General features: G+C 34.9%; 6 protein-coding genes, 4 long non-coding RNA genes and 1 pseudogene across 10 annotated transcripts; 6 read left to right on the forward strand and 5 right to left on the reverse strand.

Moving 5' to 3' along the window:
* Nucleotides 1-571: 571 nt before the first annotated feature.
* LOC146949154 (uncharacterized) lies at nucleotides 572-2,626 on the forward strand. Its single transcript, XR_015027157.1, has 2 exons — nucleotides 572-653; nucleotides 2,400-2,626. It is a non-coding gene; the product is annotated as an uncharacterized LOC146949154 (long non-coding RNA).
* Nucleotides 2,627-6,646: 4,020 nt separating this feature from the next.
* LOC146949155 (uncharacterized) lies at nucleotides 6,647-8,683 on the forward strand. Its single transcript, XR_015027158.1, has 2 exons — nucleotides 6,647-6,763; nucleotides 8,510-8,683. It is a non-coding gene; the product is annotated as an uncharacterized LOC146949155 (long non-coding RNA).
* Nucleotides 8,684-9,840: 1,157 nt separating this feature from the next.
* On the forward strand, nucleotides 9,841-19,655 carry LOC146949156 (DExH-box ATP-dependent RNA helicase DExH12-like). The gene is made up of 6 exons (XM_085745227.1): nucleotides 9,841-9,963; nucleotides 10,064-13,065; nucleotides 15,172-15,561; nucleotides 15,816-18,996; nucleotides 19,183-19,245; nucleotides 19,344-19,655. The coding sequence occupies exons 2-4, from the start codon at nucleotides 10,075-10,077 to the stop codon at nucleotides 18,990-18,992; spliced, it is 6,558 nt and encodes a 2,185-aa protein (XP_085601353.1). The 5' UTR covers nucleotides 9,841-9,963; nucleotides 10,064-10,074; the 3' UTR covers nucleotides 18,993-18,996; nucleotides 19,183-19,245; nucleotides 19,344-19,655.
* A 4,792-nt stretch (nucleotides 19,656-24,447) lies between these two features.
* LOC146949157 (uncharacterized) lies at nucleotides 24,448-26,708 on the forward strand. The gene is made up of 5 exons (XM_085748491.1): nucleotides 24,448-24,978; nucleotides 25,079-25,252; nucleotides 25,362-25,467; nucleotides 25,902-26,311; nucleotides 26,412-26,708. The coding sequence occupies exons 1-5, from the start codon at nucleotides 24,637-24,639 to the stop codon at nucleotides 26,706-26,708; spliced, it is 1,329 nt and encodes a 442-aa protein (XP_085604617.1). The 5' UTR covers nucleotides 24,448-24,636.
* Nucleotides 26,709-29,917: 3,209 nt separating this feature from the next.
* LOC146949158 (uncharacterized) lies at nucleotides 29,918-34,599 on the forward strand. Its single transcript, XM_085748492.1, has 12 exons — nucleotides 29,918-30,177; nucleotides 30,311-30,584; nucleotides 30,694-30,799; nucleotides 31,234-31,643; nucleotides 31,836-31,991; nucleotides 32,104-32,204; nucleotides 32,379-32,515; nucleotides 33,270-33,385; nucleotides 33,504-33,665; nucleotides 33,786-33,905; nucleotides 34,126-34,227; nucleotides 34,318-34,599. The coding sequence occupies exons 1-12, from the start codon at nucleotides 29,918-29,920 to the stop codon at nucleotides 34,366-34,368; spliced, it is 1,995 nt and encodes a 664-aa protein (XP_085604618.1). The 3' UTR covers nucleotides 34,369-34,599.
* Nucleotides 34,600-36,909: 2,310 nt separating this feature from the next.
* On the reverse strand, nucleotides 36,910-39,380 carry PSBR (photosystem II subunit R). The gene is made up of 5 exons (XM_085745230.1): nucleotides 39,198-39,380; nucleotides 38,992-39,050; nucleotides 38,087-38,142; nucleotides 37,639-37,691; nucleotides 36,910-37,126 (listed from the first exon to the last, which is right to left on the reverse strand). The coding sequence occupies exons 1-5, from the start codon at nucleotides 39,349-39,351 to the stop codon at nucleotides 37,032-37,034; spliced, it is 417 nt and encodes a 138-aa protein (XP_085601356.1). The 5' UTR covers nucleotides 39,352-39,380; the 3' UTR covers nucleotides 36,910-37,031.
* A 656-nt stretch (nucleotides 39,381-40,036) lies between these two features.
* LOC146949160 (FAD/NAD(P)-binding oxidoreductase family protein) lies at nucleotides 40,037-47,363 on the reverse strand. Its single transcript, XM_085745229.1, has 9 exons — nucleotides 47,217-47,363; nucleotides 46,998-47,097; nucleotides 46,092-46,272; nucleotides 45,441-45,513; nucleotides 45,172-45,351; nucleotides 44,177-44,274; nucleotides 42,724-42,812; nucleotides 42,319-42,492; nucleotides 40,037-40,628 (listed from the first exon to the last, which is right to left on the reverse strand). The coding sequence occupies exons 1-9, from the start codon at nucleotides 47,290-47,292 to the stop codon at nucleotides 40,454-40,456; spliced, it is 1,146 nt and encodes a 381-aa protein (XP_085601355.1). The 5' UTR covers nucleotides 47,293-47,363; the 3' UTR covers nucleotides 40,037-40,453.
* Nucleotides 47,364-52,981: 5,618 nt separating this feature from the next.
* Nucleotides 52,982-54,003, reverse strand: LOC146949161 (uncharacterized). The gene is made up of 2 exons (XR_015027159.1): nucleotides 53,538-54,003; nucleotides 52,982-53,442 (listed from the first exon to the last, which is right to left on the reverse strand). It is a non-coding gene; the product is annotated as an uncharacterized LOC146949161 (long non-coding RNA).
* Nucleotides 54,004-54,912: 909 nt separating this feature from the next.
* On the reverse strand, nucleotides 54,913-56,214 carry LOC146949162 (uncharacterized). Its single transcript, XR_015025384.1, has 2 exons — nucleotides 55,651-56,214; nucleotides 54,913-55,456 (listed from the first exon to the last, which is right to left on the reverse strand). It is a non-coding gene; the product is annotated as an uncharacterized LOC146949162 (long non-coding RNA).
* Nucleotides 56,215-56,802: 588 nt separating this feature from the next.
* Nucleotides 56,803-58,379, forward strand: LOC146949163 (F-box/kelch-repeat protein At3g06240-like). Its single transcript, XM_085745231.1, has one exon. It carries the CDS (start codon nucleotides 56,900-56,902, stop codon nucleotides 57,998-58,000), a length of 1,101 nt encoding a protein of 366 aa, XP_085601357.1. The 5' UTR covers nucleotides 56,803-56,899; the 3' UTR covers nucleotides 58,001-58,379.
* A 969-nt stretch (nucleotides 58,380-59,348) lies between these two features.
* LOC146949164 (F-box/kelch-repeat protein At3g06240-like) lies at nucleotides 59,349-60,644 on the reverse strand (annotated as a pseudogene).
* Nucleotides 60,645-67,009: the final 6,365 nt, after the last annotated feature.

The following is a 67,009-nucleotide window of genomic DNA, read 5'->3' on the forward strand; positions in this document are numbered from 1 at the left end:
TCTTCCTATCATGTGCACCAAACGGACCGTAAAACATAAAAGCATTTACAAAGTCTTTTGTCTTTTCTATCAAATTCTTTTTTCTTTTTTTAAATGATATTAATGAGGTCGTTGTGAGATTAACTGTAATATCCCGCTTAACAGTAACGGAATATTACCCATTAGACGCGTCAGAGGACAAATGATCATGGAAATGTCTATTAATGGCATAAGTCAGGTATGAGCTATATATCAGAGATTAAGTGTTATAGAACGTCAAGTACGACAGAAGATGTTTTTATGAAATATCAGTCAAGCATGGGCTTATGTGTCAGTGTCAGGTAAACACGACTAAGGCGAAGGGCAAAGTGGTAAAATGTCGCAAGTGACTATATAAGGCCACAAGGGCCATTTTTCTTCATTTCCCACTTCACTTTCTCTCTCTAGGTTTTTGGGAAAATATTTCTCTCCTCCTTCTCTCTAGAATTTCGCCTCCCTCTCCTCTCCAAGACATCCAATCTTCCTTCAATTCATGATCAAGTATGGTTTGGATAGCTTAGCAACCAAGAAACAAGTGAAGGAAGAGATTGAAGCAAGGTTTGGAGGAAAGGGCTATAGATCAAGCATGAAGCAAAGCTAGGGTTGATGCTTGGAAATTGCAAGGATCATGTTAGGTGAGTTCCATAGATAGATTACCACCCTTTGGGTTGTGCAATTCCATGTTTAAAGGATTGATTCATGTTTATGAGGGGATTAAAACCCTAATACTCTTTTGATAAATTCTTGTTGATTAGATGTTAAATTGCCATGAAATATGTTTATAAATGTATATATATGTTGCTGGATGATTATGGTGCATTGCAGGATCAATCTGAACAAGTTTTGGGTCAAAACTGGAAATTTGGTACCACAGACCCGAAAAACTACGCTATTAGCGAAATCTACGCTAATAGCGAAATTCTCCAGGCAGGCCACGCCCCAGGTGCGCTAATAGCGCAGGCCTCTGACCTTGCCAATATGATTTTGGCCTGTTGGCCCATTTTAGGGTCGGTGGTGCATTCCGAAGCCTTTCCTTCGATGTTTTACAACTTTATAACCCCAAAACAACATCTAGGCAATGCACATAACATCAAACGATTCTAGAAATGAAAATCATGGCAATCTTAACATGAATGGCAAGAGTGATTCAAGAGAGTTTAGCCGAGTTACTCGGGTAGCAAAGAACTAGGCATGGGATGAAAATAGAGCCTTGACATAGCTTGTCAAGAACTAGAATAGTTAGTAAAGAATAGAATGCTAGGCATGAGTGGTATGCTTGACTAGAGGCGAAGAGATATAGAGTATTCTCTTCGTATAGAAACTAGAGAGCCATACGAGTATGGCAAGACGTGAATTGATTAGACATCTCTTCACATAGTAAGTTAAACAAGCATATAGTTTACCTCTAGTTGGATCGTATAGGCATCCGAGGTAAAAGAGATAGCTAGCATAGATTTAATACTCATGCATATATAGACCAAGACTTTAAAGTTAAGGTGCCATTGTCTCTCGTGTCCACACTAGGTTGGCTCAAGAGGTTTCCATTAGGTGAAACGGGGTTAGCCGTAAGGAACCCGCATGTCACTTAGTAAGTAAGATGTAGTGGTCGTGTCTCTTGTGTCCACACTAGGTTGGTTCAAGAGGTTTCCATTAGGTGAAATGGGGTTAGCCGTAAGGATCCCGCACGTCACTGCAGGAGTGCCGTTGGTTATACCTTAGATAGGTTTCCATCGGATAGATATGGATTGCGCTCGGGGTTACTCCACTCGGGGCTTTCCGTAAAATGGACTCAGATAATAATTGTTTGTTAAACGCTAACTTTATGAATGAACTTGACTATGCATATTTATTAGATATATTATGTTATGTCATAGAGCCTTGACGTAGATCGTCAAGAAATAGTAGAGCCTTGACGTAGATCGTCAAGAATAGTAGAACATAGACGTAGATCGTCAAAACTAGTATGATAGCAAGATAAGATACGTTGTTAGAAACATCGTATTTTGCATTAGAGCAAATAGAGAAAGATATGACGATGACGATCTTAGGTTTCCCCTAATGGTCCGGTTTAGAACCGTGTCATGATTATGTTAGAATTAGGCCTCGATACGTTGAGCGTATTCTTGGCATTGCGGTTTTAGATTCCCCTTGACCGCCATGACACGTATAGGAAGTGAAGCCTATAACAGTGAGATAAGACTATGACGGCCCTTGTATGCACGACCGTCTAAGTATGCAAGTCCCCACACACGTATAATCAACCGGAAGGTTGTATTTTAGACACGTGGTGACCGTAGGTTTCCCCTGAGGTTGCCTATAGCCTAGGATTTAGGGGAACTCACTGAGACATTATGTCTCATCCCAATCCTTATTTGTTTCAGATAAACAGGTTGGATTAGCAAGCTAGTAGCCGAATGGATGATGCGACAAGTGTTCGTTCGTACCGCTGCAGGATGAGATGGATATGCAAGGACGCATTCTTTATACTTTAGAAAAGTTGAGTTGTATTATTATGTACGAACGCATTTGGTTGTATACATATATATTCATTCGTAGTTGGTTTGTTGTAAATTTTAATGTATCCAGTACTAATCTAACGCACATGCTAGACTTTCTATATACGTCTAGTATGGGTGTTACATTTGGTATCAGAGCAGGTCGATTCAGATCGTGCCTTGGGTCATTAAGTTACAACAAAGGTAGTGGGACCATTGGGTTCTGGGTAGATGTTCTAGTTGTTGTTGTTAGTTGAGCCTGATCAACTCAATTTAGCATTCAACGATTAGAATGGATGCCTGAGAGCTGAATAGGACCCTGGAGGAACGAAGTATGTGATGAAGATTCACCAGAAGTGTGAACTCAGAAGTAAGAACTCAGAATGAGTATTAGTAAGAAGTTGATCATGCCAGTAGGTGGCCGGTAAACTAAGCAAGTAGAAGTATGAATCCTCCGGGAATGTAAGGCAATGTTGAGAAGGGACGTTTAGACAGTGTTGAGTAAGTTGTTGATGATACTTCGTATACCCATAAGAGAAGGATATGAAAATATCTTAGCAGAACCTGAAGCTTCAGTAAGGGTCGTAGTTAGAACGGAAATTGTATTCCAGAAGGTAAGCGCAAGGCTACAAGATAGAGAGCAGTCGACGTAGGTTGACGGGATTAGTAGACTCTCAGGAATAGCGTTATGTTATTGAGATTATGGACTTGAATGTTCAAAGTGAACAAGGTTCTAATGTTCGGGAAGCTACGTTAATTGGTAACGCAGAGAAGTAAGCTACTCGTAGTAGAAAAAGATTCAGTGAAAATTTTACGTTATCAGGAATGAAGCATTAGTTTATAAAGTGCCAAAAATTGTATCGAATTAGGTTGATGCTTGCCATGCATATATAGTAGGATATTTTAGATATTGGGAATGATCGATGTGCATTGATTTACTTGAGAAATAAAAAAAAAATATGCAAAGTATGTTTTGAAAAAAAAATGAGCTGAAGAAACTCATCAATAGCGAACCCGGAGCGAAATTTTTCAGTTCGTCTCTAGGAAATGCAGTGACTATTGGAGAGTTGTCTTCACCATCTTTATGCAATGAGAAATTGTTTTTTTATATCGAGTGACGAATGCATATCACCCCCTAAAGTTTTCAAAAGGGAAAAAGGCATGGGCAACCATCAACGAAAATCGATTCGGTTTAACGCGACTTTGGAAGTTAATGTGACAAGAGTTAAGAATGAGTTTAGACCAAAAGTTTAGAGGCACCAGTATCTAGAATGGAAGTCACAGATGTGAAGGCATGAAGAAAGAGTTAAAGTGGTGAGGAGTTTTATGAAATCGCAAGGTTCTTGAATTTTGCGGAGTTATGAGTATCCCTCAAATCTATGTTTTGCTTGATGAACTTGCGAAGGCTCGTTAGGATGCTAAATCGTAAAGTTACATGATTTTAGAAAGATATACACATAAGGGTGATTGAAGTTGACATTTTTTGAAATACAAATGAATTTTTGTAGGTACCGGTTTGTTACGACTCGTGTAGTATGGGCTACCCCCACTAGGACTAAGATTTGATGACACATACGTGTTATCAACTCGTCCTGAGATTTTAGAGTAACGACTGGGACCTAGATTCAGTATATGTTTTATATAGTTGAAAATCATCAACGTCAATGACCCGTGTGCTAATTTACAAAATTTTCTTAGAAAGAAAAATTAACGAGCAAGCACAGGAAGGATTAAGCAAAACATAATATGCGAGATACGAAGCTACAATGTTAGATGCATAAGAAAGTATGTCCGAGTGCAAGATGAGTCTACCATGGGAGGTTGTAAGAGCGTTTCATAGAACAGTAGTTATGTAATTGCAAAGATGTGCTCCTTGAGTTAAGTTGCTCAGGAATAAGAATAAGTATGACATTGATATGTCCAGAGGTAAGTTTCCTTGAGATTCAATCTTACCAGCAAAGAGTAGAACGAGGTTGCAGAGTAGCATGCAACATAGAAGTATCGAGCAGAGTTCAAGCAGATATTGAGGTGATAATAGAAAAAGAATAAAATTTCCCTCGTCTCAACGGATCAGAGTATTGGTTGAGGCCAACCGGTGGAAATCAGAGTAGCGCAACGGAAGTTAATTACTTAAGTTGCGAACAGTAGCCATGGAACATGGAAAATTGGTAGTATGAAACTTCGTGAAGAAGTTCAGGATAGCAATGCAGCTTTAGTGAGAAGTATTATGTGGAAAGCGAGGAGTTCTCGTTATGTAAGTAAGTATAGATGCTTACGCAGCCAGTATTGATTAAAGTGAAAGTTTAAAGAAAGCATCTTCACTCAAGTAAGATGAGAAAGACTAGAGTTACACAGACGAATTAATCGGGTTGCCAATTTGGTGATGCCGAATGCGTAGAAGAGCTGTTGGCTAGTCAGAAAGAGTATGTGCTATGTTAATGGAGTACGATTTATGGGTTATGCCTGACGAAGTACATACCCTCTTACACCATATTTGTTAAATGATAACGATACTTTCTAGAATGGTGTCAAGCCGCGATTTTATAACTTTTAAAGATAAGATTTGGTATTGAGGAACTTGGGAACGATGTTTATTTTAAAAACATGAAATTTCACATTGTTAAAACTGATGAGATACGTCGTAAGCGAGTAAGCTCACTTAAGACGTACAGACTTCAGGACCAGCTTGTTAGAGACAAGTGTGAAGGAGAGTCGTAAAACCTTTTTCAGATATAGAGACTCGTCCTGTGGTTCTACAGTACTAGTATAGACTCAGTTTTAAAAATGATATTTTTCTAGTCATGTATTTATTCGTTCCAAGAACCTATGTACCAAAGTTTAGAAACTCTTAGAAACAAAAGCTAGAATGAGTATCGTTATTAACTAACAAGCAATGGCGCCAGAAAGTATGCCAATACTAGAAGATAAAGTTTTTATGAATGAATGACAAGGCCCATGTGATACTAATGCCATAAGGGATGCACGGATTTATGCTATGAGCGTTCAATGCAAGTGCAAATGGACTTAGTAGAAAGTTTCAAGAGCTTGTGAATCGTCAGACAGGTTAATCGATTGTCAGATGAATAAGTGTAGTTGATTTTACTTCTTCATGCTAAGCTAGAACAAGTCACCCATGAATTGCAGTACAGGGATATTATGAAAGGATAGACAGGTTTCATAAGATTATGATTAGAGATGAGTAGAATCATCAAGATAAGTAGCATCAGTAAGAAGCATAAATCGCAATGTGCGGTAAAACAGATTATGTATGCATGAAAAGATGTATACATGGAAGATGTGTTAGATACACGTAAGCACTGCAGGGCAAACCTGGATATCAGTAGAACTCCAGTTTAAAGGCAAATCCTGAGAAATTCAGATAGAGAAAAGTTACGTAGATGCAGAGTTCATGCTAAGCAGAGAAGGAATAGATCCGAGACAAGCAATCCTCTTATAACAAAAGTTAGTTTTAATCACTATGTTCTCAGACAGTTCTGTGATTTTGATAAAGATAGTAAGATTGAAGAGACCATATTCAATCATATGCAGAATAAGAAAGAGGATAAATTGCATGCTTTATTAAGAAAAGTATTCTTCAACCTTCCTAGAGTGGTTTTGATCAGATATTGTACAGCAGAAACCAAAGGAGACAGATTTTAGTTGCGATGATTGTAGATGATTTCTAAATTTCGAGGACGAAATTTTTTTAAGGGGGGTAGAGTGTAATATCCCGCTTAACAGTAACAGAATATTACCCATTAGACGCGTCAGAGGACAAATGATCATGGAAATGTCTATTAATGGCATAAGTCAGGTATGAGCTATATATCAGAGATTAAGTGTTATAGAACGTCAAGTACGACAGAAGATGTTTTTATGAAATATCAGTCAAGCATGGGCTTATGTGTCAGTGTCAGGTAAACACGACTAAGGCGAAGGGCAAAGTGGTAAAATGTCGCAAGTGACTATATAAGGCCACAAGGGCCATTTTTCTTCATTTCCCACTTCACTTTCTCTCTCTAGGTTTTTGGGAAAATATTTCTCTCCTCCTTCTCTCTAGAATTTCGCCTCCCTCTCCTCTCCAAGACATCCAATCTTCCTTCAATTCATGATCAAGTATGGTTTGGATAGCTTAGCAACCAAGAAACAAGTGGAGGAAGAGATTGAAGCAAGGTTTGGAGGAAAGGGCTATAGATCAAGCATGAAGCAAAGCTAGGGTTGATGCTTGGAAATTGCAAGGATCATGTTAGGTGAGTTCCATAGATAGATTACCACCCTTTGGGTTGTGCAATTCCATGTTTAAAGGATTGATTCATGTTTATGAGGGGATTAGAACCCTAATACTCTTTTGATAAATTCTTGTTGATTAGATGTTAAATTGCCATGAAATATGTTTATAAATGTATATATATGTTGCTGGATGATTATGGTGCATTGCAGGATCAATCTGAACAAGTTTTGGGTCAAAACTGGAAATTTGGTACCACAGACCCGAAGAACTACGCTATTAGCGAAATCTACGCTAATAGCGAAATTCTCCAGGCAGGCCACGCCCCAGGTGCGCTAATAGCGCAGGCCTCTGACCTTGCCAATATGATTTTGGCCTGTTGGCCCATTTTAGGGTCGGTGGTGCATTCCGAAGCCTTTCCTTCGATGTTTTACAACTTTATAACCCCAAAACAACATCTAGGCAATGCACATAACATCAAACGATTCTAGAAATGAAAATCATGGCAATCTTAACATGAATGGCAAGAGTGATTCAAGAGAGTTTAGCCGAGTTACTCGGGTAGCAAAGAACTAGGCATGGGATGAAAATAGAGCCTTGACATAGCTTGTCAAGAACTAGAATAGTTAGTAAAGAATAGAATGCTAGGCATGAGTGGTATGCTTGACTAGAGGCGAAGAGATATAGAGTATTCTCTTCGTATAGAAACTAGAGAGCCATACGAGTATGGCAAGACGTGAATTGATTAGACATCTCTTCACATAGTAAGTTAAACAAGCATATAGTTTACCTCTAGTTGGATCGTATAGGCATCCGAGGTAAAAGAGATAGCTAGCATAGATTTAATACTCATGCATATATAGACCAAGACTTTAAAGTTAAGGTGCCATTGTCTCTCGTGTCCACACTAGGTTGGCTCAAGAGGTTTCCATTAGGTGAAACGGGGTTAGCCGTAAGGAACCCGCATGTCACTTAGTAAGTAAGATGTAGTGGTCGTGTCTCTTGTGTCCACACTAGGTTGGTTCAAGAGGTTTCCATTAGGTGAAATGGGGTTAGCCGTAAGGATCCCGCACGTCACTGCAGGAGTGCCGTTGGTTATACCTTAGATAGGTTTCCATCGGATAGATATGGATTGCGCTCGGGGTTACTCCACTCGGGGCTTTCCGTAAAATGAACTCAGATAATAATTGTTTGTTAAACGCTAACTTTATGAATGAACTTGACTATGCATATTTATTAGATATATTATGTTATGTCATAGAGCCTTGACGTAGATCGTCAAGAAATAGTAGAGCCTTGACGTAGATCGTCAAGAATAGTAGAACATAGACGTAGATCGTCAAAACTAGTATGATAGCAAGATAAGATACGTTGTTAGAAACATCGTATTTTGCATTAGAGCAAATAGAGAAAGATATGACGATGACGATCTTAGGTTTCCCCTAATGGTCCGGTTTAGAACCGTGTCATGATTATGTTAGAATTAGGCCTCGATACGTTGAGCGTATTCTTGGCATTGCGGTTTTAGATTCCCCTTGACCGCCATGACACGTATAGGAAGTGAAGCCTATAACAGTGAGATAAGACTATGACGGCCCTTGTATGCACGACCGTCTAAGTATGCAAGTCCCCACACACGTATAATCAACCGGAAGGTTGTATTTTAGACACGTGGTGACCGTAGGTTTCCCCTGAGGTTGCTTATAGCCTAGGATTTAGGGGAACTCACTGAGACATTATGTCTCATCCCAATCCTTATTTGTTTCAGATAAACAGGTTGGATTAGCAAGCTAGTAGCCGAATGGATGATGCGACAAGTGTTCGTTCGTACCGCTGCAGGATGAGATGGATATGCAAGGACGCATTCTTTATACTTTAGAAAAGTTGAGTTGTATTATTATGTACGAACGCATTTGGTTGTATACATATATATTCATTCGTAGTTGGTTTGTTGTAAATTTTAATGTATCCAGTACTAATCTAACGCACATGCTAGACTTTCTAGATACGTCTAGTATGGGTGTTACATTAACTCTGTTGGTAGAGGTATTGCATAATATATGCAATGTTTGGGGTTTAAATCCCGACCATCACAAAAAAATTAGGGAGTTAAGAACGATATAAATAGTTTATGTGATTTTAATTCAACTAACTGATAAAGATATTGACATTGTATAATATATGTATGAGTCTTAGTTCGAATTTAGAGAGTTCGTACATCTCATTTATCCACCTTAAAAGGTAAATTTTTGTAACCAAACTATTTAAAAAAAAGATACAAATAAAATATCATTAATTTTTTTTATTTACTTTTGACAAAAGTCGTTAAATTTTAAATTGGTGTTACTTTTTGAATTGGGGATAAATGTTGTGTGTTGTGTGATTTGTAAGAACAAATACTACAACATTGCGTATAAAAATAAAGGAAATGCTAACGAGTGCCCTACTAACATTACATAATAAGTTTTTATGAAAAGTTTTACATTTAATGTATCCAAAATTGAAGTATTAGAATTTTTAAATGACTAGTTTATTAATTCAAAATTCTTTTCTTCAAAAAAAAAATTAATTCAGAATTCTTAAAGAATGTCTTTAGGACATTCGTTAACAAAACTAAAAAATAAATAGTCGTAAGTCTTCCATTAATTAAGTTTATGTCCTCCTATTTCTTTTCCCTTTTTCAATAAATTTCCTTTTTTTTTTTTTTTTACAAATTTCCTAAATTTATATTTTTAAAATGATTATAATTAACTTTTATTAAAAAATAATATTTATTTGAATTTGTTTGTTATAAAAGTTTTAGAGGAGTGATATTTGTACAACCCAAATTAGACAACTTTGATGACAACCAATTTTCTCCTCTTGTGATTGGACAAAAACAATGGAGAGAGAAAGAAGAAGAGAGAGAATAAAAAACACATGTGAGTATGAGAGAGAGGGTTGTTTAAAGAGTTGTCAAAAAGTAGTTGTACAAATATCATTTCTCAAGTTTTAAGCATTGTTGAGTCGGTTTAGACTTTAGTTAGACCTAGTGTAACACACTCCACACACCGCCTTACTAGTCTTTCATATTATCTATCGCTCACTTCATTCATCTTCACACTCCGAAAAACCCAAAACCCTCGACAAATTTATTTCTCTTTTTCTTTTCCTTCCCTCTCGAGTCGAGATATCAAACAAACCACTTTAATTTCATCGTCATACACTCAAATCTAATCTAAGGTATTAATTCTATTCTATTCTATTATTTCATTCCTCATTATAAGATTCATATTTGGGTTTCGTTTCTTAACCTAATTCTCTCTCTCTCTCTGCAAATTAGGGTTTCCATCAATGGCGCATCTCGGTGGTGGCGCTGAAGCTCACGCACGTTTCAAGCAATACGAATACCGTGCAAATTCCAGTCTAGTTCTCACTACCGATTCACGTCCCCGCGACACTCACGAACCCACCGGCGAACCCGAATCTCTCTGGGGAAGAATCGATCCTAAAAACTTCGGTGACCGTGTTTCACATGACCGGCCTCCGGAGTTAACCGAAAAACTCAACGCCTCAAAGAAAAAGAAAAAAGACCGAGAAAAGGATCGGGATCCGTTGGATTCTGGTTCCGGTCAGAGGCGGAGTAAGAGAAGGAGGATGATGGAGGAGAGTGTGCTTACTGCTACTGATGACGGTGTTTATCAGCCTAAGACGAAGGAGACACGGGCGGCTTATGAAGCGATGTTGAGTGTGATTCAACAGCAGCTTGGTGGTCAGCCGTTGAGTATAGTGAGTGGTGCAGCGGATGAGATTTTGGCTGTTTTGAAGAATGATACATTGAAGAATGTTGATAAGAAGAAGGATATTGAGAAGTTGTTGAACACGATACCGAATCAGGTTTTTGATCAGCTTGTGAGTATTGGGAAGTTGATAACTGATTTTCAGGAGGTTGGGGAAGTTGGTGGTGGTGGTGGTGAGGTGGATGGTGGGTTGGATGATGATGTTGGTGTGGCGGTTGAGTTTGAGGAGAATGAAGATGATGAGGATGAGGAGAGTGATCTTGATGTGGTGCAGGAGGATGAAGAGGATGAGGATGATGTTGTTGAAGGGAATGGGTCTGGTGGAATGCAGATGGGTGGGATTGATGATGAGGATATGGAGGATGCGAATGAAGGTATGAATTTGAATGTGCAGGATATTGATGCTTATTGGTTGCAGAGGAAGATTTCACATGCTTATGAACAGCAGATTGATCCGGATCAATGTCAGAAGCTTGCCGGGGAAGTGTTGAAGATTTTGGCGGATCCGGATGATAGGGAGGTGGAGAATAAGTTGCTGTTTCATCTGGAGTATGATAAGTTTAGTCTTATTAAGTTTTTGTTGCGAAATAGGCTGAAAATTTTGTGGTGTACTCGTTTGGCGAGGGCGCAAGATCAGGAAGAGAGGGAGACGATTGAGGAAGAGATGAAGGAGTCTGATTTGTTGCAGCCGATTTTGGAGCAGTTGCATGCTACTAGGGCGTCTGCTAAGGAGAGACAGAAGAACTTGGAGAAGAGTATAAGAGAAGAGGCTAGAAGGTTGAAAGATGATACTGTTGGAGATGGGGATAAGGAGAGAGATAGGGATAGAGATAGGATCAGGAGGGGTGCTGGTGATAGAGATGGGGAGAGTGGCTGGTTGAAGGGTCAGCGTCAGATGCTTGATTTAGATAACCTCGCTTTTGAACAAGGTGGGTTATTTATGGCAAAGAAAAAATGTGACCTTCCTGATGGGTCTTATAGGCATCTCGAAAAAGGTTATGAAGAGATTCATGTTCCAGCATTGAAGGCTAAACCCCTTGATCCTAATGAGAAGCTTTTGAAGATTTCTGCCATGCCTGATTGGGCACAACCGGCTTTCAAAGGAATGACACAGTTGAATAGAGTTCAGAGCAAAGTATATGAAACTGCTCTCTTTAAACCTGATAATTTGTTGCTTTGTGCCCCTACCGGTGCTGGAAAAACCAATGTTGCTGTTCTTACTATCCTTCAACAGATTGCGCGGCATAGGAATCCCGATGATGGTTCTATTGACCACAGTGCATATAAAATTGTATATGTTGCACCAATGAAAGCTCTTGTGGCGGAGGTTGTTGGGAATTTGTCTAATCGGTTGCAGGACTATAATGTTACGGTTAGGGAGCTTAGTGGAGACCAGTCACTAACCAGGCAGCAGATCGAAGAGACTCAAATTATTGTGACAACTCCTGAGAAGTGGGATATTATCACCCGAAAGTCGGGAGATCGAACTTATACACAGCTTGTGAAGCTTGTCATCATTGATGAAATTCATCTCCTTCATGATAACCGAGGGCCTGTTCTTGAAAGTATTGTTGCTAGAACAGTTAGGCAGATTGAAACATCTAAGGATTATATTCGTTTGGTGGGATTGTCGGCTACTCTCCCTAATTATGAAGATGTGGCACTGTTCTTGCGTGTTGATCTGAACAAGGGTTTATTTTATTTTGATAACAGTTATAGACCTGTGCCTCTTTCTCAGCAGTATATTGGAATCACAGTGAAGAAGCCGCTTCAGAGGTTCCAGTTGATGAACGATATCTGTTACAAAAAGGTTCGGGATGTAGCTGGTAAGCATCAGGTTCTTATCTTTGTACATTCAAGGAAAGAGACTGCTAAAACTGCTAGAGCCATCAGAGATGCTGCACTCGCAAATGATACTCTTGGTAGGTTCCTTAAAGAAGATAGTGCAAGCCGTGAGATTCTTCATACTCATACTGATCTTGTGAAGAGTAGTGACCTTAAAGATCTTCTGCCGTACGGTTTTGCTATTCATCATGCTGGTATGACGAGGACAGATCGCCAACTTGTTGAGGATCTGTTTGCTGATGGACATGCCCAAGTTTTGGTATCCACTGCCACCCTTGCATGGGGTGTGAATCTTCCAGCTCACACTGTTATAATTAAAGGGACACAGATTTATAATCCTGAAAAGGGGGCCTGGACTGAACTGAGTCCACTCGACGTTATGCAGATGTTGGGTCGTGCCGGAAGGCCTCAATATGACTCTTATGGTGAGGGAATTATTCTTACTGGCCACAGTGAGTTGCAATATTACCTCTCTCTAATGAACCAACAACTTCCTATTGAGAGCCAGTTTATTTCCAAGCTGGCTGATCAGCTGAATGCAGAGATTGTTCTCGGTACAGTTCAGAATGCAAAGGAAGCCTGTCATTGGATTGGATACACGTACCTGTATGTTCGCATGTTGAGGAATCCGTCTCTTTATGGGTTAGCACCAGATGTCCTATCCAGAGATATAACATTGGAGGAAAGGCGGGCTGATTTGGTAAGCATCTCAGTGCTTTAATTTATCATTCAGTTTTTATTATCTGATTCCTGTGTCATTATTTGGTTTTTTTTTACGAGTTTCCTTTACGTCAGTGATTGTTGTTGTCCTTACTTTGGTTTATGTAGAGTTGCATGTGAAGGGAACCAATTCTTCATTGCTTTGAGAATTACCTGCTTTAGTTTTGGTTTATTTACTAGGGGTTCCTGTTTGGTATCATATGATTTACGTAGAATTGCATGACAACGGAATCAAATCTTCTTGGACTTTGGTAAGGCATAGGCCCTTTAACTTTTTTTGAAGTTTGCTTTTTCTCCTTTAAATATTTAAGACAGGCTTTTTAACTTTTTTTGATCTTCTCCTCTGAAGTCTGAACTAAACCAATTCCCGTGTCTTTTTTTGGTGTTTTGATTTATGAATGTCTCGTGAGATTTGAGTGTTATATATTTAATTAAGTTTTTTTTGTTGAGAAATTTATAAATTTGTTTATACTTTATAGTATTATTCATGTAATTTGTCCAAAAAATAATCAAATATCGGTGACCACTTTTTGTCATACCGCTATACGCTATCCCGCCGCTACACACTATCCGAGATTGACTACCATGGTATTAACTTCTATTGAAGTTTGATTTTTGTCCTCTGAACTTTTATTTTTGCACAAGCAACATTTCTCTGAACTAAACCAATTCCTGTATCATTGTTTTTTTTTTTTCCCTTGATTGCCATTCCTTTCTGTTGGTGATTGTTGTTACCATTGGTTTGATTTGTGTATAGTGCATGAGAAGGGAACCAGATCTTTATGTCTTTGAGAATTACCCACTTTTTTTGGTTTATTTACTAGGTTCCTTTTTTGTAGTGTCTGTTCTTGTCATTGGTATAATTACTTACTGGACACAATAACCTCTGAGATAGGACCTCCTTGACCTCCAATTACGTGGAGCTCGCCAATGATGAAAAGACTATGTTCCTTTTCTTTAGTCTGTTCTTGTCATCATTAGTAGTATAATTACTAGGTTCCGTTTTGGTAGTGTCTGTTCTTGTATTGGTATAGTTTATAGAATTGCTTGAAAAGGGAACCAAATCTTTGTGGACTCTAGTAAGACACAGGCACTTTATCTTTTTTTGATGTTTGATTTTTCTCCTTTGAATATCTTTTAGATGAATGTCATATGATATTCGATGCACATCTTTATTCTTTGCATTCAACTGTTTGGCTGAAGGTCTAAAGAAAGGGGCAATGATTACAATGAGAGAGGCCTTTAGTGGGAAATACCCTTTTCACCGGAAAAATCACAACCCTAATTTCAATATTCTCAAAAAAAAAAAAAAATACTAAGGTCAGAAGTTGAAGGTGCCGCCTCTGTACCCTTTTCAACAAAAGGGTTTTGGTTTGGTATCTCAGTTTCTGTCTTCTTCTTTTCCTCTTTCTCTTTCTCTTACAGTCCCTTCAAATTGGATTGGGGTTTTTTCCCACTGTGATAGATCTATCAAAATTTACACTTGATATGAGCCCCTCAACCTTCTCATTTTCCATTCATGATTATTTTAACTTACTTGTTTTAAAAATTAGTTTTTGTTCAGAGTTGTAGTTTTTGTTTTTTGCACTGATCTTGTTTGGATGGGAAACATTTTTGTTGTCTTTGAGAATTTTCCACTTTTTTTGGTTTATTTACTAGGTTTGCTTTTTGTAGTCTGTTCTTGCATTGGTATAATTACTGGACACACTAACCTCTAAAATAGGACCTCCTTGATCTCCAATTATGTGGAGCTCATCAATGATGAAAATACTAGGTTCCTTTTCTGTAGTGTCTGTTCTTTCATCATTAGTAGTATAATTACTAGGTTCTGTTTTGGTAGTATCTTTTCTTGTATTGGTATAGTTTACGTAGAATTGCATGAAACGGGAACCAAATCTTTGTGGATTCTAGTAAGACACAGGCTCTTTAGCTTTTTTTGTTGTTTGATTTTTCTCCTTTGAATATTTCATTAGATGAATGTCAAATGATATTCGATGCATATCTTTTTTGGATATCTATTGGTTATTCACATTGTCTTGTGTACTATCAATTTATTGTCTAACATTGATCTATTTTAATTTTGCAGATTCATACGGCTGCAACCATCTTAGATAGAAATAATTTGGTGAAGTATGATAGGAAGAGTGGATATTTTCAGGTTACCGACTTGGGTCGTATTGCAAGTTACTATTATATAACCCATGGAACCATATCCACATATAATGAACATTTGAAGCCTACAATGGGAGACATAGAACTTTGTCGATTGTTCTCATTGAGCGAAGAATTCAAGTATGTAACAGTAAGGCAGGATGAGAAGATGGAGCTAGCAAAGCTCTTGGATCGTGTTCCCATCCCCATCAAGGAAAGTTTGGAAGAGCCAAGTGCCAAAATAAATGTTTTACTGCAAGCATACATTTCACAATTAAAGCTTGAAGGGCTCTCAATGACATCTGATATGGTTTTTATAACCCAGGTTTGTTTCTTACCTTTGAGAAGTTATTTGAAGTGGCATTATATTTCTTTTATGTCTCTGTTTCTTTCCTCTGAGAAGTTATTGGAAGTAGTATTATATTTTTTTTTATGACTCTGTTTCTTACCTTTGAGAAGTTATTGGAAATGATATTATATTTTTTTATGACTCTGTTTCTTACCTTTGAGAGTTCATTGAAGTGGTGTTCCTCTTATATTTCTTTTCGCTGATTCATGTATTTTGTTTCTCTCTTTCAGAGTGCTGGACGCCTTCTGCGGGCTCTTTTTGAGATTGTCCTAAAACGTGGCTGGGCACAATTGGCTGAGAAGGCTCTGAACTTATGCAAGATGGTGACCAAGAGGATGTGGAGTGTCCAAACTCCTCTTCGTCAGTTCAATGGAATTCCAAGCGATGTATTAACAAAATTGGAGAAGAAGGATTTGGCTTGGGAAAGGTATTACGACCTATCATCACAAGAGATAGGTGAACTTATCCGTGCTCCGAAGATGGGGAGGACCCTTCATAGATTTATCCATCAATTTCCAAAACTGAACCTTGCAGCACATGTGCAGCCAATTACTCGCACAGTTTTGGGGGTTGAGCTCACAATAACTCCAGATTTTGCATGGGATGACAAAATGCATGGATATGTTGAGCCGTTCTGGGTGATTGTGGAGGATAATGATGGTGAATATATCCTTCATCATGAGTATTTTTTGCTGAAAAAACAGTACATTGAGGAGGACCACACTTTGAATTTCACAGTGCCGATATACGAGCCTCTTCCTCCTCAATACTTCATCCGTGTTGTTTCTGATAAATGGCTTGGATCCCAAACTGTTCTGCCTGTTTCTTTCAGGCATCTAATTTTACCTGAAAAGTATCCTCCGCCTACTGAACTATTGGATCTGCAACCACTTCCAGTTACTGCCTTAAGAAATCCATCATATGAAGCTCTTTATCAGGATTTTAAGCATTTCAACCCAGTACAGACACAAGTCTTCACAGTGCTGTATAATTCTGATGACAATGTCCTAGTTGCCGCTCCAACTGGGAGTGGCAAGACTATATGTGCAGAATTTGCAATTTTGAGGAATCATCAAAAATTGCCGGATAGTGTCATGCGCGTTGTTTATATTGCACCCGTTGAAGCTCTTGCCAAGGAAAGGTATCGTGATTGGGAGAAAAAATTCGGGGGTGGTCTTAAGTTGAAGGTAGTGGAGTTAACTGGAGAAACCGCTACTGATCTGAAACTGCTCGAGAAAGGTCAGGTTATTATTAGTACTCCAGAGAAGTGGGATGCTTTATCCCGCCGCTGGAAACAGAGGAAACATGTTCAACAAGTTAGTCTTTTCATCATTGATGAACTTCACTTAATTGGAGGCCAGGGAGGCCCTGTTTTGGAGGTTATTGTTTCCAGGATGAGGTATATTTCTAGTCAGCTTGAAAATAAGATTCGCATTGTGGCTTTGTCAACTTCACTCGCAAATGCAAAGGATCTTGGAGAATGGATTGGAGCTACCTCTCATGGGCTTTTCAATTTCCCCCCTGGTGTTCGTCCAGTGCCATTGGAAATACATATTCAGGGTGTAGATATTGCCAACTTTGAGGCTAGGATGCAGGCAATGACCAAACCAACTTACACTTCTATTGCTCAACATGCCAAGAACAAGAAACCTGCTATTGTTTTTGTACCTACTAGAAAGCATGTTCGACTGACAGCTGTGGATTTGATTACATACTCAGGTGCAGACAGCGGCGAGAAACCTTTTTTGCTGCGGTCCTTAGAAGAGCTTGAACCTTTTATTAACAAGATTAGTGATGAAATGTTAAAGGTCACTTTACGTGAAGGTGTTGGCTACTTGCACGAGGGCTTGAACAGTCTCGATCATGACATTGTTGCACAATTATTTGAGGCTGGATGGATTCAGGTCTGCGTTTTAAGCAGTTCCATGTGCTGGGGAGTGACATTGTCGGCTCATTTGGTAGTTGTGATGGGCACACAATATTATGATGGGAGAGAGAATGCCCAGACAGATTACCCTGTTACTGATTTGCTGCAAATGATGGGTCATGCCAGCCGTCCTTTAGTAGACAATTCTGGAAAATGTGTCATCTTATGCCATGCACCTCGCAAAGAGTACTACAAGAAGTTTCTGTATGAAGCATTCCCTGTTGAAAGCCATCTCCATCACTTCTTGCATGACAACTTAAATGCTGAAATTGTTGCTGGGATTATTGAAAACAAGCAAGATGCTGTTGATTATCTTACATGGACATTCATGTACAGGAGGCTCACACAGAATCCCAACTATTACAATTTACAAGGAGTTAGTCACAGACATCTTTCTGACCACCTCTCAGAGATGGTGGAAAATACATTGAGCGACTTAGAAGCAAGCAAGTGTGTTTCTATTGAGGATGATATGGACCTTTCTCCTCTTAACCTTGGAATGATAGCTTCATATTATTACATCAGTTACACAACAATCGAAAGGTTTTCATCATCATTGACTTCAAAAACAAAAATGAAGGGTTTGTTGGAGGTTCTGTCATCTGCATCAGAGTATGCTCACCTTCCAATACGACCTGGGGAAGAAGAGGTGGTTCGTAGGTTAATCAACCACCAAAGGTTTTCCTTTGAAAACCCAAAAGTCACGGATCCTCATGTGAAGGCTAATGCCTTGCTGCAGGCCCATTTCTCTAGGCAATCTGTTGGTGGGAATCTATCATTGGACCAGAGGGAGGTACTGCTTTCTGCAAACAGGCTTCTGCAGGCAATGGTTGATGTAATATCGAGCAACGGTTGGCTGAGCATGGCTCTTCTTGCCATGGAGGTAAGCCAAATGGTAACCCAAGGAATGTGGGAGCGAGATTCTATGCTGCTACAGCTTCCACACTTCACAAAGGATTTAGCTAAGAAATGCCAGGAGAACCCAGGGAGGAGTATAGAAACGGTATTTGATTTATTAGAGATGGAAGATGATGAGAGACGGGAATTGTTGAACATGACAGATTCTCAGCTTTTGGATATTGCTCGGTTTTGCAACCGTTTTCCTAATATTGATCTGTCATACGAGATCCTGGACAACGACAATGTGCGAGCTGGGGATGATATAACACTACAGGTCACTCTTGAGCGGGATCTTGAAGGTAAAACAGAAGTAGGACCTGTTGATGCTCCTAGGTATCCGAAAGCCAAGGAAGAAGGGTGGTGGCTTGTTGTTGGTGATACCAAAACCAACATGCTGCTTGCAATTAAAAGGGTGTCGCTGCAGCGGAAGTTGAAAGCCAAACTGGAGTTTGCTGCACCTGCTGATGCTGGAAAGAAATCCTATGTCCTCTACTTCATGTGCGATTCTTACATGGGTTGTGATCAGGAGTATGGTTTCACTCTTGATGTTAAGGAAGCAGATGGCGGTGAAGATGAATGAAAAAGTAATTTTTCTAATTCTTTTATTTCTAATTTTCTTTGGCTAGATCCAACAATACGTTAATGTTTAGTGCTTTTGGTAGCATATTAGTGTGTTCAATTTATCTATCTTTCCGACAGCTACAATGTTTCATTTTAAATTACATTATGCTTGCTGGTTCTGGAGTTGATGAAATTTTTGTCCTTTACAGTTTCATGAAAGCTGCAAATGAGGGGAGGATAATACTTCCATACTGAGTTTTTATTTTGTTCTGGTAAACACTATGCTTATGCTTAACTAAATTAAAAATATACCTGGTTATAACCTAGAGTTTTGAGTGCTAATTACAGGCTTTCCTTAACATTATTGCAGGTAAGGAAGTAATTGCGTCAAGGAGTTTAAGGATGCAACACTGCAAGCAGATTGTGGAAATTTGTAATCTTTGGGTACTAATACATTAGGAAATGAATGAAATGCAATAGTTTGATTATTGGAGCACTGGAGCCTTTATGTTCATTTTATTTAGGATTAATGGTGTCATTGGAGAACTCTATACATGCTTTTATATGGTTGTGGAGACCTGCTGAATTTAGCTAATACCGTAGCTTGTACAGATGTTTGTATTGCAGCTTGGTTATCCGAGTTTATTTCCCCTATTTGATATATGACACTGTTGATTTCAAAGCGATCCATTTTTCTTCGTAATATCTGATTCGTGTTTGGTAAATCATCTCCATGAATTTGTGGAAATTTGAAAATCGGTGGTCATTATGATGATTTTTTTTTTCTCTTCATGTTTATATGAATAACTCAGCATGAGGTGTTGCCGTAGAAATAATTATTTTCACATGTAGATTGAGTTTTTAAGGTTCGATATTTAAATTTTTTCAAGAAAGTTCTTTTTCATTGTGCCACGTGTTTTCCTGATGAAATATTTTTTTATGAACCTGAACATTATATCTGAAATATATTTTTTCTGTCATAGCATTTATTTATTCTCTGAAGTCTGAAATATATTTCATTATCTATGATCTGATGATAAAAATACGTAGATTTAGCTACAAAACTTTTGATTTCAATCTTTGAACATATTTTTTATCGTATAATATTGTATTGTGTTATTTTCTTGGTGAAAGATTCATCTGTGTTTATTAAAGTAGTTTGATAATGTTGACATTCTTAGTTGAACTGTTCAGCTTGAATACATTTGAAACTTTGCATTGAAACTTTGCATTGAGTAGTATTTGTCACTTCATCTAAACTATAATTTTCTGTTCTGTACACATACCATAGTATTATTTGATTTTCAGTAAATTAGACTCCCTCTACAAAGAGAAGTTGAATTACACTCTTCTCTTGTTTTTTTTTCGTATTATTTGATTTTCAGTAAATTAGACTCCCTCTACAAAGAGAAGTTGAATTACACTCTTCTCTAGTTTTTTTTCTTACTAATTCTCTTATGTATATATGTACTACTCTATTTTAACACAAATATTTATATTATACATTGGATAAAATATTTTAATCCATAATTTAAGGAAGAAAAAAATTCCCTTTATAAACTTTTTTGGGGACATTCTTTATATCTTTTATTAACTTTGGACACCCTAACACTAATTGGATTATATTAGTAAATTGGTGTACAAAATTCCTTTTTTGTTATCAAATTGCTATTTATTAAAAAAAAAAATCCGATTATCGTGATACCTAGGAATATTGTATACGATACATAGAAACATTCCTTTATGTTTCATTACTGCATTTGGTTATTTTTTCAGGAAAGAATAATTAAAGTTTTCTGTATGGCATTGCAAATTTGCAGTATACACTCATTGCAATGCCATACGGAAAAACACACCATTAATATTTATCACATCACAAAGACCAATCAATACGTACATTTTCTTCTACCACTATCTTCCACACTATGAGTCTCGAATTTGAAACATCTCACATTTGAAAAAGAAGAAGAAATACAACTCACTTTTTTAAAGATCCTAAAATGAAATATATTATAACAAACAGTGTCCGTCAGCACAAGAAGTGCTTAGGAAGACATCAAAAATTCAGGATACAGTTCCAAAACAAAAAAAAAGGAGAAAAAAACAAAGAAATGCAACTCACTTTAAAATGAGATAAATGTATATATTTTTATAAGTATTATTTAATCTCGATAGTCTTCCCTATCTTAAACTAGAACAATGTCCTCGTGAGCTTAGATCAGTTCTTCATAAACATTTCTTCTTTGTACCCTTTCTATCAATATTTTTCATTAGTTTTCTCACACTTTCTCACCCAACTATATGGAATTTGCAAAATAATTGTGAGAACCAAAACTTGAAATGGCTTGCAACTTTCTGACAGCAAATAAGGTTTGACATTTACATTACATCAATTCGTGCTACTTCTTTATAGTGTGTGCCTATGCTTATTGACCACTATTAAATTTCAATTTATGCATACAACCAAAATCATCAAATCAGAAAGCAAGGAAGGAAAGAGGCATCTTTGTGACACAACAAAAGTGAGGGAGGAAGATAAGAAGAGAGTAAGGAAAATGGCTAAGAAAATAGGGGACCATGGAGGCCTAAACATGAGATGATGGAAGGTCAAAGTGGCACCAGAAACCAAAAGGTTTACTTATTAAGTTATTATTTAGAAGATGTTTGGTGGACACCCCATTGGATATGTGCTTTAGTAAATCTCTATTCTTCATTTCATATCCAAGTAATTTTCTTCTTCCCCTTTAATTTGTGGACAATAAGATTGTAATGTTGAAATGATCAAAAAGTCGCAAAATTATTGTGCTTCAAGGGATGTAATTTGAAAAGTAAAATGCTTATATTGGATATAATCAACCACCAGTTCACTACTACTGTTGTAATATTTATTGTGAAAGAGATTGTGATATTGATTTGTATCTTATTTTCTTCTTCTTGCTGAATTTAAATTTTATAAATTTAAATATTGTATTTTCTTTTATAAGAAAATTTGATAACGGTGGTAGAAAAAAGTCGTAATTGTTAAGAGAAAGGTGCTCATGAAATCAAAGAAACCGGATGGGGAAAAAAAACCAACCTATAAGTGATGAGATTATGGGATGGGGAGATATAAGTATTTGGCCCAATTTATCGTATGATTAACATTACCGAATTTGTTCCCCCTTACTAATACTTCCAAAATGTCATTTCTATTTCGTTAGAATTCACTCCTATATATATAATCAGATGCAAATTTGTAATGAAGTAAACAAATTTCAACAAAAACAAATTATATATATATATATATATATATATATATATATATATATATATATATATTAATAGAATACAAATTTTGTAAAACAAATAAAAAGGGTTGTGCATTGAGTTACATGATAATGACAAAACATGATATTTATGAAGCATCAATAGCCATGGTGAAAGAAGAGAGGGTGTTGTGAACTCATAATCTTTTTAATCCAAAAAAGTAAGATAATAAAACTATTTGTTCATGGTAAAATAGAATTATGGAAGGTGTAACATCTAAATTCTTTATATGATTGTATCATTTGCGTAATTATCGCTTTTAGAGTTTAAGGTGTTACATACCATGCAACATCTGAAAGTAGAGCATTAATCCTTGAGTCCCAATAAATGGCATAAGGTCACGACCATTTCTTTTCAAAGCTTCGAAATCAACTGCGCTCTCAGTCAGAAGCTTTAATTCCTCCTTATCCATAACCATTGTTATGGGTTTGATTAAGAGGGTTTCACCGGAGTCAACATCCATATCAGCATTAAGATTAGAACTTGATTGAGCCATTATGAAGGTTTATTGTTCTAGGTTATTTTTTGAAAATGAAGAGTTTTTTTTTTCGGGGGGTACCGAAATCAGAAAGTGTAGGATGTGAGAAGTGAAGAGTGTGTTTTTGTCAAAAACGTTTGCAATTGATACAAAAAGAATAAAGTTAAAACAACATTAATGACATTGGGGGCGCGAAACACAATCTTCAAAGCAATTTCATCATTGCCCAGCAGTTAATACCCAACAATTTCGTGCAATTTCATCGATGAACATCCCTCTCAACATGGGAGTCAAAACAAGATTCAAACGTTCCGCACAACTAAGTGAGATAAAAGAATGAGTAGCACCGGTATCAATAATTGTAATCAATGGAATACTATTGATAAAACACATACCTCTAATCAGATTATCCGGCTCCTCCACCTCCTCCGCATTCAAAGCAAAGACTTTTCCTCCCGCCTTCTTCTAATTCGTACACTAGGTGCTAATATTTATTTTATTTTTTTATGCAAAGGTAAAATATATTAAAAAGAAAACAAAACATACAAAGACTGGGGGGACATTGACCTGACCCAAGTACATTCCATACATGAATACATCGTGAGAAAGCAAAACAACCCTAATCAATCCTAACAAACAAACACTCGTCTCAAGAGAAACCTAGCGCACCCGCGTACGAGCACGAAACCAAGTTACAAAAAAATGAAAAGAGTGGCATCTATAGAGCAATTAGGGTTTACACTGGCGAATGAATCGACCGCCAACACAGAATCCGGATCCACGTACCAACTCGCTGAACATATCAACAAGTATAACGCTCTTTTGAGCATAACAGTCCGACAGGACTAAAGAACAAGCACCGGAAGTGAAGCACACATAACATCTTGAGACCTGCAGATCTCAACAGATCTGGAACATCAGAGAATCAAAGAGCAGAAACCAAACACAACCAGTTACGTCAGAACCACATATTGAACCAGATCGATGGGTTAACATAATAGTCACCAACCATACCCTTTCGGGTTTAAAGAACCAACATACCCTTTTGGGTTTACGAAAACAACCACAAGCCAGGAGCCGAACCCACCCCAGTCTCTGAAAGAAAAACGAACGAAAAGAGCAACCGACGGCGAAGAAGGAACAACTGCAATTGTGAAACAAAAACACAAACCTTCCAAAACGGTGGAGGCAAGCTGCGAGAAACCCACCAACACATATCTGGAACTGAAACCGACGTAAAACCCAACAGAAAGCTAGCCACGAAAGGACCAGCAACCCAGTAACACCACCAGCGACCCACCAAGACAAAACGAAAAATAGAAAACACCAGAACGTCGACAACAAGCAACTCCGGTGAAGCAAAACGACTCACGGCGACACCGACGACTGAAACCCCAAACGAATCACGACGAGTCTCGGCGGTGCCAGTGACTGAAACCCCACAAGGGGGTTAGGTGGTGGAAGCCAAAACAGCCGAGCAACCACCACCACTTTGTGGATCTACATCTTGTTTAGCAAAGTTTGGATTTGGGAGAGGAGAAAACGTGTGCGACTGTTTAGTCACTAGGTGCTAATATGACAGACTTCCCCACAGTTGAAACAAAAAATCTCATTTCCCTTGCACTCATAAGATTTGTGACCCGCCTTGCTACACTTGTAAGTAACAACTCTCACCCTTCTTGCAATCACTAGCATAATGAAAAGAAAAGAAGAAAAAAATAGAGGAAGGGCATAATTGTAATTTGACATGGTTGGTTACGGTGTTAAAGAATTTATATGTAGTTGAACGCGGGAAAACGGAACAACAATCTCTAATAAAACGATGAGTGGGGTAAAAAGAGAATCGAAGAAAACCATGGGAAAAAAAAGAGCATAACGCATGCGCCGCCGTTGCCGTAGATCAGTCTGTGGCGATGACTTCGCGGACGTCTCTGATGACCAGTCCCTACCTTCTCCTCCACCGCCTCCTCCGCCTGTTCCCGAACCTCAGACTTCCGATTGCCCCGTTAACGATTACCTTCTAAAACAAGGGTTTGGTTTTAAGAGAGACAAGCTTGCTGATTGTCTTCGCCAACTAGAGGATTCAGAGTTGGATGTCCCCCAAAAGGCAGAGTTCTGTATCCAGAAGTTTCTGATATCCGATCTTAATTCTTGGGGTTGTGGTATACTTCCTATTGATCTAGGTCTCCAAACTTTTCTCCATGGTCCCTACGTCTTGCAGGTTTCAATTTCGATCTTCATTATATTATTACGGTTTTCTGCAATTCATAATTTGCTCCATGATTTACACTTCACACCCAAATAAATACATGCATTGGCAGGTCGATGAAATTATCAATCCCAGTAATCCTCCAGAAAGATGGTATGAAGAATCTCCTGCATGGGTTCAAAAGAGGTTCCTGAAGTTGTCAATGACAGATGGTATTCAAAGACTCTATGGAATAGAATTCGAGCCTATTGATGATCTGAAAGTTTCTGCGCCTCCTGGATTAAAGGTTCCTATTGATGCTCTTAAAGCCATCTTTTTTAATTTAATGCTTTTATTTGCTATTCTCTCCCCTTTGAGTAAGGGTGTGAACTTGAGGGATCTATCGGTACTTGTAGGTCTCAATCTCTAATGTAAACGTGAACTGTGGAAAATTGATTCTGAATCCTACAAATATTAAAATATTGGGGGGAAGTATAGTTGAGCAGCTGGATGAATCACAAGGTAAGTCGTCTGTATGTTCTCGATTAGATTACATTAATGCGTGTTTGAGGAAAGGGTGTATGTACCTATGATGTATCCAATTCTTGCCTCTGATCTCAACTGCTCTTTATGTATGTGTTTTACAGCAGCTATAATAATGATGCTACTGGGGGTCTCTGTGTCTGTGATTAGCATTTCCATAGTGTTCTATACTGTTGTTGATGGTCGGGTTATTTATCTGTGTGTGTTTATGTGGGATCCATTTGATTTGAGCTGGGTTTAATTTTCGACACTGTAGTAGGAAGATATTTGGTCATACTTCAAAAATTGTCTTACAAGAGCATCTAATATTGAACATTTTGGCCATACCAAAAAATTAAATCAAATAAGTTAAAGCACTGCTGTTAATTATTATGAAAAGAAAAAGATGACAATTTGTTGAGCTTGCTTGTTAGGTGATGAATTGAACACCATGAGGCGAAAACGAGAAAAACGCATGCGCCTCCTCCGTAGATCAGCCTCCGCCGCCGTAGATCAGCCTCAGCTGCAAATCTGTGGCGATGACTTCACAGATGTCTCCAATGACCACTCCCTACCTACTCCTCCACCGCCTCCGCCTGTTTCCAAACCTCAGAATTCCGATTGCCATGTTAACGATTTTCTTCTAAAACGCGGGTTTGGTTTTAACAGAGACAAGCTTGCTGATTGTCTTCGCCAACTAGGGGATTCAGGGTTCACTGTCCACCAAAAGGCGGCCATCTGTATCCAGAAGTTTCGTTTTTCCGATCTCAATTCTTGTGGTGGTGGTATACTTCCTAGTGATGTACATCTCCAAACTTTTCTCCATGGTCCTTACGTATTGCAGGTTTCAATTTCGATCTTCATTATATTATTACGGTTTTCTGCAATTCATAATTTGCTCCATGATTTACACTTCACACCCAAATAAATACATGCATTGGCAGGTCGATGAAATTATCAATCCCAGTAATCCTCCAGAAAGATGGTATGAAGAATCTCCTGCATGGGTTCAAAAGAGGTTCCTGAAGTTGTCAATGACAGATGGTATTCAAAGACTCTATGGAATAGAATTCGAGCCTATTGATGATCTGAAAGTTTCTGCGCCTCCTGGATTAAAGGTTCCTATTGATGCTCTTAAAGCCATCTTTTTTAATTTAATGCTTTTATTTGCTATTCTCTCCCCTTTGAGTAAGGGTGTGAACTTGAGGGATCTATCGGTACTTGTAGGTCTCAATCTCTAATGTAAACGTGAACTGTGGAAAATTGATTCTGAATCCTACAAATATTAAAATATTGGGGGGAAGTATAGTTGAGCAGCTGGATGAATCACAAGGTAAGTCGTCTGTATGTTCTCGATTAGATTACATTAATGCGTGTTTGAGGAAAGGGTGTATGTACCTATGATGTATCCAATTCTTGCCTCTGATCTCAACTGCTCTTTATGTATGTGTTTTACAGCAGCTATAATAATGATGCTACTGGGGGTCTCTGTGTCTGTGATTAGCATTTCCATAGTGTTCTATACTGTTGTTGATGGTCGGGTTATTTATCTGTGTGTGTTTATGTGGGATCCATTTGATTTGAGCTGGGTTTAATTTTCGACACTGTAGTAGGAAGATATTTGGTCATACTTCAAAAATTGTCTTACAAGAGCATCTAATATTGAACATTTTGGCCATACCAAAAAATTAAATCAAATAAGTTAAAGCACTGCTGTTAATTATTATGAAAAGAAAAAGATGACAATTTGTTGAGCTTGCTTGTTAGGTGATGAATTGAACACCATGAGGCGAAAACGAGAAAAACGCATGCGCCTCCTCCGTAGATCAGCCTCCGCCGCCGTAGATCAGCCTCAGCTGCAAATCTGTGGCGATGACTTCACAGATGTCTCCAATGACCACTCCCTACCTACTCCTCCACCGCCTCCGCCTGTTTCCAAACCTCAGAATTCCGATTGCCATGTTAACGATTTTCTTCTAAAACGCGGGTTTGGTTTTAACAGAGATAAGCTTGCTGATTGTCTTCGCCAACTAGGGGATTCAGGGTTCACTGTCCACCAAAAGGCGGCCATCTGTATCCAGAAGTTTCGTTTTTCCGATCTCAATTCTTGTGGTGGTGGTATACTTCCTAGTGATGTACATCTCCAAACTTTTCTCCATGGTCCTTACGTATTGCAGGTTTCAATTTCGATCTTCATTATATTATTACGGTTTTCTGCAATTCATAATTTGCTCCATGATTTACACTTCACACCCAAATAAATACATGCATTGGCAGGTCGATGAAATTATCAATCCCAGTAATCCTCCAGAAAGATGGTATGAAGAATCTCCTGCATGGGTTCAAAAGAGGTTCCTGAAGTTGTCAATGACAGATGGTATTCAAAGACTCTATGGAATAGAATTCGAGCCTATTGATGATCTGAAAGTTTCTGCGCCTCCTGGATTAAAGGTTCCTATTGATGCTCTTAAAGCCATCTTTTTTAATTTAATGCTTTTATTTGCTATTCTCTCCCCTTTGAGTAAGGGTGTGAACTTGAGGGATCTATCGGTACTTGTAGGTCTCAATCTCTAATGTAAACGTGAACTGTGGAAAATTGATTCTGAATCCTACAAATATTAAAATATTGGGGGGAAGTATAGTTGAGCAGCTGGATGAATCACAAGGTAAGTCGTCTGTATGTTCTCGATTAGATTACATTAATGCGTGTTTGAGGAAAGGGTGTATGTACCTATGATGTATCCAATTCTTGCCTCTGATCTCAACTGCTCTTTATGTATGTGTTTTACAGCAGCTATAATAATGATGCTACTGGGGGTCTCTGTGTCTGTGATTAGCATTTCCATAGTGTTCTATACTGTTGTTGATGGTCGGGTTATTTATCTGTGTGTGTTTATGTGGGATCCATTTGATTTGAGCTGGGTTTAATTTTCGACACTGTAGTAGGAAGATATTTGGTCATACTTCAAAAATTGTCTTACAAGAGCATCTAATATTGAACATTTTGGCCATACCAAAAAATTAAATCAAATAAGTTAAAGCACTGCTGTTAATTATTATGAAAAGAAAAAGATGACAATTTGTTGAGCTTGCTTGTTAGGTGATGAATTGAACACCATGAGGCGAAAACGAGAAAAACGCATGCGCCTCCTCCGTAGATCAGCCTCCGCCGCCGTAGATCAGCCTCAGCTGCAAATCTGTGGCGATGACTTCACAGATGTCTCCAATGACCACTCCCTACCTACTCCTCCACCGCCTCCGCCTGTTTCCAAACCTCAGAATTCCGATTGCCATGTTAACGATTTTCTTCTAAAACGCGGGTTTGGTTTTAACAGAGACAAGCTTGCTGATTGTCTTCGCCAACTAGGGGATTCAGGGTTCACTGTCCACCAAAAGGCGGCCATCTGTATCCAGAAGTTTCGTTTTTCCGATCTCAATTCTTGTGGTGGTGGTATACTTCCTAGTGATGTACATCTCCAAACTTTTCTCCATGGTCCTTACGTATTGCAGGTTTCAATTTCGATCTTCATTATATTATTACGGTTTTCTGCAATTCATAATTTGCTCCATGATTTACACTTCACACCCAAATAAATACATGCATTGGCAGGTCGATGAAATTATCAATCCCAGTAATCCTCCAGAAAGATGGTATGAAGAATCTCCTGCATGGGTTCAAAAGAGGTTCCTGAAGTTGTCAATGACAGATGGTATTCAAAGACTCTATGGAATAGAATTCGAGCCTATTGATGATCTGAAAGTTTCTGCGCCTCCTGGATTAAAGGTTCCTATTGATGCTCTTAAAGCCATCTTTTTTAATTTAATGCTTTTATTTGCTATTCTCTCCCCTTTGAGTAAGGGTGTGAACTTGAGGGATCTATCGGTACTTGTAGGTCTCAATCTCTAATGTAAACGTGAACTGTGGAAAATTGATTCTGAATCCTACAAATATTAAAATATTGGGGGGAAGTATAGTTGAGCAGCTGGATGAATCACAAGGTAAGTCGTCTGTATGTTCTCGATTAGATTACATTAATGCGTGTTTGAGGAAAGGGTGTATGTACCTATGATGTATCCAATTCTTGCCTCTGATCTCAACTGCTCTTTATGTATGTGTTTTACAGCAGCTATAATAATGATGCTACTGGGGGTCTCTGTGTCTGTGATTAGCATTTCCATAGTGTTCTATACTGTTGTTGATGGTCGGGTTATTTATCTGTGTGTGTTTATGTGGGATCCATTTGATTTGAGCTGGGTTTAATTTTCGACACTGTAGTAGGAAGATATTTGGTCATACTTCAAAAATTGTCTTACAAGAGCATCTAATATTGAACATTTTGGCCATACCAAAAAATTAAATCAAATAAGTTAAAGCACTGCTGTTAATTATTATGAAAAGAAAAAGATGACAATTTGTTGAGCTTGCTTGTTAGGTGATGAATTGAACACCATGAGGCGAAAACGAGAAAAACGCATGCGCCTCCTCCGTAGATCAGCCTCCGCCGCCGTAGATCAGCCTCAGCTGCAAATCTGTGGCGATGACTTCACAGATGTCTCCAATGACCACTCCCTACCTACTCCTCCACCGCCTCCGCCTGTTTCCAAACCTCAGAATTCCGATTGCCATGTTAACGATTTTCTTCTAAAACGCGGGTTTGGTTTTAACAGAGACAAGCTTGCTGATTGTCTTCGCCAACTAGGGGATTCAGGGTTCACTGTCCACCAAAAGGCGGCCATCTGTATCCAGAAGTTTCGTTTTTCCGATCTCAATTCTTGTGGTGGTGGTATACTTCCTAGTGATGTACATCTCCAAACTTTTCTCCATGGTCCTTACGTATTGCAGGTTTCAATTTCGATCTTCATTATATTATTACGGTTTTCTGCAATTCATAATTTGCTCCATGATTTACACTTCACACCCAAATAAATACATGCATTGGCAGGTCGATGAAATTATCAATCCCAGTAATCCTCCAGAAAGATGGTATGAAGAATCTCCTGCATGGGTTCAAAAGAGGTTCCTGAAGTTGTCAATGACAGATGGTATTCAAAGACTCTATGGAATAGAATTCGAGCCTATTGATGATCTGAAAGTTTCTGCGCCTCCTGGATTAAAGGTTCCTATTGATGCTCTTAAAGCCATCTTTTTTAATTTAATGCTTTTATTTGCTATTCTCTCCCCTTTGAGTAAGGGTGTGAACTTGAGGGATCTATCGGTACTTGTAGGTCTCAATCTCTAATGTAAACGTGAACTGTGGAAAATTGATTCTGAATCCTACAAATATTAAAATATTGGGGGGAAGTATAGTTGAGCAGCTGGATGAATCACAAGGTAAGTCGTCTGTATGTTCTCGATTAGATTACATTAATGCGTGTTTGAGGAAAGGGTGTATGTACCTATGATGTATCCAATTCTTGCCTCTGATCTCAACTGCTCTTTATGTATGTGTTTTACAGCAGCTATAATAATGATGCTACTGGGGGTCTCTGTGTCTGTGATTAGCATTTCCATAGTGTTCTATACTGTTGTTGATGGTCGGGTTATTTATCTGTGTGTGTTTATGTGGGATCCATTTGATTTGAGCTGGGTTTAATTTTCGACACTGTAGTAGGAAGATATTTGGTCATACTTCAAAAATTGTCTTACAAGAGCATCTAATATTGAACATTTTGGCCATACCAAAAAATTAAATCAAATAAGTTAAAGCACTGCTGTTAATTATTATGAAAAGAAAAAGATGACAATTTGTTGAGCTTGCTTGTTAGGTGATGAATTGAACACCATGAGGCGAAAACGAGAAAAACGCATGCGCCTCCTCCGTAGATCAGCCTCCGCCGCCGTAGATCAGCCTCAGCTGCAAATCTGTGGCGATGACTTCACAGATGTCTCCAATGACCACTCCCTACCTACTCCTCCACCGCCTCCGCCTGTTTCCAAACCTCAGAATTCCGATTGCCATGTTAACGATTTTCTTCTAAAACGCGGGTTTGGTTTTAACAGAGACAAGCTTGCTGATTGTCTTCGCCAACTAGGGGATTCAGGGTTCACTGTCCACCAAAAGGCGGCCATCTGTATCCAGAAGTTTCGTTTTTCCGATCTCAATTCTTGTGGTGGTGGTATACTTCCTAGTGATGTACATCTCCAAACTTTTCTCCATGGTCCTTACGTATTGCAGGTTTCAATTTCGATCTTCATTATATTATTACGGTTTTCTGCAATTTACTACTACTGTTGTTTTGAGAGTGAATCTCAAATTCATAATTTTGTATTCTTAAGGAGGTGTAATTTGGATGAATTTGTATTCTTAGTTTGAGTGTTGAATTTACTCCATGATTTACACTTCACACCCAAATGCATGCATTGGCAGGTCGATGAAATTAGCAATGCCAGTCTTCCTCCACACATCAGCAGGAATGAGGAGTCCGTCCTGATGTTGTCAATGACCGATGGTATTCAAAGAGTCTATGGAATAGTGTCGAAGCGTATTGTTGTTCTTGATGTTTCTGATCCTCCTGGATTCAAGGTTCCTATTGATGCCCTCAAAACCTATTGATACGTATTTAATTAATGCTTTTATTTGCTATTCTCTCCCCTTCGAGTAAGGGTGAACTTGAGGGATCTATCGGTACTTGTAGGTCTCAATCTCTAATGTAGAGGTGATCCGTGGAAAATTGATTCTGGGTCCTGAAAATACTAGAATATTGGGGGGAGGAATAGTTAAGCAGCTGGATGAAAGGTACAAATTAATCATTTCAATAGGATTGAACGATGGAAACGTTTAGTTTATAATAGAGAAGCTAATTTGGTGCACACCGTTGTTTCTATGTTTCCTGCTGGCCTCCACTGTGATTTTACTGTGTATATAATTAAACTTTGATTAATTAGTCTTTGCTATCTCATACTGAACCAGTAATGGAGTGCTTCCTTTACCAACCCTAGCAACTTGTGCTGCACGGCCTTCAAGTAGAGTTATGTGGGATCAATGTTGCACGGCTCACAGTGGCTCAATGTTGCACGACACTGATACTGTCCAGGCAAGCAACCAAGGTAAGTCCTTATGTTCTCGATTGGATTACATTAATGCGTGTTTGAGGAAAGGGCGTATGTACCTATGATGTATGATGTATCCAATCAATCTTAGTATTCTTGCCTCTGATCTTAACTGCTCTTTATGTATGTGTTTTACAGCAGCTATAATAATGATGCTCCTGGGGTCTCTGTGTCCGTGATTAGCATTTCCATAGTGTTCTATACTGTTGTTGATTGTCGGGTTATTTATCTGTGTGTTTTTATGTGGGATCCATGTGATTTGAGTGGGGTTTAATCTTCGACACTGTATTAGGAAGATATTTGGTCATACTTAGTCATACAAGAGCTTCTAATATTGAACATTTTGGCCATACCAAAGAATTAAATCAAATAATTATTATGAAAAGAAAAAGATGACCATGTGTTGAGCTTGCTTGTTAGGTGATGAATTGAACACCTGAAAGATTAAGTTTAATAAGTGGGTCTAAATTTTGACTTTATCAAGCCATGATGAATTTAGTTGTGATCTAGCTTATGAACTGGTTTGTCTCATCTCCAATTCCACCTGAAGGTCATCATGGTTGGTAATGCTTTCCATGTTATAGTTGAATTCAAAATACAAGTACTTTATGAAGTTTGGCTATTAGCTATTTAGTATGTCATGTTACCCATGTGAAATGTTTCTTCTATTTAATACTAACTGAAGGCTGCAAAGAAACAAGTGGATTGGTTGTTCGTTTTGGTAAAATGTTAATGGATTTTGTGCCAACAGTGGGTGCAGTGTCTCTAGCCGATGCGCCTGCTTTCAAGAAAGCTCCTGGTGGTGCTCCTGAAAACGTGGCAGGTGGCTTCTCTGAGTCGGGGGGTTCATCTGCATCTAGAAGCAAGGTTATGTTGGCTGATATTTTAAAGCAAAATAATGTTGATACATATCTGTTTGAAAAATGTGACCATAAAGACCCATGGTTAAAGCCTGTATAATAATTTAATTTAATACTGATTGCAGGCTAAAATATTCCGTTTTGGTTCCATCAGTTTGATTGATGAACCATTCAAGTATCCTGAGTTTGCTGCCCTGAAAGTTGCTGAAGACCCTGGTGGCATTCTCAAGGCCAAGGCTGTTAAAAATCATATTACGTACATATGGGAACTAGCCAATATCATAAAGGTAACTTTTATTTGTCTAGTTTTTACTTTTATACATACAATACACTTTATAAATGCCATTGCACGTCATTCTTTCTTCTTTCTGAGTCTATCTAAAGTGTTATTTTCTTATGTATTGTAGATCAGTAAAGATGAGATTACTTTTTGGACTGGTGGTGATGTATTAAACATGCTTATTCACCCTAAAATCATGCTTCTAATTGTTACTGAAGGGTCAGAGGGCTTTATATATCACACCAAGGTAAGCTTGCCAAAGTCATTTCACTCAGATTTTAATTGTCTGCATTGGTTTTATAATCGTTGACTGAAATGTTGGTTGTGACTTGTCGAATGTCAATTAACAAATTCGACACTCAATGACGAATAGCAGGTTGTAAAACTTGAGACGGGTTTGCTTTGAGGTTCAATACTATCTTGTCATGTGATTGACCAGCAGTGATGATTACTAAATTTTTGTGCAGGATTTTGCGGGCAGTATTAGAGGGGTTCACACTACTGGTGATGGTGATGCATTTAATTATAGGATTCTCTACAGCATGGCTTCTGACCCAAGTATTTGCACGGTAATTCGGATATCTTCACACATTGTAGTTTTGTTGATTTAAAAGATAGTTGTGAGTGTTTGGAGTTGATGAAGTTATTTTATGTGGCAGAATCAGAAACGTCTCCGAGAAGTTTTCAAAAAAGTTTTTGCCAATGCATGAGGAGCAATCCCTGCATTACCTACAAAAGATGCTGTCTTGCAATTTGATGCAACATAGGAACATTAGCTGTTATAAAATAATGTTTTTTAGATGAAAATAGTAATTATATCGATATCGAATGTTCCCATTATGGATTTATTATAATTATATCTTCTATACCTATTTTTTTTTTTTTGACAATCTATATCTTCTATACCTATTGATAAAGGCAATACTTTTCTTTTTGGTGTAGCCTGTGTTTATTTCCAATTATACCCTTTTCACTTTTAAAACTCTTGCCACACCCACTTAATGGGGTGGCATTTACTATACACAATGCACAAATTTGTGCATAATAAACAAGTTACTTTTTTACATGGGTCAATTTATTTTGACCATTGGATCAACTAAAGAACATATTTTTATCATAGTCAGTTGGTACCAAATCTAACACTCATCATCCATTTCATGCTTAAAACCAGCAAATGTTCCGTACATTTCTTTATTACTCAATTAAATGTACGTGTAAAATAACTGTCAACTATCGGTGTATAGTAATTTCTTGATCTCATCATTCATGGTAAGGAACCCTCTATTTTGAATTATTTTTTTCTTTTCAATGTGATGGTTCAAAGTATCAATTTATTGTTTCCTTCATATCTAAAATGGGTGTTCTTCAAATGCAGTTAGCAACCATAACCAGAGATGTGGACACAATGATTTCGAAGGAAAATATGTTTGCAAGATTTGATGGTGTTTTTCACCCAAGATCACGAGTCAAGGATGCATGGTATATTATAACATCCCCAAAGGTGATCAGGTAAAAATGATGAAGGTCCAACCCAGAGTAGCACAATGTGATTCACTCCAATGCAAAGGAGTTTGATAAATTTGATGGTGTGGTTCAACCAAACAAACGAGATAAGTATAAATGGTATGACCCCGACGGTAAGGTTGAAGTTTAGGTAAAGATGACGAAGGTCTTCGCGGAGTGTTTTTTAGAGAAAAAAATGTTAAGAGAAGGAAGGGTAATGCGAATGGCTGACATTAGCGATAATTTACCTAACATGTCTTTTTTACATGAACATCATCATTAGAAATATTAAATAACATTTTCATGTTATCAACGTTTGATGTAGAAAAGGTAGATAGTTTTTCAAGTACATTTTCGAGGAAAAAATACATTTTAGGTAAATTGTCGCTAATGTCAGCCATTCGCATTACCCTTACTTCTTTTAACATTTTTTTTTCTCTAAAAACACTCATGGGAAGACCTTCACCATCTTTACCTCACCTTCAACCTTACCGTCGGGGTCATACCGTTTATACTTATCTCGTGTGTTTGGCTGAACCACACCATCAAATTTATCAAACTCCTTTGCATTGGATTGAATCACAATGTCCGCTTCTCCGGGTTGGACCTTCACCATCTTTACCTGATCACCTTTGGGGATGTTATATATACCATGTATCCTGTCTCGTGAGCTTGGATGAAAAACACCATCAGATCTTTCAAACCTATTTTCCTTCGAAATCATGGTGTCCACATCTCTGGCTGTGGTTGCCAACTGCATTTGAAGAACACCCATTTTAGATATGATTTTTTTCTTTTGGAATCAGCAAATATTATTAAACGTCATTTTAGATATGATGGAGCAATAAATTGATACTTTGAACCATCACATCGAAAAGAAGGAAAAAAAAATCAAAATAGAAGGTTCCTTATCATGAAAGATGAGATCAAGAGCATAAAGCCGAGAAAGCTAAGATTTAGTTGTTGTTTCTTCATCGTTGTGTTGTGTGAATGCTGATGGTATCATGCATGGGAAGAAGTAAGAAAGAACCTTTTAAAAACTAATCATGTAAAACATAAATGTTTTATAATATGAGTTTAGTTCTTTAACTGCATACAAAAACAAAGCATAGAATTGAATCACAACTTTGATCTGTTAATTTGTTTGCATGAATGAAAATACCTAATGGGATTGCGGGTGTATTTATAGCTAGCTTTCTGAGTGATTGATGTTGTTGTAGATTTGTATTATATGCATCAGTGTGGTCACTGATTGAATTACCTTTTCAGATTGCTATTGGTGTATAATCTAGAAAATTCATTTTATTTAAAAATATCATGAAAAGTTTTTGCAAGACAAATATCATGAAAAATTGTTGATAAATCTTTTGCTGACTGAGGTTGAGGATATGTACTAGCGATTTGAATTTCCCCACATTATGTGCTTTACATTTTAACCTCCGATCTCGGTGGAGTTTGTTTGAAACTGATTTTGTTATTGTGCAATTTGAACTAATCTAAGATTAATGGCCGAGACAGCTTACAGCATGAAAACACATTCTTTTCCTACATTAGTATTATCAAAGAGATAACAAGGAAGATTTCCGTAAGCCAAAGACTAAATACTTAAATGGAATGATTCTGTTTGAATGAATCAGAGATTTCCGTAGACTATCACTTATAAACAATGCATGTTTTCTGTTCATGGATTAACATGTTGATAAACATTTTGGTGAAGCCATAGAGATGCATGGTTATATAAACAAAGATTTTTCTTGAAATCCACACAATATTTATAGAACAGAAGGAACTATGTCCACAAGTAATTGATGAGTATATCCTTCATTTTTAGAGCTACATGGAATATTGAAACACATCAACTTAGCAGAGTCTATTGTGACAAAGCACTTGTGTTGTAGACAAGGAGTGCACCACCAGCTAGAAGACCAGCTAGAGTTACTGCCCAGATAGCCAAGCCAGTCGGACCTGCAATTAATAAAATTTGTTATCATACTATTGCTAGGAAAAAATTTGTTCTTTAACATTTGAATTTGATCAAGAAAATCTTTGTATAGCCAACACGGTCTTGAAATAGTTGATAACATGACTCTCAAAACAGTTGATATTCTAACACATTCATGAGCGAAGATAGTTTTTAGGTTGAACCAAAACTAAACACTACTCTCTAAGATTTTGATTTCCCTCTGAAGTAAATAATTGAATCATTTAATGAAAAAAATCAATAGTTGATATTCTGACACAATCATGATCACATTATAACATGTTGATCAGTGTACTTATTTTATCGTTTAAAACGAATTGCTCAGTTCTGAACCGGTGAAGTAGTCGATTCCCAATTCGACCAGTTGAACTTATCAGCTCGATCGAGTTTTTAAAGCATTGCTTTAGAGGACCATAAATCCCTACAGTTCATGCTATTTTATCTTGTAGAGTCAATTTTAAGACATCAAAGTTACCCAAAAAAAGAAGTTTCTTACCTCCAGTGTAGACATCACCGGTTGGAGACCAGTCCTTTGGGTCGTAGATAGGGCTGCATAATAAGACAGGAAAATTACATTTTGAATAAGTAGGTCAAAGTCTATATAATTGGATGAAAATAATTAATTTAAAATCAATATCCAAAACATGAGAGACATTAGTCTTGATTACATTACTTAATTAAATTGAACTTGATCTCTTATTCCAACTTTTTTATATGTACGAGCTAGAGTATCAATCCAAACATGAGACATTAGTCTTGATTACATAATAATGCATGAATGATCATAATAGTTTGATTTAAATTTATTATAATTTTAACCACTTATGTCATGATTGTTTAATTGAGATTAGTTCCTCTAATGACATAATAATTTAACCTAACTATGTTATTAAACATGTAAACAAAACTGGACCTAGAATTCAGAAAAAATGAAAGTAAGTTACCTGTATCCATCAACATTAGCACCGTATTTGTCCACAAACTGGTAAACACCCTTTCCCTGAATAAAATTGAAATTAAGAAGTTAGAAGATAAGATGAAATGAAAACTATAAACTAACAATTCAGAAAGCCCAAAAATATAAGGGACACTCAAATAATAGATAACAATGTTCTGGCTTGTTCAAAAAACAAAAAAGATAACAATATTCTAGTTATCATAAACATGAAAGTTAAGTTAATTAATATTTTCTTTTCCTGTAATATATTTCATTACATCCTATATAAAATTCACTTTACTTTATCTTGTGAGAAACTTTATATGTTTGAATATCACTATAAAATAATTTGTGTAAAAAAAAAAAAAAGTATGCATATTCATAAGATGTATTTACTACCAATAAATAAATGTTTAAATTAAACAATAAATCTTCAACTCAATCCCTTAAGAATCACTCTCTACTTAATCTCTGAATCATGTGAAATCCATTCAATTAGTCTATGTGGTTAAGATGTTAAGGACTAGTGATAAATTTTACTATACTTTAGAAGCCAAGTTTTTCATATAAGAAACTAGATGAAGAGAGGGTTATAAAGAATTAAATTGTAGACAAAGAGGCCAAAGCCAAAAGTTACTAAATCTGTTATTCTGTTAGCGATATTTTGGTTTTAACCCTCTAGTGTTTCCATGGAAATAAATCTTGATAATTCGTAGTTCGATCGGAAGATAACTAAAATCTGACTTATGGTTATTTCAATCATATCTGAACTTAGATTTCTAGTACAATTGAACCTCAAAAAAAGTTTATTAAGTTAAATACTTGAATTCAACCACAAGCCTATGTTAATACATAAAATTCCACCAAAATAAATGCACCAAAATAAAATATAAATAAAAAAATTAAACACACCTTTTGTTTCCTGCCAGAAGCATCTTTTCCATCGGGCAAGGCCATGCCACCTCCAGTTCCTAAAATCATATTAACAAAATCATAAAGTGAAAAAAAGTTATAGTATATAGTAGTTTATAAAATAATCATAATCAACAACAATATAATATATGTATGCATGCATGCATGCAATTGAACTAAGAAAAAAAAGGTACTAATGAACTAACCATAAGGTGTGTCAGTCTTAATCTTCTTGCCACCACTGGCAACAACTTTGAAGGGCCTTGAAAGGGTAGGTAGTCCTCTAACTGAAGATTTCTCAACAGTGAAACTGAAAGGAGTTGGTTTCAAACTCACAGAAGCCATAACTGAAGATGCCATTTCAAATTCTTTTTTGGTAATTGGTATGGACAACAAAACCAAGTTTCACTATGATATAAAAATAACAAGTGTACTCAACATGGATTAGTGATTTTGTTTGCGCCACGTGGCATGAAATATGTGGTTGAAGTTAGGATATGGTGTGCAAACATTATCTTAAAATAATAATGTGATTGAATTTTCACCTTTTATTATTTTGGCAGATGAAAACAAATGAAATCTTCAAACTCATCTTGAGGCTGATGTGGATATTACCTCTATTATTTATTATCCACCACACAAAAATATATGTGAAAGAGGAAATTTTTTGGTCTCTAAAGTCTACTTTCCATTAAAAATATCTGATATGAAAAGAATTTAATTAATAAAATATGTCTATACAGGGGGGGCTAAGTTGATGGGTTAATGATGGAATTAGTGAATAACTATTAGTTGACCTTATATATACATACATGTCTTCTTTTTTATGTAAACAAATGAGAAATTTGACATCAAATTTTAACCATTTCGATAGTAAACACAATTAATTAATTTATTAAACAATGACTAATGAGTATAACAAGATGTCACAACTAATTAATAATTTATTAAACACAATTAACCACAATTTAGAATGTTATTAAGCACAACTTTTAGGTGTTCAAATATAAATTTGTAACTAAATACTGACTTTTGTATGCCAAAGTTTTGTGATATTTGCTTTTCCTTTTCTTGAAGTCTCATGGTCCAATCAACCATAACTAAAACTTTAAGACATCGAGTGTACAAATGTTTACTCATACATTGTCATCACGTAACTCAAAACTTGCATGTTCAACGATATCATGATCACAAATTCACAGCTATAGTAGACTAGCCTTGGTTGAGCGGTGAGTAATCGCCACCTTGAGTTTATAGTTCTCCCACTGTAATTTTTAGAAGCTCCAATATGTAGCATTTGGTCCATCGTAAATTTCATGTTCTCCGAACACACTAAATATAATACAACGATGTCTTGAAAATATATTAAACAAGTTTTCCAAGGAAAAAGTAAACCAGATTAAATTCACACCCAAGTTTGGAGAACTAGAAATGATAATGTTCCAAGGCTTCAATACTTCAACTATAAACAACTGGAACTAATATCTTGAAGCCTTAAAGCTGCTGCCAATCCACTATCTATGGCACCTTCAACATTGGGACTAACACAGAAGTCACCACATATGGCTAGTCTCTTGTTTCTGTCCCAAAGACATTTTTCCTCTTGGGCAATGCTAGCAGCTGGAAATGCACTTCCCCTACAAAATCAACCAACATGATTAAAAATAGTTCTCAACTTCTCTTAGAGAGCATTGACTTATTTGAGCATATTTACTGATAATGACATGAACACTTCTGAGACAGTTTGGGAGAACTTATGGAAACAACTCATGACGAATTCAAAAGCTGTTTTCAACTTATTTTCATAAGTTCTGCAGGATAGCTAATGAAAACAACTTGTAGATTATATGAAACAATTTAAATTTATTTTATCTTTTGTTAAAGAAATAGCTAAGACATAAGTACTTATTTGGTATATTTTTGTGCTATAAACGCTTAATTAAGTTGTTTATCCACACAAGACGTAAATATGCATCAAATGATAGTATTGCTAGTACTAGTTATTACTATTTTTTATTCTCTTCGGATTCAAATGTCAAAGTAAAAAAAGAAGAAAACAGAACAAAGTAGTTACAAAAGTATAATGTGATACATAATAACCCTTCCTGTGTGCAAGTCATATCCTATACGAATTCAGTTTCTAGAGCTATCTGAAAAGTTAGTATTCTTCCATTAACAAGGAAGTAAGTATTATATGCTTATCTTAGACCGTGATGAGTGGTTTGAGTAGAGTTCGTCAATAACTAGTTGGTTAGGGAAATCGAATGTAGAGTTCTCTATATGGTTTTGAAGAGAGGTTTCTGAGGGGCATTTGTGTAGTATTGTTTGTTTCAAATGGAGCTCAGAGCTTTCTCTGGCTTATGAAGGATCCAAACCTTCTTGTTATCTAATGCCTTAGCATGCATCTGGTCCAAACATGGACCTCTTTATTAACCTGATAAACAGGTCAAGTAAGCAACTAACTAAATGTAACCTGCAAGACGGCACAATTGTTGTTCAGGATGGTTAGTAAGCCTGACTCAATAGCTTAAAATGCCATGATTTTGGGATTTACTTTCAGCGATGAGACTGAATGTTCTGTGATGCTTTGAGAGAGTTTGTTGTTTCTGGTGAGAAAGTCAGCTCAAGCATAGATGTTGGCTTGATTCTACTTCCTTTGGTCATCTGCGTTTGGCTCGCTCTATTCAGGGTTTAGTGTAAATTCTGGTACTATTTTGATTTCAAATGTTTCAACTGAACTATGATTATGGGTTATGCGCAGAATGTTTAATACAGATGGCTATCTCTCTTTTTTACGAAATGACAACACTGAATTCACTCCAAAATCCTTTCAGATTGTGCTCAACCATGATTGCTAAATTTTAGAAAATGGATCCATCAGTTAATAAAAAGCACACATCTTGAGCAAAGCATTTGTCTCAGCAGCTCTGATAGACATGAACACCAAGTGTAGGAACATTTCGGAGGCTTGCCCGTTATTTGACTCAATGAGTGAAACAAACACTGCCACTTGGAATACTAGATTTTGGTTTTGACCTCCATGGACATGGACACAAAGCACTTCACCTTTTCAACTTACTTAACTTGCTATAGTAAGTTCAACAAAGAGGTCCATGTTTTGGACCGGGTGCACTTAGGTGTATACTTAAATAATTACGGATGAATCAACATCCACTATCCAGTAAAGTGTTGTGCTAGATACTACATAAGCTATAATCTAGAACTTGAGATAGTTCTCTCAAGGCTCTAACGATCAAATGTAATGCTAGCTAGAAATATTATATATGCACATGACATGTGAATAGCATTCGACCAAGATTGACTAACCATCTATGGGCCTTCTTGAAAAAAGGTTGTGATATGTTAGTCCCTGTCCTTCGAAATTCTTGGAAAAGCTCTTCAGCCACTTTATTCAATGTAACGTCTGAGGGCTTCTTGAGTCCCGTTTGAGCAATTATACTCTCTGCATATTCTGCTGTTGAATGAAGAACCCATCTTTCACTGTAAAATAAAGATGCAACCTTGTAAGCAACGGAAACCTTTTTTAAAAAAATATTGGGAAAGTGGAGATTATTATTATTAATAATGGTGGTGCTAATATTTTACAACTGTCTCTCAAAGTCAAACTCTAACCACTGAGTTGACACCTCATAGACCGTAAGCAATGGAAACTGACTAACAATATATGTGTGTGTGTGTGTGTGATCGAGTAATGCGACATTAAACAAATACCTTGCAGTAGAACGGCCTGGCTTCCTGCTATCACAGTAAGCCCAACTTAGAATTTTAGAATTTTTAATTGAGAAGCCTTTAACTGGAATCTGAACATAAAATTGAATTTTGTAGATTAAGATCCTTGCTTTTACACCACAATAAATGGTCCTACTCCTATATGGAAGATTAAAAATAGTCAACAAAGCCTTAACTTAATTATAGCCCTGTTTGGATAAACAAAATAATTAAGAGCTTAGAACATAAGTGCTTATCAAATAAGTGCTTATACATAACTACTTTTATAATAAAAGATAAAATCAAATCAATTTCTTTTTCATAAGCTATTCTGGACAGCTTATGAAAATATGCTGATAACAACTTATGGACATGTCATAGCTTTTTTCATAAGTTTTTCCGGACAGTCTCACAAGGGATTATATCAGTAGATAAGTTTAGATAAGTCACTCCAAACAACGCTATAAATGGAATATCTTTGATAAAACTAGAATATACGGTTAAGGGATAGACAGTATATACTTAACACAATTGATATTATAATCAAGGCCAAATACTTCCCTGGGTCCTTTAAGTTTCATGTTTGTAACAGATAGGTCCTTTAAGTTTTTTAGGTAACAGATAGGTCCTTTAAGTTTCTAAAGTTTCAGATAGGTCCTTAACGGAATTGATATGAAGGACCTATCTGAAACAAACTCGAAACTTAAAGGACCTATCTGAAACCTTAGAAACTTAAAGGACCTATCTGTTACCTAAAAAACTTAAAGGACCTATCTGTTACAAACGTGAAACTTAAAGGACCCAGGGAGGTATTTGGCCTATAATCAACAACACTCTGAGAATAACTTCTGCAGAGTTGGCTACAAGAACCGGGAGAAATACAAACTGCTGTAATTCAAATACAATAACTACGAGTAACTAACTAACCCAACCTCTAGGAGTTAAGAGAGTTTTGTCTCTCCCAACCAACCTATTGACAAATAACCCTAAATCTCTCCACTGTCCTAAACTCTTATTTGTAACTACATAGAATACAATAACTGCTAACTGCTGTCCCATTTCATAACTGCTACATAACTTTTGTCTCGTGCCCTCTTGGATTAATCGCAATGGTAGGCCTTCTTTTTACAAACATCCCATGTTTTACATTGTAATAGTTAATTCGCATTATATTTTTTATGAACTTGCGCGTTACAAAAATTACCACAAACTTATTCCTGCCAAGCTATTTTCAGTTGTTTCAAACAGGAAGTCAAGCTTCATAACTTCATGAATGAAAAAAGGAAGAACGAATAAGACATCAAGCTTCACAGTTAAAAAAGAAATAAAGAATCATCACGCCAAAACCAAGCATGAGATGAAATGGTTTCAAAATCAAATGAACCACGTAAAGCTCATGTATATTAGCAAACTATAGAATATAACAAAGTTACGGAGTTGTATAACTTCATCATACCGTTGACAAAGGCTCTGCAAATGCCAGCATAACTGCGAAACATGGCCTGATGGGAAGATTGTGCACCTTTTCTGACAACTCAGGCAACAACTTTAAATCTGCATCCTCACAAATTCCATAGGTGAGTGTAAAACATCAAAATATATTTTATACTTTCTGTTCAAACTATACAACAACAACCAAGCCGTGGTCAGTATGGATCAGCGAATGCCATAAAATAGTCACTTATTTGGTTCATAGATAGACTATTCATCTCTACGCTACTTAGTATGCTTCTTCCGTTCTACAGTTCTATCAATTAGATTACTATCTGTCTACACAAATTTAACTTATTTTCATTGAATCAATTACATAAATAAGACATAACCAAAATCATATAAAATATATCAAAAAGATGCAGCAATAAGATCAAGGAAAGATGATAAAGTTAAACAGGTTGTGAAGTCACTATTCATCAAAGCCTCTTTTTGGCTTCACCGGTATCCTCATCTTAGCAACATGTAAATATGTTATTGTAGACAATATTCAGTATTGTCAATCGCGGAAAACAGCGTTTTGTTAAAATTCTGCTACACAGCAATAATATAGCGTCGCTACAGGCCACAGCTTCTATTTGACAGTATTTTGTACTAAAACAATTGTGATTTGTTCCAACTTTGCTACGCTGTATCGCTGCTATAGCCACTATTTAGCAACACTGACAATACTCTTTCAAAAATAACTAATCAGCAATTCAAGAAGAAGAAAAAAAGTGGAAAATGCTTTTCAATCAAAGTAAGAATTGTAGCACCTAACAAGCTTATTGGTATAGCAATTGGCTAATACAAGCTACCCTTCTCCAATCACTTTTGTTACTTTTGTCAGTTTTCTTCAGTAAATTATTTAATATATATAAGCTAGATGGCTTTCTATACAACTAATTTCCTAACAAAGAAAAAAAACCTTTTAAGAGAATCAGAGATTAAGAAATCCAAGGATAGAAAGCATATTCATACCAAGTGGTGGCAGCCGTCCTGTGACATCTGCAATCCTAGTAGAAACTATGTTCTTATCTGATGCAACAAGTCCTTTAAACTGACCAAGATTTTGTCCATCCACACCTATCAATGACCACAATTTCTCACCATCTAACCATTCAACTCTTCCAATACCCACACCAAACTTGCTTTCCACACCTAATAATAAGAAATAATGATCATTTTCACTGGGTTCACGATCAACTCCAAACAACAAAAGTAATCAATAAAAATATTAAAGTAGATACCACTCTCATTGCATAATGCTTTGCATATAGAATTCATGCCTGGAACACCCACAAATCTCTTGCTTAGTCCTTCCTAAAAAATATGCCAGTCAGAGAAAAAACTACTCTGATAAATTTGATTCTGAATGCACTAGGCTCTGTCACAAGCCATGCCTTGTACATGCATAGCCGATGTTGAAAATGGAAGAAACATATGATGAATTTCTCAAAAAATTTATGTTTTTCTAATATGCGAGGTGCAACTGAGATATACCATGAAGCACTGACATACGTAAACACCAATAATAATTTAAGACAATGGAATGCCGACATGAGTCGTGTCGGACACCGAACACGCTTTCAATCTAAAGTGCCGGTGTTACATAAAAGATATTTATGGTCACCAGCCAGGAACTTTTTATTGGGCAAGGGAGGGATATTTTGCTTTTTTCACATTCCACTTGTCATTAGCACACAAAACACAATTATTATATATGCATCAATACTGTTTTCAATAGAATTAGTTAGATGAAAAGTGGAGGAGCCTTGACTAAATGGGAGGTAATAGATTCAAATTGTGAAATCATAAGGCTTCGTACAAGGTAAAGACATGATTTCTATGCAATATTATGTACAGCACAAAAAAATCAAACATGAAGAATACTTGTGAACCTGCTCTATGTTGTCAAATTTAAGGGTTTGAATATCAAATGAACCAAACTTTTCTTTCCATTCAGCTACGAGACCCCTCGACTCCCATTCTTGAACTAGACGAGCCACTTCAGGCTTGCTAACCGAGAAAAACGGAGCACCGTGGTCGAAATGCAGCTCCTTGCCATCTTCAGTTTTCTCTCTAGATTTCCAGAAAATAAGAAACTTAGGACTCTCTTTAAAATTAACACTAAGCCAATGAAATGAATTCCAGTAATAACATTCAGAAGGAAATACCAACTTTAACTGTGTTATGCTCGAAACTAAAGTTATTTACTCTATATACTAGCACTGTTTCTTTAACCAAACAATGACTATATATAAAATGAAGAATGTATCACATGCTTTAAAACAATGGATACTAAAAGATTGAACATTAAAATAATGATTTCAAACAGAGATTATAAGCTACAATACATGTTATTAAACTGAGCAATTGCAATACTTAAGCCAAAGGAGCCATAAATCTTGTGAAAGACCTTCCTATGTTCCCATGATCAGTACAAATAATCAAATATACCAATCAGAAACACTCAAATTAGTTTTTTAAAAAACCAAAATCTGTCAGAAAGAAACTGCACAATTCTGTACTAACGATACATGATATAAAATTGTCCAGGAAACACTGTTATTAACTAAATTGCTATCATTCTATGACACACTATTTAGTAGGATACACTATTTAGTACAAAATATTGTCAAATAACGGATATAACGGTGCTATAAACTATTGCCGGGTGGAATAAACTACTATTTTCTGCGACCCGCGATTGACAACACCAATTTAACAGCTATAAAATATGCTAAACAAATAAATATAACAATAATCAAACAGAATCCCATTAAATAAAAAAATAGGAAAAGAACCTTCTTTGGGACATGCGTCCACCAGGGCCTCTAGCAGACTCAAAGAGTGTAACTGAAACACCATTTCTAGCAAGAGTTGATGCACACACTGCTCCTGAAACTGCAACCATTTCAAAAATCATAATCATAATCATAATATATCAATAAAAGCCAAAAAAAAAAAAAATTAAAAAAAATGATGAATTGGTTAGAAAGAGAGAGGTGCAAAATGAAGCTTACTTCCACCACCCAACACAGCAACCTTAAAGACAGTGGTAGTCATTGTTTTTTGGTTGTTGGATACTGAAACAGACATGCTAACTAAGTGAATAGAGAGAGAAAGAGCTGGAAAGTAGTTGTAACAGTGGAAAAAGTCATCATGGTGGTGGCTTTGAATTGAATATGAGGGTGTATATGCATTGCATAACCCTCTTTTCAATGAGTCATTATCATTGAAATTTCTTAACCTCCTAGCTTAATCACATCTGGATTAAGAATTAAGATTACATGCATGATAAATGGACAAATTACTTTTAGCCTCCTAATTGACAAATTAAGAGTGTTAAAATTTCCTAGCTTCCTAATTGCAATCACACTTAAAAAAAAATCAACCTAAAAATTACTCTTTAAAAATGCATTTATTTTCCTTCAAAAAAGAATATGCATTTATTTTATTTTCAAACATACTTTTATTATATTATAATAGTTATGTGTATCACTCATATTTTTTAATAATTTTTTTCATACATGTTTATAATATTGTAAGAATCTTTCTAACAAAAATTTAAATATATTAACAAAAGATGAATTGAATATGAATATTTAAGCATCAATAGCTTAAAAATTCATAATTAATTCAATCCTTATTAAAAAATTCTAAAATTTTGAAAGATATTTTTTTAAAATATCTTAAACATGACCACTTGTTTAAAAACATTAATTGATTTAAAAGCAATGGCAAAAAATGTTGATCGAACACATTTCAAAAATCATTGATATGATATATTTTTAAGGACCACAAACTTATTTGATCATATATTAATTTATGAAATTTTATATTTAATTTAAAACAATTTTTATAATTTAAAATATTTATACTTACATTTTACTCCCTCCGTTTCAAAATGAGTGTCGCTTTAGCCAAAAAAATTTGTTTCAAAATGAATGTCGTTTTCAGTTTCCAATGCAATAATAACATTTTCTTTTCAATTGTACCCTCCAATTAATACTTTGCACACTACTTCCAAAGTATTACTTTTAAAACTAACCAATAGTTAATAAGGATAATTTGGTAAAATAACCATTCTCTTTCTTTTAATCATTGCATTTCTTAATATGTGTGTAAACCCCTAAAACGACACTCATTTTGAAACGGGGGGAGTAATATATTTATAATTTAACAATATTTTTGAAAGCGAACAAGTCATAGAAGTAATAATTTTTCTTGTTCAAGTGCGTTGAAACCTTGGGTCCTAATAAATTTGATCCATCGAGGTAATAGTCCATGAGAGACCGCATTTTTCTTCTTCTTCACTTTAGACTACATCATTCTACCATATCTTATCATGGTTCTTCTTCACTAAATACAATCTATGAGCTCTCTATCACTTTGCATAAACATGTGCACCAAGTTTATCCGTCATCTAAATCAAAACAACATTTTCCCCCACTCTTTTTCTGATTTTTCACAAGCAAACTTATTTTCTTATTAGTAAGAAAGAAACTCTGTTGGAATATCATCATAATTGTCGTTGCTGGTGTGGTCTACCTACCCACTACAACATATTCGATGATCGGGTTATAATTTCCGATGGTGTATCTAGTCCAAAGCCCAACTAAATGTGCATGTTACTTAAATCCTTGTATGACCTTAAACAAGTAGAAAATGGTATGGAAAATTAACTTCACTCCTCATAGCTCAATCTAACACTCAAGCTCACTTATATCCTTCGATATTCACCAAGAAACACTCGGGGTTCTTTCATTGCACTTCTAATAATGTGTGTTGACGATGTGATACTAGTTGAAACTTGCTTGATGGAATGTTCAAGAATCAAATTCATCCTTGATTCCTCCTTAAAAATTAAAGATCGAGGTGCATTTACATATTATGCCTTGAAGTAGCACCCTCTGAGAAAGGAATTTCTATTTGTGAAAGGAAGTATTGAATATATTTTTTATATCTGATAATGAACACTTGGGATGCAAGCCAATTGGTAAACTTTCATATCCTTCTATAAGGGACGGATGCACAACCAAAAGAATGTGGGCATGTGCCCCCTCTAAATTTTCAAATTTTGAAAGTGCCATATATATACGGCTACGCTAGGATTGAGTGCGTACTTCCAGTATCTGCAAGAATTCACTTCCATTCATGCATGTGGTGTATTTAAATATCTCAAGAGTTCTCCAACTCGTGGGTTATTATTTTCTAGTTTCTCCTACGTACATTCAAATTCTAGGATTCTCATATGTTGATTGGGCCTTGTTTACCAACCCGTAAAATCTTATACGAGTGACATATGTGAATTGTGTTATGAGATGGAAGAGGCTGATGATATTCATATTTTTTTTCTAATGCAATCATAGTCGTGCTTGTAGGAACATTGTTAATAAGTGACCTATAATTGGTCCCGTGAGCATAGCTCAGTTGGTAGGACAATGCATTATTATATGCAGGGGCTGGGGTTCGAACCCCGGACACCCCACTTATTCACCTTATAAGGTGAATTCTAGCCACCAGGCTACCTGACAAAAAAAAAAAGTGACCTATAATTGATTGGATGAAGGAGTTTCAATTGCATAAATCTCGATGATTTATTCTTCTTTTTGTCGTAGATTTTTTTTTTTATAATTGATTGAAATTTTGGATAAATATGAATGTCATTAATGGTAAATCAATTGTATATAACATAGTTCTTGACACATGTAAATAACATAGTGATGTAGTATTTTTCTATCAATCAAAAGTAAGTATTGTTGTATTGTCTCCTCAGGGACTAGTGCGATATCATAAACCGTTCAACATAAATTATCATTTTAAGTTAAAGTTTAAATTGGTTCTTTGTTTGAAACTACGAGAACTAAATTGCGAAGATAAAAGTTGAGAGTAATAAGGCGTAAAAGCGTTGGGATTAGAGTCCGTTGATCAAACGTCGAATATAACCTAATGATCACATATACGATTCTAGCTCTTTACCGATATTATCATGTATCACTCAACAATATCATTCATGTCTAAGTAATATTGTGAGATCGATTGTATCGTTTAATCGACGATTTCTCAATCTATTAAACGATCCGAAAGCTTTAAGTTCCGATACATTGTGTGACTATCAAAACCTCAATCCTATGTCTAGAATTATTGTTTTGATAGATGAATATTCTAAACCTAGATTCAAAAGTATTTCTCAATAGCAATTAAATCAAACATAAGAATGAAATGCAAGAATAAACTCAATATCATGTATATTGCTAGAATCATATATTTGAAAGATCAAAAGATTACATCTAAGCTTGATCAAGTACCTCTAATCCCAACAAAGGAGATTTAGTTGATCATTGTCATGATAACCATACAAAAGTGGAAGAAAAGATGAAGATTCATGCTAAGAGATTGATTTCTCAAAGATTCTTACTAAATCCACACTCAAACACTCTTGCCCTATGAAGAACAGCTATTTTCGCCCTATTCTCTCTCTAAAACAAATGATAAGATATGTCTCCAATGAAAGAAAAAGCCTTTTATACATATTTCTGTTCTGCTGAACTCGCCTCGCGAGATATGCTCGCCATGGCGAGTTGATGTTTCTTCACCAGTGGGTTTCTACCACGTCAGCTCTGAGAGGATTAAGTCGCCTTAACTCGCCTCGTGAGATATTTGCTCGCCATGGCCAACTCTGGACCTTGCTCCCTACCTCAGCTCCCCTTGAACTCGCCTTTGTGCTCGCCATTGCGAGATTGCTCGCCTTCCACTCGCCGTTGCGAGTTGCCTCTGATGCTCTCTGCCTATGCTTGCCATGAGCTCGCCACTGGCGAGCTAACCTTTGCACAATTTCTTTGTTTTTCTTTCTTGCTTAGTGTCTTGACATCCAAATCCTGCACAAATGGGTAGATTGAGATATAAAAAGCGTAATAGAGCAATTTTTCATTTTTTCTCAGCTTTTCCCTAAATAACTTGTAAGACAAGTAACAAAAGTGCCTTAAATGTGATGTGATATTAATTACTTTCTGGCACTTATCACATAGTTGGGAAAGCAGTAATGTGGTAAATCAATTTACATGATATATTCTTATTAAGAAAAAAAAGTGTGATACCGGTGTATCATTCGGGGATGGGGATTCTCTCCAGTGAATTTTTTTACTGGATACAGTCCAGTGCCAATCTCCATTATTGATTGGTCATTTAATAATTTTGACTAAGTCAATTATAGGAAAATGTGGGGTTGTTATTCCACTGCACTCTCCTGTCACTAGAGAGGATCAACGAATTCAATGCTAAATCAAGGAGGAATTAACGAATTCAATGCCAAATCAAGGAGAAAATGTGTGACATTTTCAATTAATTTGAAGATGCATGTTGTTGATCAAAGGATTTTCAATTAATTTGTGTGATGTATAATGTATTTGCAGTGTGTTTATTCAACTGTCATTTTAGAACAGTAACATGAAAATAAGGGAGTTGATGCTTGAAGTTTTTTTTCTTCCTATTATACACTCATTCTAATCGATTAATAAATTCTACTTTTTTGAAACACAATCTCTTTTTCCAATAAATTTGATTTTATATATTTTTCCCGTGACAAACAATTGATATACTCTTTCTAACAAACTTCTTTTCTTTTCACAATATGTTGTTCTCATAACAAACATTTTTTAAATAATTTTAAGCAAAATAAAATATTTCAACTTCACATTAATCGAAGTATAATTATGTTCTTCAACTTTCCTACAACTGCTTTAATAAAAACTTAGGTTTCAACTATGGCTTCAACAAACACTAGATTCACATTGTGTGATATTATTATAAGTAACAATGTTACAATTTTTTAGATATTACACCTAATTATTTTAACAATGTTACAATTTTATTTACAGTTTTTCTACTCTTTATGAATCCATTTTTTTAGATAACAAAAACTTGCTTAAAAAAAGTGTTTAAAAAAAAAAACAAGCTTCAATTTTCCAAATAAATAGGATGAACCATTATTATTATTATTATTATTATTATTATTATTATTATTATTATTATTATTATTATTATTATTATTACTAGCGTCCAGACGGGCACTCCCGTGCCCGTCTATCCGCTTTTTCTACTGCGCTAACGTATTGATAGAGAGGTATAAATATAATTTTAGTGAATAAGGTTAGCCAATAACACCCTTAAAAAAAAGTTAGCCAATACTCCCTCCTGTCTCAAATGTAAGAAACTTTTCATTTTTTAGGTTCATACAATGAATGATGTTTGTGGTCTATATAGACCACATACATCATTCATTGAATGAACCTAAAAAAGTGAAAAGTTTCTTACATTTGAGACTGGAGGAAGTAATTTGTTAATTTGAAATTAGTGACTATTGTTGTGAATATCATAATGGATATGGCAAACGAATCATTAAATGATACAGTTAATAAATCACTACTTACATTGGAAAGAGAAGCACACAAAAAAAAAAAAGTACCATTGAAGAATGTTCTCCACCATCGATTTTCATACTCATACATATACAAAGTTTTCTTTGTATGATCTGAAAGTTTGAAAGGAAACTTAACAGAGAAGTACTTTAGTTATTGTGTCTCACCGCCCTGATGGTATTAGCCCACAATCCATAACTGAAACTTAAGTTGGACATTCAAATTTAAAATTGTAAAATAGATTAAATATATAACATTCACCAATGATTTCACAATCCGTACAAATAGTCGATTGTCCAATCTAGAGTAAGAAGAAATGGACATCATTTAATAATTTTGAAAAGGAAAATGAAAAGAAAAAATTATGCCCACTTTATTAATAGTTATAGATTAATAAAAAGATCATACATGTATTTGATATAAAAAATTGATCTTGATAAAGAAGGTAAGATGATATATGTCCACTTTCCATACAAATACACTACCGAGTTATGATCAATCAACATTAAAAATAATTGTGCTCGTCAAAAAAAAAAAATCAAAGAAAAACCCATATTTGGATTAATAACACTTTCACTATGTTGTACTAATGTTAATCATACTTTTGGCACCATACCAAATTGTGTTATAATACTTGATCGTTCACATCTTCATCTCATCACTTATAGGCCGGTCTTTTTTCCTATTATTTTCACATTCTCTTAAAATTTTCAACTATCTAAAAGAAATAAGTATTTTCACATTCTCTTAAAATTTTCAACTATCTAAAAGAAATAAGTGACAAACAAAATTGGTATGAGAGGATTTCTTTTTGATGAAGAATAACAGGCTGTAACAAAAATCAACAAATAACGGGATAAATGAGCATATAAAAAAGTGAATAAGAATAATAGAAGAAAGGAAAAAAATTGAAGAAATCCCTACCGTCGTCATGGTGGCACCGTCACCTATGTGATAACTCGTTGTGCTCACAATGACTTCTCCGTGGCCAATGCACCACACCGCTTCTTTTCAAAGGTGGCAAAGGACACCACTACCTTTCACTTTTGCATATACTGATGTGTCTATGAATTGGAACTGCAAAATAGTAATAAATAATCAATTGTAGAAATTATAAGCAGAAGGGTTCACCAAAAACAAATTATAAGAAGATAACCAAGGGGATGTAAATGCCAAACGTTAAGTCTATGCAAGAAAGTAGATATCCTTGACAAATTGTAGAAATAATGATTATGAGTGATGTCTATTGCATGAACGCAAGTTTGTGGATAATGAAACTACCATGAATCAGTTTTTTTTTTTTGAAGGAACCATGAATCAGTTATTGTCTTATTCTCTGTGATGTCGTACGTGAATGCTGTCTAACCATCGCATTCTTTTTATAACTTACCGTTATAAATAAATAAACCACTCACTTTTCAAATTTTATTTGCAATTGTTGTTTCTTAACTTGAAGGGTAAAATAGGTAGAAAAATAGGCTACACCAAAGCAATGTATTGCCTTTATTAATAGGTATAGATAATGATAGTTGGACACCTCATTTTTCTAACACTCATTCAATGTTTTTTTCTTCTTCTTTCCTTTGTCTCTATTTTCATCGCATCATCAACCTATCATAGTATCATACGATTCTCTATATTCCTTTATATGTCAAGGTGATTAATAGATGAATAACTTAAGTGTCTAAAAATTATTTTAATATATTTGCCCTATAGATGGTAGACGTGATCAAGACTTCGAAATTATTTATGAAAATATTCGAAGAAGAGAAGGAAGGTTGAATCAATGCACTAACCTTAGCAACTATGGGATGATATGTAATAATATCATCCTTCTTTTAAAAAAACATGTAATAATATCATCCGTCATTTGTTAAAAAAAATTCTTGCAAGTTGTAAAAAAAAATTAATACATGCACAATAGTTAAACTTGTGAATATACAAAACTTTTTAACAACCAAAAACAAAATAATAATAAAAATAAAAATGATGCCAAATCATTCCATTGGAGTCAAGGAGATTTATGCATTAACAATCTTCCTGCCGTCTTCAACATTCTTTTTGCATAATTTCTAAGTTCCCTTTGATAAGTAGATAGACGGAATTGGTAACAAAAAAAAAAAAAGTAGATAGAGGGAAAGAGTGGATAAAAACACGTTACACTAACCATTGATTATTGGAACATAAGTAAATTGTATTGAATCTTACCGGAGACCTCTATGCTTTTGATAATGCAGGACAATTCTATGTTACAGTGACTGAAGAAGAAAAATGAAGGAATGCAATAGGCAATAAAATATATACATGAACCATAAGGTTAATTACCACCATCTTAATTCAAAAAATAAATAAATTTCTCAGGCATCTTACATATTTGAATATTGCAATAATCAAATTGAATTGAATTAAATTTAAACTACTTTGAGTCGAAATACTCCAAAATCAAATCAAATAAATAGTAAAAAGAGAAGCACAAAATTAAAACAAATTACTAATTGTCATTCTTCCCATAGTTTTAACGCGGAGATCATTGGACGCAACCAGAACGCGAAAGTTGGACAATATGCATTCTCAGTTTTGTGTTCCCACTACAAAGGGTGACTATCTTCTAGGTCTACTATTGTCGCCAACGCCTTAGTCTTCTATTCTTCATCCACCTTCTCTCTTGCATATGGTTGGTCATTAGCCTTTTCCTTAACGCACCCCCTCTCTCTTTCATATGGGTTGAGTTTCTTATTTCTTACTTTGGTCGCTACTCATCTTCTTTGATATGATGTTGGGTTTTCCCTCGCATAATATCACCGTTATCGGCATAGCCCTCCTATTTACCATAAACAGAGCCACTGAAAAAGGAAAAAAGAAAAATTAAAACATATAATTCATCTATGAATTATCTACACAAAATTTGGACAAAGACATTGAAAACGAAGTAGAGATAAAGTGAAAGGATAGGATAAAAAAATAGATTGATGTAGAAGAATAAGGAAGAAAGTGGAAATTGAAGTGAATATGCATGCATGGTGGCAAAATGAACTACCTGATATGTTTGTCCACATTGTGCCTTTTGTTTCCTTCCTTTTCTTTGGAAATGTGAAGCACTAATATTAAATTCTATTAACTGTTGGATTATGAACACAAACAAAATGAAAATGGTTAAAAGTAAATTGCAACAGGAAAATTATAATAAAGACTCCACCAGTGACTGCTGCGGTGAACTTGCTATTTTTGCAAGCAATTCTGTCCTAGTGTAGCAACAAATTTTTGATCACCATATTTAACCTTCCACTTTCCCCTCTTTCTTATATATGCATCAGAGAATGAAATTCACAATTAGATTTCACTTTGAAGAAAACTGTTTCATGATCTGATTTTTATGGCATCAATTGCTATCTTGGATACAACAATTATTTTCATAATGGTTGAGCAATATTAAAAGGAAAAATTAAAAGTACAAATTTAATCAAATTCTAGTTTGAGTGGTTGGTAAGATATTTTTGGAATGCAAAAGAGAAACAAAAAATATATTAGAGAAACATGGAAAGGATAAAGAAGTTTTTGTTAAAAAAATCATATAACCTCCTTTAATGCAGTTAAGGAAAAAACCGTAAAAGAATAGAAAAAAAAGTCATTTTTGCCCTAAAGTTAGTTTTGGACATGAGCAAGTAATTGAATAGACTGAAGGGCAAAAATGGTATATAAAATAGGCTACACCAAAACAATGTTTTGCCTTTATTAATAGGTATAGATTATTATTATTATAGGTAAAAAAAGTTTGAAGAAAAAAAACTTAAATTATTAAAAAAGAGTAGGAGTAATTGAGAAAGGATATAAGTGATAAATTTTACTTTAAAGGAGAATGTTAACCAGTATCCCCCGGGGCATTGGTTAAACACCAAAAGAAGAAGTAAGTTTTTGTTAAAGAGTAATGTAATTATTACTTGATCAAAAGTGACAGTTTATAGTTCCAAGACAGAAAATTCTATTTTTGGATTCCTTAACCAGTGTCTCGGGGGCACTGGTTAAAATGATAGTTAAAACAGTTAGATAAAAACACAAAATCAAACATTAAATAAAAGGAGAAAGAATAATGTTTGTTGACTCTTCTTCAAAAAAATAATGTTTGTTGACTGAAAGGAATGAACTTTGTGAATGAATAGTACAAAAGAAGGATTAAATGATTAACTTCTATTAATACTTCATAGTTCATTTCATACATCACATCTTCATCATCATCATCCTATAAACTAAATTATGTAAACCAAAACTCAAGAGAAACAAATGAACACATGGACAACCGGATCTTGCATATGCCTCATGAATTGATCATCCAAATCTTACTGAGGTTACCGGTGAAGTCTCTTATACGTTTCAAGTGCGTTTGTAAGTCTTGGTTAACTCTTATATCAGATCCTCACTTTGCAAATTCGCATTTTCAAATTACCTCTAAAACACACACTCATAGACTTGTGATCATATCAACTCCAGATCTTAAAACTCGATCTATAGATTTCGAAACATCCCTTAACCAAGATTCTGCTTGTGCTCCACTAAACCCTAATTTTACGCATGATCTATCTTATTTCAACGTCGAAATTAAAGGTTCGTGTAACGGGTTTATATTTTTGCATAGTTCTTCAGACATATTTCTATGGAATCCATCCACAGGAGTTCACAAACGAATACCTTTATCTCCTATTAATTCCAATTTAGACGATGGTTGTTTCAGTTATTTATATGGTTTTGGGTATGACCAGTCAACAGATGACTACTTGGTGGTTTCAATGTCTTGTGATCCGGCTTTAGCTAATATTTCATCACATTTGGAGTTTTTCTCACTGAGAGCCAACGCATGGAAAGAAATTGAGGGTATCCATTGCCCTTATAAGAATGCCTCTCATGATCCCAGAGTAGGGTCGCATTTTAGTGGATCTATTCATTGGTTGGCTTTTAATCATGATTTATCGATGAATGTTATTGTTGCCTTTGATTTAACAGAAAGGAAACATTTAGAGATGTCTTTGCCAAATGATTTTTATTGTGATCCCAAAAATTGTGATTTGTGGGTATTTAGAGATTATCTTAGTCTATGGGCCATGGGGGATGTTACAGTTGAAATATGGGTTATGAAAGAATACAAAACGCATTCGTCTTGGACTAAGACTCTTGTTCTGTCTATTGATGGCATTTTCAATAAGTACTTTGCCCCAATGTGCTCTACAATCGGTGGTGATATTATCGGAACAGATGCTGGTACTGAATTGGTGAAGTATGATGACAAAGGACAGTTGCTAGAGCATCGCTGCTATTACAATGATGGATGTGGATCCGAAGTGGCCATGTACACAGAGTCTCTGCTTTCACTCCCTGGTGACAATGAGCAAGCTTAAGAAGATGACTCAAACAAGAAGAATGAGGTTGTGAAATATTATCTTTCACTATTTTCTTGATAATTATATGTATTATGAACTCTTGGGTGGTTGCATTTGTAGGGTACTATGTGTTTGAACTTTGAATGCATTTGTAATACCAATTAGTATGCCACATGAGCTAATGTAATATGTCATGAAATGATTATTGATTAATCATTTGTAATATGTTTATTGAAAATGTTAAACTTTATTTGTGTGAGAGTTAGGGAGGGTTAGGAGCTCATTTGTAATAATTTGTTATGTCATGTGCTTTTGTTCTTTCTATGTGATTTTATTCTTTCTGATAAGCGTCACTGTATATGGTTCTATGACATAATGAACATTGAATTTCTGTCAATTTGATATTCCAATGACCCCTCTTACATTTTCATTTCATAGATCATTATTGGCTTATCTGTCACTCGGTCACACCTCTTTTAGTTTATTGTACATATACAGACCCTGTCATGCTTCACAAGGACAGTACTTTGAGATTCTGAATTCAGAATATTTGCTTGCTGATATGCTTAGACACAAAATGGATTTTCATTGAGAAGCTATATCTATTTTAAGGTACAGCAAATCAGGCTTAGGCATCAATTAACATATTTTTCAATTGGAGTTAATGAGTATAGTTCGTTTAGACTAAGATCAATTAGGCTCCCAAAAAAAGTGGAAGTTAGGCACATGAGAATCGTTTAGAATGGTCCATTACATAGAAGTGAAGAACAAATGATCAATATTCATGGAAATTGTGAGTATGAAAAGAGAATATTCTAGCAAAATCGAACACGACGCAAATGTTAGAATCTATAAAAAGCATACACTACATGGCATGGACAAAATCAACATATCCACAATCTTAGCGGTAAACCGCTTCATTATCAGTTTTGAACTGAATTCCCATAACATCAAACTATCAACAACTAATGCCAAAAACTCCAACTACCGGAAATAAACAATCCAGCTATTAAATCAAATGACAAACAAATATAGCATATTCAAACTAATGCACAATTTACTCGCTCATATTCAAAACAAGTATATATAAACCATACAACATCAAGACTTTACTGACACTCCTTCTTTGTAATATATGTTTCCTATAGTTGAGTTGGATCATTCATTTGCATTCTGCAAAACAATCGGTTAATCATCTTTCTTTAAAGCATTTCAAATAACTTGATATTTTCATCAAGTCAAACGTATACTTACAAATAGAAAGATAACAGACTTTCAATATATAATTTATAAAGAAACAATATTCATAATTATAAAATGGTTAATTAATTTTTCATATACTGCATAATCATAATTATGATAATGAGTGATTGACAAACCACTTTTTATTATTCAAGGTAAAATGATCCTAATAAACAGAATCGTAAATCTCTTAGTTGAGAACAAGAAAACCAACTAATCTGTTATTGGATTTGTCAAACCACTCTTTCTTGTAAATTATTCTATTTGATGGTGCTTCTTCAAGACCAAGTTCCTCAACCATGCGTGTACTTAAATCATAGCAGACTATTTTTTTATCTTTTTTTTGGAAGAATATATCACCATTCCTCCTCCAATAGGTCTCTGAATATAGGAGGGCAAAGGTCCAATAGTGAAGAGTTTAATCCATGATTCACTCACACCAAGTTCACCTAAAATTGATATGTCAAAAGTAGTCGTGTATGGATACCAAGAGATCAAAGCGATGGACCCATTTAACATCACCAATCGTGCCACCATACCATAATCAAAATTGGGATCCTCAAAATCAAAATTGGGATCTCTTGTGGGTATTGTTATGGGCGTGCATGTTGTAAAAAACACATAGCTGCTGAGGTCAAATGATACCAAGCAAAGTTGATCATCAGTTTCACACAACCAATGACATATTCCATCATTCGTGTTTAATATAGATCACTCCAGTTTGAATTCGAAAGCATATTGACATCAAGTTTTTCCCAAGTGTTACATCTTAGACTATAAATCTCCCATACATTATCATAAAATATTTTTTCCGATTGCGCATCTTTAGGTAGATTGAGATAAAAAAGATCTTCTTCACGTAATGGAAAATAAGCTAGACGCCTAATAATTTTATAGTCAGCTCTAACACGGTCATAACCAAATCCATGAAAACAAATCGAAGAGCTCCAATAAGGTGACACAGACTCCATAGGACTGGGAGGAATGACATTGACTTCATCTCTTGTCGGATTCCACAATACAAATGTACTGTTACCTCCATTGGAAAGGCAAAGGGTTCCGTTAATAGTGCTAGAACCCATAATATAAAAGATAGGGTCCTCCTGTGAAGTGGAGTTGGCAAGTCCAATTTGAGTCTATTCTCAAAGCTGCGACTTGACAGTAAATGCAAATAGGACCTAGTGTGAGTGTGATCTTTGGAGACAAACTGGTGTAGGATGAGTGATGTATCATCGTAGTAGGAGTGAGAAATAGATATAAAATTAGACCTGAACATGGTGATGAAATTCGAGTTTTCAAACAAGAGAGACCATATTTTGTGTACACATCCAAAACGCTTCAGAGATCTTAAAGGAAGTTTCGACAAAACTAATAATGCAAGATCTTGAGGTATGTGGTTTCTAACCTTTTTTACGGCCATGGAGAGAGTGGAAGGAGTTATTACGGAAGAGGATGTGCAAGGTTACTCGTGTGTTTCTGGGCTTATAAACAAATAATGTCCCTGAATATTTAATCCACAAGTTAGGGTTTGACAAAGATTACTTAATTCATAAGTTTTCCTCTTTTAACCTTAGTTTGTTTCTCAATAATACTTAATATACTACCTCCGTCCCTAATTATAAGACCCTTTTGAAAAAATAATTTGTCCCTTTTTATAAGACCCCTTTGGTATTTTCAAGTACATTAATTATTTCTTTACCAACATACCCTTATTTATTTTGCATTTTTTTCTTCAATCAACAATAAATATTATATTGAGAACATAAATTAACTCTCTCTCTTAAGGATAAAATTGTAAAAACAATAGTAATTATATACAAATTTAATACTACAACCAACTTTCTTAATCTCCGCAATTTTGGCAAAAGGCTCCTATATTTAGGGACGGAGGTAGTACCTTGAAAACTTAGTTTGTTTCTTAATTGTGAGAGAAGCAGCTGTTTCACGAGGAATACTTGTCTGTTTCCTTTTCTTAATTTTAATGAAGTCTGTTAAGTCTCACATTTTTTTCTCAAAAGACTAAAACAATATTCACTATAAAAATAATCCTTTCAAATTTGGAAGAAAACAAATAATTACATCACAAATTCTTTAAAAAGATAATAATAATAATAATTAGATGACAAATAACCAAAAGGACTTTAAAAAAATTAAATTAGTAAATAAAATAACCAGAATGACATTAATAAAACTCAGTCAACGATTCCTTCAACAAAAAAAAAAAACCTCGATCAACGATAGTTAGTTAATTCATTATATAATATTAACGTTCAGACGGGTATTTCGTCTCCTTTAAAAAAAAGATGGGCATTTCGTGTACGTCTATCTGCTCTTTTTACTCCATTCGTGCGTATAAATTACAAAAATATTTTTATGAAATTTTGATTAAAATTATAGGTATCTACTAACAATATATAAAAATTGAAGTATAACAAAATTTCATAACCGTCCTTATTAAAACTCATAATCTCCTTAATATTATGTGCATAAAGGTCATCTACTAACAATATATAAAAATTGAAGTATAACAAAATTTCATAACCGTCCTTATTAAACCTCATAATCTCCTTAATATTATGTGCATAAAGGTCATTTCACAAAATTTAATTTATTTGTTTTTAAAAAAAATGTATTACGGATAATTGTTTGTAACAAATTTTTGGATAACTATCAAGTAAATAATAAGTAATCACACGATTTTTTCTTAAGGAATAAGTAATCACAAGTTGTAGAGAATTATCCTTTTGGTAAAAAAAAAAGTGATCACAAGTTTTTTTTTATGGAAAAGTAATCACAAGTTGTAAAAAAATATTCGTTACAATAAAATAAAAATTTGATTAATAGAAATAGGTAACCAAATGTCATCACAACTTAATTTTTAAAAACTTTGATTGGTGTTTTTCATCTACTAACAATATATAAAAATTGAAGTATAACAAAATTTCATAACCGTCCTTATTAAAACTCATAATCTCCTTAATATTATGTGCATAAAGGTCATTTCACAAAATTTAATTTAAAAAAAAAATGTATTACGGATAATTGTTTGTAACAAATTTTTAGATAACTATCAAGTAAGTAATAAGTAATCACAAGATTTTTTCTTAAGGAATAAGTTATCACAAGTTGTAGAGAATTATCATTTTGGTAAAATAAAAAATCTACGAACAATATATAAAAATTGAAGTATAACAAAATTTCATAACCGTCCTTATTAAAACTCATAATCTCCTTAATATTATGTGCATAAAGGTCATTTCACAAAATTTAATTTTAAAAAAATGTATTACGGATAATTGTTTGTAACAAATTTTTGGATAACTATCAAGTAAATAATAAGTAATCACAAGATTTTTTCTTAAGGAATAAGTTATCACAAGTTGTAGAGAATTATCCTTTTGGTAAAAAAAAAAGTGATCACAAGTTTTTTTTTTTTTTTTTTTATGGAAAAGTAATCACAAGTTGTAAAGAAAAATTCGTTACAATAAAATAAAAATTTGATTAATAGAAATATGTAACCAAATGTAATCACAACTTAATTTTTAAAAACTTTGATTTGTGTTTTTCATATAAAATAAAATTTTAATTAATAGAAACACTATATTAATATTGATATTTTGAAAATAGTGTCCTCGTGAACTTAACTCAGTTGGTTGGGACAATGCATAAAATATGCAAGGTCCGGGGTTCAAACCCCGGCCACTACCAAAAAAAAAATATTTTGAAAATAGTCACGAGTTTCGAAAAGTTTTTCATATCGACTATCACATATCGATATAAATTTTCATATCGACTATCACATATCGATATAAATTTTCTCGACTATCACATATCGATATAAATTTTCTAAGTTTTTCATATCAACTATCACATATCGTTATAAATTTTCTTCTGTATATATAAACATATAAAATCCTCAACGAGTGTGATTTAAATATTTAATGGTGTTTTAAATATAAATAAAAACTTATTTAATAGACACACTACATTAATGATATTTTGAAAATAGTTATGAGTTTGCATATCGACTTTTTCATATATGTATATAAAAATTAGTTTATGTAAATTTAAATACATAAAATTTGCAATGGATACGGTGCAAACATTGAACGATATTTTCCATATAAAATAAAAAGTTACTTTATAGAAACGCTACATTAATTTTGATTTTGAAAATAGTCACGAGCTTTTAAAATTTTATCATATCGACTTTCTCATATATGTATATAAAAATTTGCTTTCGCATATATAAGCAAATAAAATCAATAACCCGTGTAACTCAACTATTTAACATAGAAACGCTACATTAATTTTGATTTTGAAAATAGTCATGAGTTTTTAAAATTTTATCATATCGACTTTCTCATATATGTATATAAAAATTTGCTTTCGCATATATAAGCAAATAAAATCAGTAACCCGTGTAACTCAACTATTTAACAAATTTTTGTATATGTAAGAGGAAAACATCTAAGAGAAATATTACAATAAAACTCATAATTTTCATTTAATATCTATAAACATTCTACAATATTAACAATCTAGTTATTTTTATATAATTAACAATCTAATTATTTTTATATAATTATTGCAATGTTACACGACCCGTGCGAAAGCACGGGTCTTTTACTAGTATATAATAGATATTTTTCACTTTTGTAATGTAACAAACTATACTTTTATTAGGGAAACAAACTATACTTATTTTGAAGAAAAAAAAAAACATATAACACCAACAAAATAACATTATTATAGTCAACTTTGTTTGAGACTTTGAAGTGTCCTCCTCAAGGTCACATGTTCAATTCTCCCAGCTACCAATTTAGATATGCTAGTTTAGTTTCTTAAAAAATAAAAATTTGTTTAATGGTGTAGTCGGTCTTTCCGTTCTAATTTAAACTAAAGAAAATGTAAAATATTTATATCTATAATTTTAATTAAAATTTCTTAAAAATTAATGTTTGTCTTAAACTAAAGAAAAGATGTCATTGTGAGCATAGCTCAATTGGTATGGACAATGGATAATATATGCAAGGTTCGGGGTTCAAACCCATAATATGAGTTAGTTTATCAATTGGTAACATTGAACATAATCCATACTGAAATTATGTGGTGAAGGCCTTAAGAGAGGTATTTCAATATTTAGTCGAAAATCAAGAACTATACTTTCAAAGTGTATACTCGGGTGTGAGTAGGTTTTCTGCAATGCAAATTATTAAGGTTTACATATGGCATTTCAGGGGCTTACTTGCTGCATAATTATGCAGAGAAATACAGTTGAACAAGTTTGTTATCACTTTAAAGACATGTAGGCTCAAATTTTATTTGTACTTTAAGCTCTAATTTGTTAAAGATTAGGAAGCCTAAAGTGAGTATTTGGACAAAACAATGATGAGATTTCATTTCTTACCAAATTTCTCAAGCTTTAAATCACTAAGATGGTTTAGTCAAAAGAAATAAAAATCTCTAATATGGTTTAGTCAGAAAGAATAATCTCTAATATGGTTTAGACAAAACTTGAAGGTTACATTAAAGAAACCAATCTCAATAAAGAAAAACTAGTTTTATAATATTAATATAATAATACTAATTATTATCAAGGATATGTTGTAAGTTGACTATCTCAAAAAATTGGTGTAAGATTGACGGAATGTCAATAACGTACGTATTACAAAAATTTGTTAAGGATAACCTTATTATGCATTATTTAATTAATCAACAGTTTTTTTGACTTTATTCTATATTTTCAAATTCGTGACATGCAAAAGTAGAATGTTAGGTTTGACACTCTTCCACTTGCAACAAGCCAACAACAACATGGGTTTGTTGATCTAAACTAATGTTAAATTAAAGGTTTAAATGTGTAATTGGTCCCTGCACTTTTAACAGATTTTGGCATTGGTCCCTGCACTTTTTTTTGTTTGGCATTGGTCCCTGCACTTTGTAAAAATATTGGCATTGGTCCCTGCACTTATTTTTGTTTGGCATTGGTCCCTGCACTTTGTAAAAATATTTGTATTGGTCCCTGCACTTTGAAAAAATATTGGTATTGGTGCCACGTGGCATGAAATGATTGGGACCAATACCAATATTTTTCCAAAGTGCAGGGACCAATACCAATATTTTTACAAAGTGCAGGGACCAATGCCAAACAAAAAAAAGTACAGGGACCAATGCCAAAATCTGTTGAAAGTGCAGGGACTAATTACACATTTAAACCTAAATTAAACAATCAACAATAATAACAAATTAAAAAGCAATTTGCATTGTCAAACATGGGTGTTTTGACCAACTTAATTCTTTTGCAAGAAAGGAATTTTTTTATACGAGTAGTACGGAGTATATTAATTAGTTGTTTTTCAGACTTTTATACTAAATTATAGTATTCAATTTCACATACACAGCATTTTTTTTTAGGTGTAAAATATACATTTTTTTTTTTGAAGAAACGATATACAATATTTGTTTATACGTGAAGTGTTATATTTTCTTGATCAAAAAAAATTAAGTGTTATATTTTATGCCTTTAGTATAACATTAATTTATTATCTATTAACCCAAAATAAAAATATTATATTCAACTTTACCTTCAAATCAATAGTGTGAGCATTATGTCAAACTGTTATAATTGTCTATGTATTTTAAAACAACTAGTTATGTCTGCAATACACGAGTTAGTATATTCGCTCATAAAAAATATTGTATAAGATCTCACTTTTTATAAAATTGTACATGGTACATATAGAAAATTTCCAGAAGAAATGTATACCGTGATATGAATAAATATTAAATAGTGTTGATTGTATAGTATAGTTGTAAACATTTGATACTTAAGATTTAGTTACTTTATAAAAAAGATAAAAAAAATTTAAAAGATAAAAATATTTTGGATTAGATGTTAATTTCATTGGTACGTAGAATAATGTAAAAATTCACTATTAATAAAGGTTGAATTGGAGATGGACTTTGGCGAAGGCGTAGTTGGACTTTGGCGAAGAATATGTTTTTTTTTTTTTTTGGTGAATGGCGAAGAATATGTTTGACAATGATAGAAAACCCCTTTTTGGTTAAAAAGTCAGAAGAAAAGAAAAAACAAGAAAAAAACAAAGCAAAAAGAAAAACTAAGCTCTATTGAACCAAGTTCGCATAGAGTCCGCCAAGAGGAGGTCCGAAATACCGGCCAAGGAGGAGTGGTGGATCATGAGATCAATGCTAGAATAAACTTTTAATTTAGCTAAGAAGTCTGCACAACTATTTTCTTCCCGAAGTGATGCAAATATGTCAATCTTGATTAAGACTTTTTGTCTTAGATCATCGTAACATACTTGAGAAACATTGACGTTTGATCATAGAGGATATCACCATAATGACGAGAATATGTGAAACATATAATGTCATAAAAAATATAAGGTTATCGTTAAGAAATAGGGCAAAATATAACGTAATCTCTTAAAGCATCTCATGTGGTAAGTTTGTATAAAACTCGAACATGGTTCCATAACCACTATTAATTGGCTCCCACGATAACACATCATACTTATGTAACTCAAACAATTTTGCTTCAATGATAAAAAAAATTAATTAACTTTTATGAAACTCAGTCCATTTAGGTTGGTCCGGTGTACATTGAAGTGTGCTTCTCACAAGGTTTTAGGTTTGATTCTCCGATATCAATTTCGGTTGGTTAATTTGCCTTCTTGAAAGGAAAAAAAAAAAAAAACTTGTATGAAACTCACAATTTTAATGGTTATTTGCAAACTTTATGTAATCGAAAAATATAGTATA

Source organism: Medicago sativa, chromosome 2 (assembly GCF_051527215.1).
Source record: "Medicago sativa cultivar Bolivia chromosome 2, Bolivia_mono, whole genome shotgun sequence".
NCBI classification, from domain to species: Eukaryota; Viridiplantae; Streptophyta; class Magnoliopsida; order Fabales; family Fabaceae; genus Medicago; species Medicago sativa.

Excerpts from the sequence above, each read along its gene's own strand:
- LOC146949157 (XM_085748491.1), top strand. The coding sequence starts at position 24,637 with ATGCGCCGCCGTTGCCGTAGATCAGTCTGTGGCGATGACTTCGCGGAC. Across the intron at positions 25,253-25,361 it reads CTGCGCCTCCTGGATTAAAG|GTCTCAATCTCTAATGTAAA; the intron begins GTTCCTATTGAT and ends CGGTACTTGTAG. Across the intron at positions 25,468-25,901 it reads GCAGCTGGATGAATCACAAG|GTGATGAATTGAACACCATG; the intron begins GTAAGTCGTCTG and ends CTTGCTTGTTAG.
- PSBR (XM_085745230.1), bottom strand. The coding sequence starts at position 39,351 with ATGGCATCTTCAGTTATGGCTTCTGTGAGTTTGAAACCAACTCCTTTC. Across the intron at positions 38,143-38,991 it reads CTTCTGGCAGGAAACAAAAG|GGAAAGGGTGTTTACCAGTT; the intron begins GTGTGTTTAATT and ends AATTTTATTCAG. Across the intron at positions 37,692-38,086 it reads GCTAATGTTGATGGATACAG|CCCTATCTACGACCCAAAGG; the intron begins GTAACTTACTTT and ends CTTATTATGCAG.
- LOC146949156 (XM_085745227.1), top strand. The coding sequence starts at position 10,075 with ATGGCGCATCTCGGTGGTGGCGCTGAAGCTCACGCACGTTTCAAGCAA. Across the intron at positions 13,066-15,171 it reads AGGAAAGGCGGGCTGATTTG|ATTCATACGGCTGCAACCAT; the intron begins GTAAGCATCTCA and ends TTAATTTTGCAG. Across the intron at positions 15,562-15,815 it reads ATATGGTTTTTATAACCCAG|AGTGCTGGACGCCTTCTGCG; the intron begins GTTTGTTTCTTA and ends TCTCTCTTTCAG.
- LOC146949163 (XM_085745231.1), top strand. The coding sequence starts at position 56,900 with ATGGACAACCGGATCTTGCATATGCCTCATGAATTGATCATCCAAATC.
- LOC146949160 (XM_085745229.1), bottom strand. The coding sequence starts at position 47,292 with ATGTCTGTTTCAGTATCCAACAACCAAAAAACAATGACTACCACTGTC. Across the intron at positions 46,273-46,997 it reads GGACGCATGTCCCAAAGAAG|AGAGAAAACTGAAGATGGCA; the intron begins GTTCTTTTCCTA and ends CTGGAAATCTAG. Across the intron at positions 44,275-45,171 it reads AGGACGGCTGCCACCACTTG|ATTTAAAGTTGTTGCCTGAG; the intron begins GTATGAATATGC and ends GTGAGGATGCAG.
- LOC146949158 (XM_085748492.1), top strand. The coding sequence starts at position 29,918 with ATGAGGCGAAAACGAGAAAAACGCATGCGCCTCCTCCGTAGATCAGCC. Across the intron at positions 31,992-32,103 it reads CTGATCCTCCTGGATTCAAG|GTCTCAATCTCTAATGTAGA; the intron begins GTTCCTATTGAT and ends CGGTACTTGTAG. Across the intron at positions 33,906-34,125 it reads GCTTTATATATCACACCAAG|GATTTTGCGGGCAGTATTAG; the intron begins GTAAGCTTGCCA and ends ATTTTTGTGCAG.